At 42.4% G+C, this 60,948-nt stretch overlaps 3 protein-coding genes across 9 annotated transcripts; 2 read left to right on the plus strand and 1 right to left on the minus strand.

The window, feature by feature from the left end:
* Positions 1-17,041: 17,041 nt before the first annotated feature.
* tlr3 (toll-like receptor 3) lies at positions 17,042-24,835 on the plus strand. The gene is made up of 5 exons (XM_029749902.1): positions 17,042-17,312; positions 17,665-18,159; positions 18,470-18,667; positions 19,226-21,078; positions 22,075-24,835. The coding sequence occupies exons 2-5, from the start codon at positions 17,698-17,700 to the stop codon at positions 22,301-22,303; spliced, it is 2,742 nt and encodes a 913-aa protein (XP_029605762.1). The 5' UTR covers positions 17,042-17,312; positions 17,665-17,697; the 3' UTR covers positions 22,304-24,835.
* Positions 24,836-27,488: 2,653 nt separating this feature from the next.
* Positions 27,489-40,526, plus strand: LOC115191902 (cytochrome P450 4V2). The gene is made up of 11 exons (XM_029749903.1): positions 27,489-27,753; positions 34,424-34,536; positions 35,275-35,360; positions 35,777-35,967; positions 36,135-36,204; positions 36,525-36,651; positions 36,916-37,089; positions 37,179-37,281; positions 39,096-39,230; positions 39,530-39,709; positions 40,080-40,526. The coding sequence occupies exons 1-11, from the start codon at positions 27,504-27,506 to the stop codon at positions 40,247-40,249; spliced, it is 1,599 nt and encodes a 532-aa protein (XP_029605763.1). The 5' UTR covers positions 27,489-27,503; the 3' UTR covers positions 40,250-40,526.
* A 2,405-nt stretch (positions 40,527-42,931) lies between these two features.
* Positions 42,932-60,704, minus strand: LOC115191903 (NACHT, LRR and PYD domains-containing protein 3). 7 transcript variants are annotated; one of them, XM_029749905.1, is made up of 15 exons: positions 60,458-60,704; positions 60,214-60,271; positions 56,542-56,684; positions 55,992-56,105; positions 55,373-55,486; positions 54,622-55,054; positions 53,953-54,169; positions 51,997-53,764; positions 51,637-51,798; positions 51,334-51,507; positions 51,044-51,217; positions 45,228-45,401; positions 44,888-45,061; positions 44,727-44,773; positions 42,932-43,583 (listed from the first exon to the last, which is right to left on the minus strand). In XM_029749905.1, exons 3-15 carry the CDS (start codon positions 56,616-56,618, stop codon positions 43,057-43,059), a joined length of 4,155 nt encoding a protein of 1,384 aa, XP_029605765.1. In that variant the 5' UTR covers positions 56,619-56,684; positions 60,214-60,271; positions 60,458-60,704; the 3' UTR covers positions 42,932-43,056. The 7 variants fall into 7 exon arrangements, with proteins under 7 accessions (XP_029605765.1, XP_029605766.1, XP_029605767.1 ...); XM_029749906.1 differs by having other exon boundaries at positions 60,214-60,292; XM_029749907.1 differs by having other exon boundaries at positions 55,373-55,480; positions 60,214-60,704.
* Between the last annotated feature and the right edge of the window lie 244 nt (positions 60,705-60,948).

The following is a 60,948-nucleotide window of genomic DNA, read 5'->3' on the forward strand; positions in this document are numbered from 1 at the left end:
CAGCACCACCACAACTCACTATCACCACCACCACCACATCCACTCACTATCACCACCACCACCACTCACTATCACCACCACCACCACTCACTATCAACACCACCACCACTCACTATCAACACCACCACCAGTCACTATCACCACTACCACCACTCACTATCCACTCACTAACAGCACCAACACCAACACCACCACCACTCACTATCACCACCACCACCACCACTCACTATCACCACCACCACAACTCACTATCACCACCACATCCACTCACTATCACCACCACCACCACTCACTATCACCACCACTACCACAGCCACTCACTATCACCACCACCACCACTCACTATCACCACCACCACAACTCACTATCACCACCACTACCACATCCACTCACTATCACCACCACTAACACCACTCACTATCACCACCACAACCACATCCACTCACTATCACCACCCCCATCCACTCACTATCCCCACCACCACCACTCACTATCACTATCACCACCACCACATGCACTCACTATCACCACCACCACCACCAGTCAGTATCACCACCACCAGTCAGTATCACCACCACCAGTCAGTATCACCACCACCACAACCACTCACTATCAGCACCAACACCACAAGTCAGTATCACCACCAACAGTCAGTATCACCACCACCAGTCAGTATCACCACCACCACCACCACTCACTACCAGCACCAGCACCACCATTCAGTATCACCACCACCAGTCAGTATCACCACCACCACCACCACCAGCACTCACTATCAGCACCAACACCACCAACAACAGTAAGTATCACCACCACCAGTCAGTATCAGCATCACCACCACCACCACCACCACCAGCACTCACTATCAGCACCTGCACCACCACCACCAGTCAGTATCACCACCACCACCAACACTCACAATCAGCACCAACACCACCACCATCAGTCAGTATCACCACCACCACCACCACTCACTAACAGCACCAACACCACCACCACCAGTCAGTATCACCACCACCACTCACTATCACCACCACCACTCACTATCATCACCACCACACACTGTCACCACCACCACTCACTATCACCACCACCACTCACGATCACCACCACCACCACTCACTATCATCACCACCACTCACTATCACCACCACCACTCACTATCACCACCACCAGTCAGTATCACCACCACCAGTCAATATCACCACCGCCACCACTCACTAACATCTCCAACACCACCACCACCACCATCACCACTCACTATCAGCACCAACACCACCATCACCAGTCAGTATCACCACCACCACCACCACCACCACCACCACTCACTATCAGCACCAAAACCACCACCACCTGTCAGTATCAGCACCAACAGTCAGTATCACCACCAACAGTCAGTATCACCACCACCAACACTCACTATCAGCACCAACACCACCACCACCAGTCAGCATCACCACCACTACTCACTATCACCACCACCACCACTATCACCACTCACCACCACCAACACTCACTAACAGCACCAAAACCACCACCACCAGTCAGTATCACCACCACCAGTCAGTATCACCACCACCACTCACTATCAGCACCAACACTACCACCACCAGTCAGTATCACCACCACCACCACCAGTCAGAATCACCACCACCACCACCACCACCAGTCAGAATCACCACCACCACTAGTCAGTATCACCACCACCAGTCAGTATCACCACCACCACCACTCACTATCAGCACCAACACCACCACCAGTCAGTATCACCACCCCCACCACTCACTATCAGCACCAAAACCACCACCACCAGTCAGTATCACCACCAACAGTCAGTATCACCACCATCAACACTCACTATCAGCACCAACACCACCAACAGTCAGTCTCACCACCACCAGTCAGTATCACCACCACCACCAACAACACTCACTATCAGCACCAACACCACCACCACCAGTCAGTATCACCACCACCACCACTCACTATCACCACCACCACCACCACCACTCACTATCATCACCACCACTCACTATCACCACCACCACTCACCACTCACCATCATCACCACCACTCACTGTCACCACCACCACTCACTATCACACCACCACTCACTATCACCACCAAGCCCACCTCTATCTGCCCAACAGACACAGCTTCCACAGCGGCAGCCAAGAGAGCCTAGGCTATGCACAGTGTGTGCATGAGTGTGTGTGTGGTGTGTGTGAGGAAATATAGAAACATGCAAACACATTCACATGCACTTACTCACAAGCACACATGCACACAGACATCTGTCCGAGCTCAGGGTTGGAGAGCCTGTGAGAGTGTGGAAAGGAGATTTTTACTTAGAGAGTGTGTTCCTTAGTCACACATACACCTACACACACATATGCACCCTAGCCTCACTGTGTATGTGATTCAGAGCAATGATCAATCAATCAACTGGCCTTTTATCGTTTGATTTGTATATGCATCAAACTGTCATTTAAAAGGCCCTGCACACGGATTGACATTGAAGTTGTCTGCTCTCGGGCCTAATAGATCAACACAACTGATCCCAGTTCAGTATTAATGTCATTACATTACAGTACAGAGGAAAACACAGTGATGTAGATCCACGGCACTGATCCCAGTTCAGTATTGATGTCATGTAGCACCGATAGCAGATTGATTTGTCAACCATGGTTGGGCTCTCAATTAATTACATTATTACTTGCAATACACTACAGAGGGGAGATCCTAGTACTGCTGATCCCAGTTCAGTGTTGATGTCATCTTGTTACATTACATTACAGTGCAGTGCAGAGGGGAGAGCCTAGAGTAGCCCCGCTGCTGATCCCAGTTCAGTTATTGATGTTCTGTCGCCCCCCAAGGCTTTAGATTGAGAAGAGACCTGACTCAGCACCCGGACAGAGATGGACTGACCATAGGGAAATTCTGGCAAATTCCAGATGGTCTGGTCCACATATAGCCCAGCAGGTCTGTCTAAGTTTGAGTTTCCATGCAGAAATAACATTATTTGGCTAATAATAGAGCCTCAAGGGAAAACAAAATGGGCAAGTGTGGGGCCCTCGAGAAAAAATATTGTGCCAGTGTTTTAGAAATGCCAGGGCCTATTTCTGGTCCCAGTCTGTCCCTGTTTACGAGCCAACAATGAGAAACACACACCATCAGCCATTGTTCAAAATCACTCTGCCACTGACCTCATTGATAATAACAGCGCCTGCTGGCTACTGTATATGCAGTAGGGGCTCTTTGATTAGGGTTGACAGCGGATTGGCGGGAAATGATAATGAAGATGCAATACTTTGACCTTAAATGTAAGTTGTATGTGATGCAATAATGATGTATTGGAATTTTTTTTAAATCAAATTAGTCACAACTACACAGTATAAGAAATGGATGAACATGATTTCAGAGTTTTGAATATGGAAAGTCACCATATAAGCATAAAAAGTTGTAATAGTTGTATATGGCTATAATCCATTTTCCAGCATGTAATGCCCTTGTTGAGCCCTTGTCACTATGACTAATGGCTATGTCATGCAGTATGGCTCTGAGCACGACCATGTTTTTGTGTTTGGATGATTCCAAGATGTCCGCATACTTCCTATATAGTGCACAAATGTTGAACAATGGCCCATAGTGCACTGCTTTTGACCTGGTCGAAGGTAATGCATTACATAGAGACTAGGGTGTTATTTGGGACGCACTCTGTGTCCTTGACTTTCTGATCCAGTACTACCCAGACGGTGTCCCAAATGGCACCCTATTCCTTAATAGTGCACTATTTTTTTTACCTTTTTTGACCTCATATGTACGGAATAGGATGCAATTGGGGACGCAAGCCCACTGTGTTCTGGATCCCACCGCTGCCACCTGCCTGAGTCAGACCTCTAAACATCATCTGTCAGCAAATGAGGAGGGGGAGATGTACTGCAGGGATTTTCCTTTTTTTACAAGGAGAGATAATGTAGTACTGCTGCCTTCTCCCTCCCCCTATCCCACTTCCTTTTTCTCTCACTCTGTCTCTGTTCCCATCTGTCTTTATATCTTTCTCTGATTCTTTCGCTAGCCCTCTCTCTTTTCCTCTCCTCTTCTGCTTCACCTCTCCCTCGCTCCCCTTTCTATCTCTCTCTCGCTCTCCCACTCCCTCTTTCTCTCGTGCTAAGCTCTCCCCTCTGTCTCTACATTTTTCGATGTACCCCCTCTCTCTTCCTCTCTCTGTCTCTAAACTCTCCACACCCCTCTGTCTATCTTCTGTTCTCTATTTCTCGCGTTACTGCTCTCTCTTTCCTTTCCTCTCCTGCTTGCTCTCTCTCTTCTCCCTCTTCCCTTCCACTCTCTACCCTCCTCCTTGACCAACACTTTGTGCATTCACTCTCTTTCCTCTGCTGCTTCTCCTCTGTTATCCCACCTCCCCTCTCTCTCCTCCCTCTCTCTCCCTCTCTCCTCCCTCTCTCCTCCCTCTCTCTCTCCCTGTCTCCTGTGAGCGGTCACAGAGTTCATTTCCCCAATAACCACTGGTCCAGGGTCAGATTGTTTGGTGTCCTCCTTATGGTTAAACATGATTTGGGGTTGGGAAATCTGTTGAAGGCTCTATCCTAGATCTGTTGAGGGCTCTAATTACCTCAGCTGTTCTGTTCAGTAGGAACCCTTGTTGCAACTGTCAATTCAATTACCATGTTTACATAGAAAATATACTTTATGCTAACATTATGTGACTTCCCATAAGAAGATAAGAGCACATGTGTCTTTTTGATTGCTATTTAACTAAATCTTCTTATCCGATGTAATGTTCCTAATCCAATTGCAAAGATATTTTTCAGACACAGGTGTAGTATCTTAATTTGAGCCAGTTTGCTACAGCAGGAAAATAATCTTGCAGCAACAGGAAATGTGAATTATTATGTGGATTATAATTCATGGACATTTTTGTCAAGTCTGAAATCGATGTGGTAATTACAAACTTCCGAAGCCTTTTCAAACCTCAAATACACTACAAATGTTTAAGTTCTCCGGCAACAGGGCGATCAAATTAATAACTACATCTGTAAGGTCCTCAGGAGGCAAATGAACGGAAACAAACAATAACAACGGTACTTGAAACAATCGTATTGTCTAATTGAAATAACTATTGAACTGCAGGACATCTTGCGGATTGTGCCTTTAAACTCAGGCAATGCACCATACAGTACATGCTATAAAGTGTTAGGTTGACCACAATGCAATTAGGAAAACGGCACTGAAATCAAAAGCCAATCACATCGGCCACAGTCGGAAGAGGAAACATGCAGAGACACATGTAAACATATAGATTCAACTGACTTACTACACAGAAACACAACCATATCACAGACACAGTGACACACACTGAGCACAAGACCAAGTGTGTTAAAAACACAAACTTTCTGTCATTTGCGTGGTATTCCCGCACCTGAGAGATGCAGTCGGCAACTGACAGAGTGGGGATTTGAACCAGGTTGGGGAGGTCAGGAGCGTGACACACACACACGCGCACGTGTGTGCACACACACACACACACACACACACACACAAAATCAATGATGGATCCACCACTCTCTCAGTTTTCCCTTCTGCATGAGTGCACTCAAACATGCACATACACACTTGCACGCACAAACACACACACGCATGCACCCACACTAACCTCTCTTGCAGTATCTAGAACACATTGTGCCTGACAGTAAGTACTACGATTGGGTGTACTCCTTTTCCCACAAGCCCCTGCTCACTGGCTCCAGTGCAAGTCGTTTCACTCCTGTGGGGATATCTGATCCGCATTGGAATCCTGTCAGTTTCCATCTCTCTCCATCTCCCTCTCTCTACTCTTTTTTCCCTCACTGTCAGTTTCTCTCTGTCTCTCTAATTCCCCCTCTCCACTGTCTCCTTTTCTGCTTCCCTCTCCTCTCTCCGTCTCCCTGTCTCCCTCTGTCTGTCTATCTTTCTAGGCATCTGCCTCCCTCTCTCCTCTTTGTCTCCCTATCTGCCTCTCTCTCTTCCTCTCTGGTCTCCCTTTCAGTATCTCTCTCACGCTCTCTCGCTATCTACCTCTAAATATTCACTCTCTTTTCTTCATATCTCTCTATTACTGCATCTATCTTGCACAGTTATAGAAACCTGTCTCAGGAGGCTAGTATTATAACAGCCAACCTCAGTTTCCAATAGCTGGGCCCCACTACTGCACCATGTCTACAAGGAACTGTTCTGTATCCACAGACGCTGACCCAGGGTATGAGATGCTATGGGCCCTGGTCAAAAGTAGTGCACTATATAGGGAATAGGGTATCATTTAGGATGCTGCCATAGAGCGGCTCACTATAGACGGGCAATCCATCTTATTGAGGACGGCTCTGTCACACCCTGATCTGTTTCACCTGTCCTTGTGATTGTCTCCACCCCCTCCAGGTGTCGCTTATTTTCCCCGGTGTATTTATCCCTGTGTTTCCTGTCTCTCTGTGCCAGTTCGTCTTGTATGTTCCAAGTCAACCAGCGGTTTTCCCGTTCTCCTGATTTTTGCTTTCTCCTTTTTCTAATCCTCCCGGTTTTGACCCTTGCCTGTTTCTGGACTTTGTACCCGCCTGCCTGCCTTGACCACGAGCCTGTCTGCCACTCTGTACCTCCTGGACTCTGATCTGGTTTTGACCTTTTTGCCTGTCCACTACCATTCTCTTGCCTACCCCTTTGGATTAATAAACATTGTAAGACTCCAACCATCTGCCTCCTTTGTCTGCATTTGGGTCTCGCCTTGTGTCTTGATAGGCTCATAATAATGGCTGGAATGGAGTGTTGGGACTGGAATGGAGTGAATAGAATGGTATCAAACACACAAAAATCGTGTTTGTTACCATTCCATTTGCTCCACTCCAGCCTCTATGAGCCGTCCTCCCCTCAGCAGCCTCCACTATATTGCGGCTAATGTGGATAGTGTAAGTGAGAGTGTTTGAAATTGTCACGCCTGCTCCCGCTCTTCTCCCCCCTGGCGCTCGACGGGGCCAGGCTGCCCTGCATTACACACTCCCGCCACCATCATTACGCACACCTGTCTTCCCTCGTCACGCGCATCAACGATATTGGATTCACCTGGACTCAATCACCTGTTTATTACCTCCCCTATATGTGTCAGTTCCCCAGCTCTGTTCCCCGCTGCTGCATTGATTGTCATCTGTCTTTGTGTTTCCCAGTTCTCACGCTGTTCCTGTCCTGTTGCATGTCTGTTCCAAATGAAATGTCAACTCCCCCTACCTGCTTCTCTTCTGCAGCGTCGTTCCTTACAGAGACGTGCAATTAAACATTTTGAATGACATGAATTTTCCAACACATGTTGCTGTAATAACATTTCATTCACATTACACATCATGGAGGCAAATGTTAATTTGTACCGGAATCCTAGAAGGGTTCAAGAGGTGCACGTTTGACCATGGTTCTTAATAACCTTGAACTAATAAAATACAGTATTTACCCCAAGACCTGAAAATGTTCAGTATGTGTAAGTATGACGGTTAGAAATAAAAAAGACCAATAGAAGAACATCTGCATTGACCTATGGTCCCATTATGTTCCGCTTTTCAGACACTCGCAGCATGGTTCATGCCATTTCAACTCAGTCACGGCAGGAAGTGCTGCAGCAAGAGTTGAAATAATATGAAACGATTCTACGAGAATGAGAATTAACTTCCTGAATGAACTGAATTGAAATGGAATTGAGCCAAACCCTGGTAGACTACAGTATACACCAGTACAGGCTACTACTCCAAAGCCTCCAAGATATGTCCATCAGGTTGGATATAACTGCTTCAAAACATCCCTAAGAGAACCAATAGTGTGATTGTGTTGATGCTTTTCTTGCTAGCCTGTACACCAATTTAGGCTCCTACTTAATGACGTCAAATGTCAGTGATTATCTTGGATATAACTGCTTTTAATAACACAACCAAAATCCCTACAGGGGAACCAACATAGTTTGTGTGATTTATGTTTATGCTTCTCCTTCACAGTAACATGACTCAAAGGTTTCTGAAAGAGAGAGCGAGAGAGAGAGAGAGAGTGTTTTGACAAAAGGTCACGGTAGGGTCACAGCTCTGAGTGAAAGGTCTCATGGGAGAGATGGAATGAAAGGGGGGGGATCATAAAGAGAGCGGGAACAAAAGCAGGTTCAGCTCTCCTGAGACAGACAGGCAGATCATTTTATCTGTTTAATAATGTAGCAAACAAGTGTGGCTGTACACATGAATAAGTGAAGGAACTTAGAAGCTGTTTCGGAAGGCCCTTGAAGGGAGGTGTTCCTCTCTTAGAAATTTCAAAAGGAATTATTTGTACAATAGATTATATAGAAATGCCTTTAATGTCAATAGCATTTCTCAAACTCAACTGAATCTCCAATGGTCACGTAAAATAGTGATTATACTATTATACTATTGTTTGTTGTGCATGTATGGAATGTAATGCAATTTTGAATGAAGAACAAAGCGGCAACTACATGACTTGTTTATGTTTAATGAGTAAAGCGGATTACAGTAGTGTTACAGTAGTGTAATTACAGTAGCATACAGTACTAATAAGTATGGTGGATAACACTAGTGTTCTTGGTTTCAGCATACACACTAATAACAGACATATTGGAAGAGAAAGTTGAGATATACACAACTAATAAGTCAAGCAACCATTGACTGTGAATGAACAGGGATTTCTGAATCTCACTGCAATATTGTTCATCTTCATGAAACGTTCACAAGCAAGCTACTGTTCGGCTCCTTCGTATCTTTTTAATAGGTACCTTGCCAGAATCTAATAACCACATTGCGATCAATAAATACATCCAGAAACTCCGATCAAGTGCAATCCCGGGACTTGGGGCTAATTGGACTTCTGCTTACAACAGCACTAACCTCATCCGTCGATCCAATGTGCTTTAAAATTACAACCACCGAGTGTGTATTATAATAACAAAGATTCATTTTGTGTTCAGATTAGTATCGACAGAGAATGACTATGTGGTTATCATCATTTATTGGTGTTTACAGAGCCCTCTAAGCCTCATAGGAACCCCTTGTCTCTATGAAGAAGTAATTACATTGAATCTGTTGAAAATACAGTTTTAGTCGGGCAAAAACTTGAGTCCTTTTGTTCCGTACCTTATCCTAAAATGTATTACAGTAAGTTTATGGTAAAACTACCATAAACATAATGTAAATTGCCAATCATATCTAGCAAATAACAAATGACGTGTAAAAAGTGTATTATGTGAACTGTAAGACTTAAATTGTTAATTGGTAGCTTTCCACACACTTGGGATACATCTCCATTACAATCTAGGATGTTTTTAATCTCAATGGCATCAGTCATCCTATTATATCAATGAGGACTATATTGCTGAAATAAAAAACAAATAGCAGTTCACAACAGTATGTCCAAAGCTATGGCTAATCACATAATATGTTATGTGTGCCTCCCCACCGGAGACCGGAGTTCAATCCCCGCCTGTACCCTTCTGACTTTATCTCCCCTCCTACACTTCTAACCTGTCTCAATAAGGTATAAAAATACAACATGAGAGTGTAATTCCAATCTTACACGCTCTATAGCACCAGGCTAGCATATTGAACATCCTCTCCTCTGTCACTCGGTAGTACAGTAATCCATTAGACTGGAGAGATTCACACGGCCGAAGGATTGATCAGTGATCGGCCCTGCAGAAGAGCTGGAGTGGAAAGACTGCAGACTGACAGCACAGTTGGTGCCCCCCCCCCCCCATTTACTTCCAGCAGCCACTGAGATCAATAGAGACAGAGAGAGATAGAGATGGGGGAGAAAGGGCAGCGTAAAGAGAGAGGAGGGAGGAGAGAGAGAGATAGAGACAGATTGAGAGAGAAAAAAGAAGGCCATTAGATGTAAGACTTTCTGAGGAAATGATACTCGTAGACACAATCAGAGCATGCAAACTGATCCCTTCACCTTCCCCATCATTCCCGCTGGACATGATCAACTCATTCTCCAATTACCAAAGATTCAAAGTGAGTTGTAATGAATTTCATCCTCATCATTACAGACTTCATATTCCGAATATCAACAAAGGAAAGTGATAATCAGTTCTAGTTTGAGCAAATTGAGCCCCACAGTTTCCTCATCCTCTTATGTATTCTCAGGAACTGTAAAGCGCGCTCTGTCAATTTAGTTATTTCCGCACAGTTCCTGTCACCGCAGCCCTCTTCCTGCTGTTGTTGCCAGGTAACGACACAACTGCGAATCAGAGGGCTGTAATTTCACACGGGAAGCTCCCAGACAGCTCCGCAATTAACACGTTTCAAAGTAATTTAGTGCCAGACTGGAACTGTTCCGATATGCACACTTAAAGGGGAAATCTGAATTTCATACAATAACAAAGTGCCACAACTGAGGGATGGGGCAGGATAAATGTAAGTACTCTCAAATTCATACACAAAGCTATGGACACAAGGACTGACCATCCATGAGATCACAGTTATACTTTGAACCATGTTTTGAAGCTTTACAATTGCATTGTTTACAAACAGTACAGTTAAACAGGCTTTCATTTTGGCAGTGGTGGAAAAAGTACCATACTTTTGTAAATTGTCATACTTGAGTAAAAGTAAATATATCTTAATAGAAAAGGACTCAAGTCAAAGTGAAAGTCACCCAGTAAAATCCTATTTGAGTAAAAGTCTAAAAGTATTTGGTTTTAAATATACTTAAGTATCAAAAGTAAATGTAATTGCTAAAATATACTTAAGTATCAAAAGTAAAAGTATAAATCATTTCAAATCCCTTATATTAGGCAAACCAGATGACACCATTTCTTTATTTTTTTAAAAGTTACGGATAGCCAGGGGCACGCTCCAACACTCAGACATCCTTTACAAAGGAAGCATGTGTTAAGTGAGTCTGCCAGATCAGAGGCAGTAAGGAAGACCAGGAATGTTCTATTGATAAGTGTGTGAATTAGACCACTTTTGTCACGACTTCCACCGAAGTCGGTCCCTCTCCTTGTTCGGGCGACGTTCGGAGGTCGACGTCACTGGCCTTCTATCCATCGCCGTTCCACTTTTCATTTTCCATTTGTTCTGTCTGAATCTTACACACCTGGTTTCAATTCCCCAATTACTTGTTCATTGTTTAACCCTCTGTTCCCCCATGTTTGTTTGTGAGTGATTGTTTGTTATATGTACGGTCCGTATTGTGGGCTAGGTATATTCGAAGTGTATTTGTATATCTTGAGTAAAATGATGTGTATTACTCATCTCTGCTGTCCTGCGCCTGACTCCTCTGCACCAGCTACACCAAGACCTATTACAACTTTCCTGTCCTGCCAAGCATTCATAACGTAACGAGTACTTTTGGGTGTCAGGGAAAATGTATGGAGTAGAAAGTACATAATTTTCTTTAGCAATGTAGTGAAGTAAAAGTAAAAGTTGTCAAAAATATAAATAGTAAAGTACAGATATCCAAAAAACTACTTAAGTAGTACTTTCAAATATTTTTACTTAAGTACTTTACACCACTGCGTTTTGGGTTCTAATGCGGTAGGCAGTTTAACTAAGACCATGAGACATTTGTAAGTTATATTCCTCAAGAATCAATGGGTGTATATCCAAAAGTTGATGTTTCAATCAAGTTATCGTATGGTAGATGTGGTAGGTATGGGTCCTTTCCCTATTTGGCTTGTTTCTGAGGCAACGATGCGACAAGTAAATAAGTGAATCAATACAGTCTAGAATCTATAGATCTACGTCTCTGTGGCAATGGTTTTCAACATGGTTTCCAAATTTTTGTTCCAGACTAGCACTGTTAGAGCCGATTCAGACATATTTGTATTAAAGACAGAACATACAGAGCTCCATGTATGTATTTGTAAATATATGAAATATGAATGTATGTGAAAAAATATATTAAGTAGGTACCTTTATGATCTGTATTTACCTGATTGAGATATATTCCTTTGGCATTACAGTACCTTAGTTTTTGGCTCCCCCTCTTGCCCATTCATTGTACGTGGATAAAGGCAGGAAGTTGGGCCTTCGGGGGCGGAGGTACTGTAGTCCTAGCTAGACTCGGGAGCAGTATAGTCTTTTGACCATACATAAATAAACCATATTATTTATTTTCATTTCAAGTAATCTATGCTTTAAGTTGATTGGAGAATATTTTTTTGTTATATACACTGCTCAAAAAAATAAAGGGAACACTTAAACAACACAATGTAACTCCAAGTCAATCACACTTCTGTGAAATCAAACTGTCCACTTAGGAAGCAACACTGATTGACAATACATTTCACATGCTGTTGTGCAAATGGAATAGACAACAGGTGGAAATTATAGGCAATTAGCAAGACACCCCCAATAAAGGAGTGGTTCTGCAGGGGGTGACCACAGACCACTTCTCAGTTCCTATGCTTCCTGGCTGATGTTTTGGTCACTTTTGAATGCTGGCGGTGTTTTCACTCTAGTGGTAGCATGAGACGGAGTCTACAACCCACACAAGTGGCTCAGGTAGTGCAGCTCATCCAGGATGGCACATCAATGCGAGCTGTGGCAAGAAGGTTTGCTGTGTCTGTCAGCGTAGTGTCCAGAGCATGGAGGCACTACCAGGAGACAGGCCAGTATATCAGGAGACGTGGAGGAGGCCGTAGGAGGGCAACAACCCAGCAGCAGGACCGCTACCTCCGGCCTTTGTGCAAGGAGAAGCACTGCCAGAGCCCTGCAAAATGACCTCCAGCAGGCCACAAATGTGCATGTGTCTGCTCAAACGGTCAGAAACAGACTCCATGAGGGTGGTATGAGGGCCCGACGTCCACAGGTGGGGGTTGTGCTTACAGCCCAACACCGTGCAGGACGTTTGGCATTTGCCAGAGAACACCAATATTGGCAAATTCGCCACTGGCGCCCTGTGCTCTTCACAGATGAAAGAAGGTTCACACTGAGCACGTGACAGACGTGACAGAGTCTGGAGACGCCGTGGAAAACGTTCTGCTGCCTGCAACATCCTCCAGCATGACCGGTTTGGCGGTGGGTCAGTCATGGTGTGGGGGGCCGCACAGCCCTCCATGTGCTCGCCAGAGGTAGCCTGACTGCCATTAGGTACCGAGATGAGATCCTCAGACCCCTTGTGAGACCATATGCTGGTGCGGTTGGCCCTGGGTTCCTCCTAATGCAAGACAATGCTAGACCTCATGTGGCTGGAGTGTGTCAGCAGTTCCTGCAAGAGGAAGGCATTGATGCTATGGACTGGCCCGCCCGTTCCCCAGACCTGAATCCAATTGAGCACATCTGGGACATCATGTCTCGCTCCATCCACCAACGCTACGTTGCACCACAGACTGTCCAGGAGTTGGCGGATGCTTTAGTCCAGGTCTGGGAGGAGATCCCTCAGGAGACCATCCGCCACCTCATCAGGAGCATGCCCAGGCGTTGTAGGGAGGTCATACAGGCACGTGGAGGCCACACACACTACTGAGCCTCATTTTGACTTGTTTTAAGGACATTACATCAAAGTTGGATCAGCCTGTAGTGTGGTTTTCCACTTTAATTTTGAGTGTGACTCCAAATCCAGACCTCCATGGGTTGATAAATTGGATTTCCATTGATTATTTTTGTGTGATTTTGTTGTCAGCACATTCAACTATGTAAAGAAAAAAGTATTTAATAAGATTATTTCTTTCATTCAGATCTAGGATGTGTTGTTTAAGTGTTCCCTTTATTTTTTTGAGCAGTATATATATAAGAAGAAGAAACCTTTTTTTGTTGTTGCACCATATCCCCGGATCTCATTGAATGTTTTGCCATTTGGCTTTTGGGAACTTCGAATGTGGACTGTATGCGTCTGAAACAGCCACATTTCAGGCTTGGGCAGTGGCTATGGTCAATTGGTAAGGAAGCCCCTACAAGCACTAGCAGTTTGGGGGGGGGGGGGGGGGGGGGGCAGTGCCCCTGTGACAACAATTTTGGACCCCCTTGTGGCCCCCCTAAATGTGGAGTATGAAATAATTTTTACATAACTAATTTTTGTTATCGTTCTTTTTTTACATCCGTTATTAGACAGTGGCAACGCAGAACATGGTCTTATGCCTGCTAATGCCAGCAATGCAGTGAAGAAAACGATGTGACAACAATAACGTCTAATGTAACTGGCCCCTCTAACAGTACAACTGGCCCCAGCTTGGCCCCCCCAGTTGAAATGGTCTAGAACCGCCACTGACTACAAGTACTAACACTCCTAACATACCTGATTCAAAAAGTCAGGGGCTTGATGATTAGTTGAACCAGGTGTGTTTGTGCTGGACTATAACAAAAATGTCACTATTTGAGATTTGAATGCCAATGTTTCAGAATGGATAGGGCTGAAAACCACTTGCCTATAGAATCTTGGTGATTACAGCTCTAAGACAGGCAAAGCGGAGGTGTGCTCCCAAGTGTTGCCAACTAATTTTCAGGGTAAGTTGCTAGAGGCAGGTTGATTTGTTGCTAAAAGTTGTTAAATGACGTTGTGATGTCATTGCGTGATAACGTAAAACATCATTATGTAGAATACACAATAATGTTACTCAAATTGACTGGCCATCTCGGCGAAAAATATGATTTGACATTTGTTCAGGTACAGACTCTTTTCTGTACTTCTGGCTGTACAATTTTGATTGAGACATGTTGATTGATGTTGCAAGTTCTGTTCAAGATCAAACATTCGTGACCAACTATATTCATTGGGTTTGGCTCGTCGATCCCGTACTACTGCTGCTGCAGTCAGCCAACAATGCACTTTTGCAGCCAGGCACGTGTGTTGTGACTGAGTGTGTGACAGAGAAAATCGTTTTTGTGTCATTTAGAGGGAAAATGCATTTTAGCGTTTGAGTCACTTTTCAAAAGTTGCTAAAAGTTCCAAATACATTTTTAAAAGTAGCTAAATTTGTTTCTAGGTGCTGTTTGAAAAAAAAGTTGCCAGGGTAGTCTGAAAAGTTGCTAAATCTAGCAACAAAATTGCTAAATTGACATCACTGGTGCTCCTTTCGTCAATTGAGTAAACCTGTGCTGAGAAGTGGATAGCATAGTTGACTCCCCTGTCAATCATTAGATTTGACACAAACCTGTGGGATTTCCTAGAGACGGGGGAACGGATTAGTTCGAGGAGTGAGATTGTATTGCTTCTTGTCGACACAATGCCTCTGATTCAGATGGTAATTAAAAAAACATTGGGTTCTGTAAATTCACAATGTGGTCTACTTTCACTTCCTGGTCAGCAATAGAGAAGGAAATCCAGAACGTTTGGTAGCCAAACGAACCCCTCACATGTAAGTTTGTGTAAATTCAACTGAAATAACTTTATTCATATTAGTCAGTGTGAATGGGGATGTAAAAGTACCACAGAGAAGTTAGAAATCTCAGACTATGACAAAGCAGAAATTAGAGTTATGTTTACTTACCAAACTATTGTATACTACTTAGATTCAGATGAATTCATAGCATGATGATTTTGGAATAAATTGTGGAATTTTGTGTTACTCTTTGTCTTACTCTACTCTTCAAAGGGATAAACTGCTATTTTAGGGACTGAGGGGGACTGAGGGGGAAATCCCGATACACAAAGAATGGACCAAAAAGGGAAATGAAAATAGACTTAAGGAAATGGTAGATTGTTGTAATGGAACAGTTTATCTTGTTTCCACAATTCATTTGAGGTTCTCTATTTAAGTAGATTTTTTTGTTGGTATCTGTACTTTACTATTTATAATTTACTACTTTTATTACATTCTTAAAAAAACAATGTACTTTTTACTCCATGCATTTTCCCTGACACCCAAAAGTACTGGTTACATTTTGAATGCTTAGCAGGACAGTAAAATCACTTATCAAGAGAACATCACTGGTCATCCCTACTGCCTCTGATCTGGTGGACTCACTAAACACACATACTTAGTTTGTAAATTATGTCTAAGTGTTGGAGTGTGCCTCTGTAAATTAAAAGAACAAGAAAAGGGTGTTGTCTGGTTTGCTTAATGTAAGGAATTTGAAATTATTTTTACTTTTGATATTTAAAACCAAATACTTTTAGACTTTCACTCAAATAGTGTTTTACTGGGTGACTTTGACTTGAGTCATTTTCTATCACGCAACCTACTTATTTTATTCATTTTATTTACACATTTTCCAATTAACTTTTTGCTTGATCACTATCGCCATCTCCTGGACAACAGCCAGTAATGTTTAGAAATGGTCTGTTTGTGTAACCTTTATTTAACGAGGCAAGTCAGTTTAAGAACAAATTCTTATTTACAATTGTCTACCGTTAACTGCCTTGTTCAGGGGCAAAACGACAGATTTTTACCTTGTCAGCTCGGGGATTCAATCCAGCAACCTTTCGGATACAGGCCTAATGCTCTAACCACTAGGCTACCTGCAGCCCCTGTTTAGTGAGCTTTGCAGTTATCACAAGGCTGAACAAGTCATTGACATTAAGTTCATCAAATATTATTAAAACTGCAGTCTGCAATTGGTCAATTTTTGGACTTTGAATTAATAATAGCCATTATATTTTGGGTTCAGTTGAACTAAGGTCATTTGGCATTTACATATTATATTCTTCAAGAATCAATATATCATTAGTTTAAAAGTAAACAAATTGATGCACCAATCGCAGACTATAGCTTTAATCTATGTATCGTTTTTTTTAAATCAAAAGGCAAAAATCTAGGCTAGTGAGGGAAGTCTGTGAAAGTGGCCCCTAGACAGTTTATCAACTTCACCAAGACTCTTGTGTAATTGGATGGGCAATGAAAGCGATGCACATGTTTCACTATAGGCTTACTTCAAGTGTCCTAACAGTGAGCAAAAAAAAAAAAACATTTATGGAAAACTATCTTCTAAACATAATTCATATTTTCTATGACTGATAATTGCATGTCTATTAAAGTATATTAGCATAACCTACACAGACACGGACATGAACCAGAAACTTTCAAAGGTGACGCCTTTAAAAGGTTTGCACAGTTGTTTGGGTCATCTTTCCAATGCCATCACGTCAACAACGATAGTGGCCGCCAAAGATCCAAATGTACCCACAAACCTTGCCAGTTTCGTTTTTGAAGAAACTGAAAATCGTCTGACGGAACAACGCACTGCTATAGATATGCGGATCCGTGACATTTCACTTCCACAACACTCCGCTTCATGTCTCAAAGCTTTCTATGCTTCCTCGGATTTACTGTGTATATAACTCTGCAACTTTTACGTTCAAAATGACTGACGATCACCACTCTCCGTCTCAATAAACGACAGCGGGTATGTTCTGTTTTCTTCTTTCAAATGTTAGAATCGAATAGGTTTCTGTAGCCAATGTGTAGCTTATTTTGTTCTGCAGAGTTTTACAGCAGCTGTCAGTTTAACTGTTTCAATTTATTAAAATGTAGATTGTGATTATCTTGTGTGCAAGATGACACAATGGCTCTGATAGTGCAACTGTATACTATATGGGAGAAGCTATGTATGTTTTCTCTCTCTCTCTCTGATGACTCATGATACATCGCCATATAAAAGACGTTGCCAAACCTGTTCACAAATATTCATTGCCAAATAATTGAACTCTTTATATAGCTCTGCTTACTTACTATATACCTATCCATTTCTTTTGCAGTTTTTATAAAAAGCTGTTAAACCACCTGAAGCTATGAATTGGCCAGATATAATCCTCATTCTATTGGCTGTCAATCTGGGTGACCTCATCACTGGCCCTACCCTATGCCACGCCTCTCAAAAGCATCAGAAATCCGAATGCCAGGTGCGAAACGGCTGGGCCGACTGCAGACACCTCCGCCTCAAGGAGATCCCTCCCAACCTGCCCTGGAATATCACTGGCCTGGATGTCTCCCACAACAGGCTGGTGGAGCTACCCCCAGCATCGCTGGCCACTTACCCAGGGCTCGTGCACCTGGACGTGGGCTTCAACAGCCTCACCAAGCTGGAGGACAGCCTGTGTCAGACCCTGGGCCTGCTGAGGACACTGACCGTGCAGCACAACGAGGTACATCAGCTGACGGAGAAGGACCTGAGCAACTGCACCAATCTGACAGAGCTTAACCTGGCTGGCAACAGGTTGAAGCTACAGGGAGAGCCCTTTGTTGCCCTACAGGTAGGGATCTGCCTGGTGTCATGGTGCAGACAATGATGGCAGGGGTTGTGGATGTGTTGATAATGATGATATACAGTACTAGATGATGATGATGATGATACAGATGAGAGAGCGGGGGATGTTCTTGACTCTTCAGGACAATATTTTGTGACCATTTTTTTGGTTTGTTTCTTTCATTTACCATCCATTGAATTGGATTTGGGTTATTCTCTTTTAAGCCTAAACCATAGACAAATTATGATTTGATTGCAGTTGTCTCAGTTACATTTTCTCTCAAACCCTCTTAGAATATCTTTCCATTTTTCACCAGAGTCTGACACTGCTGGACGTGTCCAAAAATGACCTGAAGACAGCCAAGTTGGGCACCTGCCTTCAGCTTCCCAGCCTGGTGACTCTCATCTTGTCTAGCAACAGCATATCAACCATCAGAAAGGATGACTTCTCTTTTCTCAGAAATTCCTCATCCCTACGAGTCCTTCACCTGTCGAATCTAATAACTCTAGCAAAGGTACGAAAGAACCTGTGAAAATGAAAATGGAAATAAAAGTATGTTAATGCTTTCAGCTGCTGACACTAGGAATAAGAACCATGCTCAACCAATCACACCTTTTTTTATGTTGTCAAGATCCCTTCAGTGTTTCCTCTCTTATTTTCTAGGCGTAGTGCAAAGCCACCAAATTAACATCTAGGGCATTTTGAACCAACATTTTCATATTAAACTAATTGATGCCAAATTAGGCAAAAGAGGAACGGAGCAAGGCAGGGTCCCGACAAATACAATGGTAGTGAAAACTGGATCACTCAACGCCTCACTTGAAAGGTTGTAATAATGCGACAGCTCACTCGCCAAAGATGTCAATTCAGCGTTTATTCCACGTTGGTTCAACGTAATTTAGTTGAAATTACATGGAAACAACATTGATTGAACCAGTTTGTGCCCAATGGGATACTATAAATAAGTAGGAAGTTGTAGGTTCAAGGTCTTTTGACAACGTATCTACAGTCTATGGCAGCATCTTGTCCAGCATCTAATCAGCAACTAATCAGTGTTTTTTTCCCCTTGCAGTTTGAGCCTGATTGCTTGAAGCCCATTGCAAGCATATATGAGTTAGTCATGAATGGGAGCAAACTTGGCCCTTCACTCACGTCTAAACTTTGCACAGAGCTTTCTGGGACAGCGATCCGCAGCCTCTCCCTCCAGAAGACACAGCTAGTTACACTAGACAACACCACCTTCAAAGGCCTGGGGAAGACCCACCTCACTACTTTGGATCTATCCCACAACAGCATAGCTAAGATCGGGGACGGCTCTTTCCAGTGGCTGCCCATGCTGGAAGTTCTTTCTCTAGAGCAGAACAACCTCAAGCACCTGACTAAGAACACTTTCCACGGGCTGGGGAATCTGACACGGCTCAACCTGAATATGGCGCTGGTGAAGAGTCACACTTCTTCTTACCCTATTATCGACGACTTCTCCTTCCAGCCACTAGGAGCACTGGAGAGCCTGAGCATGGAGAATACTGCCTTTCGAAACATCTCGGTGTTCACCTTTGCGGGTTTGATGAGTCTCCGCCAACTCCACCTGAGCGGGACCAGCTGCATGGCGCTCAGAATCATCACCAACCAGACCTTTGTGTCCCTCGCAGATTCACCACTTCTTACGCTAAAGCTTACACGCACAGCAATCTCCCGTCTAGACCCTGGAGCCTTCTCCAGCCTGGGCAATCTCACCACCCTTCTGCTGGGCAACAACTCCATCTCCCAGACTCTGACGGGGAAAGAGTTCCAGGGTTTGGGCCAGCTACAGGAGATCTACCTCTCTAACGGCAACCAGAAGCTCATCCTGAGCCCTATGTCCTTCGTCCATGTGCCCGCTCTCAGGACTCTGATGCTGGGGAGAGCTCTGACCAGCACCCAGTATATGAATACCTCTCCGTTCAAGCCTCTGTCCAACCTCACCATCCTGGACCTCAGCAACAACAACATCGCCAACATCAAAATTGATCTTCTGGACGGACTAGAGAATCTGAAGGTGCTGAAGCTTCAGCACAACAACTTGGCCCGGCTGTGGAAGAGTGCCAACCCGGGTGGGCCGGTGCTGTTTCTTAGGGGGCTCCGCAGCCTTGTTGCCCTGGAGATGGACTTCAACGGTCTGGATGAGATCCCTGAGGAGGCCCTTCATGGATTAACCAACCTTCAAGAGCTCAGCCTCAGTGGGAACATCCTGAACCAACTCAAGGACTCAGTCTTCAACGACTTGGGGTCACTCCGGGTGCTTCGGCTCCAGAAGAACCTAATCACGTCAGTGAGGAAGGAAGTGTTTGGGCCGGCTTTGGCCAACCTCAGCCAGCTGGTCATGGAGAAGAACCCGTTCGACTGCACCTGCGAGAGCATCCTGTGGTTTGTGGCGTGGCTGAACGGAACAAACGCCAGTGTGCCGGGCATCAGGGATGAGTATGTGTGCAACACGCCGCAAGCCTACTACAACCGCTCAATCATGGAGTTCGACAGGCTCTCCTGCCTGGACATGACACCATTCCAGGCGCTCTATGTGCTCACCAGCACTGCGGTCCTGACCTTAATGGTGACCTCACTCCTAGTGCGCTTCCAGGGTTGGAGGATTCAGTTCTACTGGAACGTTCTGATCAACCGTACGCTCGGATTGAGCGATGCCAGTTCCAGGGAGGGGAGAGAGTTCAACTATGACGCGTTCGTCATTCATGCTGCAAAGGATAAAACCTGGGTGGAACGAAGCTTGCTCCCCATAGAGGACGAACAGGGGTATAGTTTTTATTTGCTGGATCGAGATGCAGTGCCAGGTGATTCACGACTGGAGTCCATTGTGGAGAATATGAGAAGGTCCAGGAAAATACTATTTGTGGTCACCGAAACTCTTCTCGAAGACTCCATGTGTCGACAGTAAGTAAAATGAACATTGTTATATTTTTTCTAACATGCACGTTACATAAGCTTTGGTAGAGCATGTGTGGTCACTGATCATGGAAAAGAGAACATTAAGGACAGTGGTTGGAAAATCTGCAGGAGTCTTTATTTCAGGAAATGAAAGTAAATCATGTCGTTTTTAATGTGTTATGATAGAAACATCATGGTATTATTACTGTTTTAAAATTAAACTGAACAAGTTTTACTCAAACAGGGGAAGTGAGTTTAGGCAATTCTGGAAGAAGATATGAAACCCAAACAAGCAGTAAAAAAAAAAAACATTTTACACAGAAAATTCTCTTAGCGTCTGGATAACCATTTCTTCATCGGAAAAATAATAATATTTGAGTTCAATAATGATTCAAAAGATTCTATAATGTGTAAACTATGTAAGTACACCCACAACTCAAGTCGCTGTGGATAAGAGTGTCTGCTAAATTACATAAATGTAAAATGCAATTATTCTGAACTCATGACCCTTTTTTTGGCCATGGACCATAATGCACAAAGAATGTCTAAGTGAAGAATGTATATTTAAAGTATCCCCACAGCACTGATCCAAGGCAGGTGTTTCTGTCTATATCCTTGAAGTTTTGAGGTTATTGGCTTAATCTGTGTTCTTGGAAGCTGCTCTAACAGTACAGTATAAACCAGTGTTAAATGTTGCCATTCATTGATTATTATTTGTTTAAACTTTGATTGTATTTTATTGTAGCACTTTTCACGTTTCACCCTTTTGATTTGATTGCACATCTCTCTGGATAAGTGTCAATTACATGTATATGATTGAGATCTGAAATGTTATTCCTGTTATGCTTCTGTACTTCGAGCCTCTTTTACTTGCCCTCTCTGACAAATGCCCTCTTCTGTCTCTCTGCGTTTCTCCCCTTTCCCTTGCCCTCCTCTCCCTGAAAACCACTTCCTCCCATTTCCTTCCCCTCACCTCCCACCATTCTCTCCCTTTCCCCCCAGGTTCATGGCCCACCACGCCCTGCACCAGGTGATCGAGGACAGCCGGGACTCGGTGGTGTTGGTCTTCCTGGAGGACGTGCAGGACTACAAGTTGTCCCGCTGTCTGCTCCTGCGCAGGGGCATGCTTCGTCCACATTGCCTCCTCAACTGGCCCCTGCAAAGGGAGAGGGTGCCCGCCTTCCACCAGAGGCTCCGCATCGCCCTGGGCACCACCAACCGAGTGCAGTAACTTTCTCCATGCCATTATGCTTAGAAGTGTACTGAAAATTTGACTTAAGCCAAATCAGTTATATTGGTCACGTACTCATTTTCCAGATGTTATCACAGGTTCAGCAAAATGCTTATGTTTCTAGCTCCAACAGTGCAGTAATACCTAGCAATACAAACAAATCCCCAAAATGTAAAGAAAGAAATGTCAGAGTTTGGAATATGAATATATACTGTATGTATTTGATGGTGTGTATGGACACTATATGAATAGAAAAGGTGTGCACAGCAGTAGTTCTATTGGATAAGCCTTGAATTGAATACAGTATGTACTATACATATGAAGTGTGTAAAACAGGATGTAAACATTATCATAGCAACCAGTGTTCAATGACTTTGTACATAGGGCGGTAGCCTGCTAGTAACAGGGACTAAAGTTCAGGGCGGGGTACTGGGCGGAGGACGGCTAGTGGTGACTGTTTAACAGTCTGAAGGCCTGGAGATAGAAGCTGTTTATCAGTCTCTCGGTTTTGATGCACCTGTACTGTCTCTGCCTTCTAGATGGTAGTGTGGTGAACAGGCCGTGGCTCGGGTGGCTGAGGTCCTTGATGATCTTCTTGGCCTTCCCGTGACACCGGGTGCTGTAGATGTCCTGTAGGGCAGGCAGTGTGCCCTCCAGGACATCTGACCGCACCACCCACTGGAGAGCCCTGCGCTTGCGGACGGTGTTATTACGTTTATGTAATACGTGGCTATATTTCTTAAATAATGACAGTGGGTGTAAGGGTGTGGAAAGTGTGCAAAAAACTGTTGCTCTCATTGTATGGTTCAGAGTAAAGTTAACGGGGTACACTACTGTTGCTTTCATTCAGTGGCTAAGATTTTAAGGAAGTCTACTTGAAAGTACAATACTGTAGGTTTCAAACAATGGTCAAGGATACAAGGAAGTGTACACTAGAAAGTGTGCAATATTGCAAGTCTCATTTAACCGCTGAACGACAAAGTGGACCTAATGGGCTAAGTGGCACAGTTTCAGTAGCCGAGTGACGTGTAAAAAGTGAAATCTAAGCAAGCCTAAATATCTTATAATACTGAGTGATTGATAAAAAAAATTTCTTTTTTCTTACCAAGCTAAATTATCAAACGTCATTTAGCTTGGTAAGAAAAAACACATCACTAATTGTAAGTGAATTATCAGTCAATATAAGATATAAGAACTTTTTGCAGTGTGGATTTGGAAATGAGACATATCTTAGACCTAGCACTCATTTGTACAGGTGACATTTGACTAAATGGACCCAACATGTTTTTGCACTATACTGTACAGTACATGGTGTCTCTTGCCACACTGTTTCATGGAAGTGTATGTTTGTTGTAACTACCGTTTTTATAGCAGTCTATTTTTAACCCTTGAATTTGGTTATATGATCGTCAAGCCCATTCAAAAGATTAGGGGACAGGACCAGGAAGTATGACGTAGGACAATGTCACTTGTACAGCGTATTGGCAGTTAAAAACTGGGTGAGCACAGAAACTCTGGGTTCATTTGATGTAGAACAGGGTTAGGCAACTAGATCGGGGGGCCGGAACATACAGTAATTATAATGTATACACTGCAAATTGACCACGTCTAAGCCCAAAAAGTGATTTGTATTTGAAAAGAACAATTTTCTATGTTGATTACATTGAGACACGATCAGGTCTCTTTTTAAAAAAATTATTCATAGGAATACTTGGGAACAGATTTCCTAAATTAAACACGCTTAGCGGAATTCTTGACTTCAGTCTTTTTTGACCGAAAACAAAAAAGTATAACTTTGGGGGACCCCCAAAAAAAACACTTCAAGGACGGTTTTTGCCCGTGGGTTGTCTATTGCCGACCCCGATGTAGAAGGTATTGGCCATGTTTGAGAGCATCAATTTTGCTCAGTCGCTGATCATTGACTGATCTACAAATCATAATGAGTAGTTATTTACAAGGTGATTTGCAGATCACTGACAGATTAGATCACTGACTTAACAAAATGCTTTAAAATGTGGTTTCATGGTCAATTACAGTAGGGTTATTTTATAGCATTACTTTAGTATTGCTAGCAGGAGTATTACAACTACACTGTAAAATAACCCACTATTGCACACATTAACCATGTAATGTTCTCTTCATAACCGAAATGTCAGATGAACTTAGAACTTTAACAAACCTACATATTCTTATTTTTCCACTGTGGGAACTGCTTTAATTAGGTCATTTCAGGTTAAGGGTTTGGGACAACTCTATATTAAATATTTGTTTCAGCACTTTTGTACACTTACTTGAAAGTTAGAATTTTGTTTAATAGAGTATGGTTCAACAAAAATGTCTGTATTTGTCTCATGACACCTAGTGTTGATTTGAGTAAACTGCAAGTATATTTGAACACATTCTGTTTTTTCCATCAGTATGCTGTTCAGCATGTCTTTAAAGTTTTCAGTAAAGTTGGATTCTGACATTCGTATTGTTAGTCTTTACTTCAAAACTTTGTGAAAAAATAAACAAATTAACTGAAATCCTAAATCCTTTGCCCTCAAGTGGTCGAGGAAAAAGCTAGGTTTTAAATGTGACATTCTCCCATTTTCTTTTTATTTCGAGGAATAACTTAAAAAATAAAAAAGCATTCCAAAAACTAGCCAGCTTCTGGCCATATCCTTAAAACTGACTTCTAACCAACGGCACAGGAACTATGGGACCCTGAAAGTAAGCCGTTGGCATTTGGGTCACTTAAAACATTCCTTAACTTTAATTTTTTTTAAAGGAGAGGAATAACTAAACTTTGCTCATTTTAAAGAAAGAAGGAGGCTTACTTCAAGGGTTTGTGGATTAAGAAAGGAAGGAAAAAGGGATAAACACTGGCCTTTCTCACGCATTTATATTAGCAACAACCTCATTCACAGGCTAATTGCTACTGAGATACAGCTGGTAAATTAACCTTCTCCCCTGGTTCAATTGATAATGAACACTCCCACTGGGCACAAACAATTTTAAAATCTAGTTTTGATTTACAATTGGTTGAGTTGTCAACGTCAAATCAACAAAAACAATTCACCATGTCATTGGATTTAGGTTCAAATTTGGGTGGAAAAAAATGAATCCAAACAGTTTTCCACATTGATTCAACGTCATCACATAGCTTTTTGGTGACGAAATGACGTGGAAACAACATTGATTCAACCAGTTTTTGACCAGTGGGTTATTAGTTACACGATCATATTTTCATTCATAAGCAGCCAGTAATTCATCAGTTCTGCATTATACTCTACGTGATATTACCCTATTTGTATATGCTCGGGGACACACATTGGACTATGTGTGTCCCCAAGGGCTAGTCTTGCCAGAGTCCTTTATGTGTGTCAGAAATGTTTGGAAATAGTATAGAGCAGCGGTAATCAACTCTTACCCCACGAGATCCGGAGTCTGATGGTATTCTGTTCTACATGATAATTCATTGTGCACACCTGGTGTCCCAGGTCTAAATCAGTCTCTGATTAGAAGGGAACAATGAATAAAATCCAGTGGAACTGGCTTCCAGGTCCAGAGTTGAGTTGGCGTGGTATAGAGTATGGAAATGTACTATTGATAAAAATACATCCTAAGAATGTAATGTTCCCTTGTGTGATATCATAAAGTACTTCCAAGAGGTCTGGACCTTAAGACCTTAGAGGCCCAAATGACGCTTACGCTACCGGGCTGCTAGATCAAGCCCAAACCCCATCCCTCCTTGGATTCCAAAGTATCCAAGGCTTTCATTGGAAGTCCAACACCCACCCTATTTGTTTTGGGGATTGCAAGTGGGCCCCTTTTCCCGATTTATACATTTTCAAGCTTCAATCATAGCTCTTCCCCCTTCATTCGCTACAAAAGTAACAGCCCTTTTTTAAGGGCATCTCACTGTGGCTTGCCAAGGGGGCCTGCATCCTAAACAAGTTGACTGTATAAGTAGCCTGGATCACTTCAGGGGTACTCGTAGGGGTAGCCTACCCAATTCTGACCAAGGAGCATTACATGGTCAGTGATTGGACATCTTTCCATAATTACACAGAACCTTTTGTTTGCTATTGTGAAAGAATGAGACCCTGAAGCAAATGTACATTTATGAGTCAATATTGGACCACCACCTAACTAACCAAGATGACTGTGGATATCGGTGCTGATTGGTTCGATCTTTTTGGTCTTACTCGTGACCATATTGACCGGCGTCTTCACCTGGCAGTTCCTCAACAGCTCTCTGCACAGATGGATCCAGATGAAGCCAGTACCAGGGATAAGTCAAACCTACCCGTTACTGGGCAGTGCTCTGTCATTTAAAGGTAATGCGAGAGGTTAGGTGTATATTTTTTTATATCAATTTAGCATTGGGAACTTCTAACCATAAAGACTTAAATTATGCCATCCATAAAATATTTAGGAAATACTTTGTAGCATTAAAGGAAGAAAATAAATCAGTTGATTCAAAAGATATGTGAATACAATATCCAATTTGAACGGTGAATCACGTTAATCTGTTTGTCCCAAATGTCCTAGAAATGAGGCTGTTCTCATTAACACAATATATTGTCTGTATTGTTGCTGTATGGAGATTCGTTGCACAGCAACTTCTTCAGACCTGGTGTGACTGTTAAATATTTTGGAGGGCCCCCCACTGGAAAGATGCAATCTGCAGTTCATACAACAACAAAGCGATCAAGCTGCCACTGTTTTGGTAAAAAGCTGATTGGGCTGGAAAATGTAACCACTCAACTTTATAGACATAGCTATGAATTCAAGGACTGACCATCCATGATATAAAAATTATAGTTTTAACCATGTTTTGGTTTATAACTGGCTGTGAATAAAACGTTGCTGTGTTATGATAGGGAGTTATCATCTGAGTGTGTGTGTGTGCGCATGAAACAAATGTGTGTGTGCACGTGTGTCTATACCTGTCTGTGTCTGTGTGCATGTTTACATTTGTATTTTACATTTTAGTCCTTTAGCAGAACGACTTACAATAAATAGCGAGTGCAGACATTTTCATACTTTTTTTGTCCTGTGTACCCCATGTGCGTGCATGACAGTACAAAATACTATCCCTTGATCAACATCCAGGTTTACCTCTTACCCCCTCTCTACTGGTTAATCATTCATAACTAGAGGCCGGGATATCAGGGAAAAGTGGGGAACAGGTCAGGATTAAAGTCCACCTGATATGAGGTGTAGCCAGCAGGTCTCAGACACTCATTCGGAGGCCACGTACTACCCAGAGATGGCGATAGTTTTGGGGGCTTACACGTTGGGGCTGCTGGGGGTGAGCCTCTTCATTTCAATTCTGACCTACGCCACCTACCAGCTACTCAGCAGTTATCTGTATAAATGGAGGGAGATGAAGCCCATACCAGAGATTGAAGGCACATACCCCCTCATAGGGAACGCATTGCAGTTCAAATCCAACGCCGGAGGTGAGAGAGGAGAGGTTATGAGGGGGAAAAAAGGAGACGAGAAGGGTATTTTGAAGAGGGGTTGCTTTTATTAGTTTAACATTTGGGTTCTAACCATGATGACATAAATGATGCCAGCCTTTCCATAATAACTTTAAGAAGTATTTGTTAACAAATGAGAGAAAATAAATCCATTGATTCAAATGATTTGTGAATCAAATATCCCATTTGAACGGTGAATCATGTTAATCTGTCCTAGAAATGAGACTAGTTATTAACCCAATATATTGTCTGCATTGTTGCTGTACTGAGACATGTATAAATGTGACAGTCTTCACAATCCATGCGGCGCATCACAACAATGATCACGCTACACATTAGCAACTTCTGTGGTTTATCTACTTCCGTTCCTGATACCGCACGGCAAAGCAATGCACAAGTTTGAAAAACTCCAATGCATACAACACTGCACTGCAGTGACAGGCACTGCATCCTAGTCTGGCAGATGAGTCGCAACTGTGCGAATTTGCCTCCCATTGGAATGAATGGACTTCTGCCGGAACACATACAGTTTGACACAACTGGTGTGCACGAGGCTTGTAAGCCTCATTCACATTATATCTGAGCAGTCCATTGCGTTGCGCCCGATGTCATTCATTTCAATGGGGACCGTCCGCCATGGAGTGGTATCACAGCAGCAACATTGTGCTATCTCAGCGCCCCCTTGCGTTGAAGGCTCTGTTGCGAAACGGATTCCGCATATGATTATTTTTTTCTCCAACTTTGTGTCATCTTTAGCGCAGCCAGAGTCTGTCAATAGAACAGGAAATTACCAAACCACAGAAGAAGATGAAAATATGTGGTTTTCGGTGATGGCTTTATGGGATAGCTAGCAACTTGTAAACAATTACCCATTCCTATAAGTGAAAACTATTTTAATAGTAACGTTAAATAATACACAGTGGCTGTTAACCAATTATATTACATGACTGTGGCCTCTCATTTAAGTTTATTGTGATGGTACTAACGTTTGTTTTTGATAATTATTAGGTGGAGGTTGCTAGATACAGTATCGTCAACCTAGCCTTGCTTTTAGCTAGCTAGCTAATCTGTAAGCTAGCGTGACTTGCTAGAAGTTAGAGAAACAAGTTGAGAAAAAGTAACTTGACAAAACATGTTTTATTATCAACTGAAACAATATGTTTATCCTGTCTTGAATGAAAAGGTCATATTTTGCAATCTCCCAAAATAAATGCGATCTCTGACGAGAGACTATCCTCCATCTTGTCTTGCGTTGTGAAACCCTATGCTCTCCGTCCAGTAGCAGGACGAGATTGCGTGAAAATGAAGTATGGAATAATGAGATGTATACGGGGCATTAGACCTTGTGACTGTGAAATACATTAGAGGGCCCAACTTTACGGGCAAGGAATGGCCGACCAACTATTAAAGCTATGGTTTGAAAAGCTACAATTAAAAAGCTACTATTAAAGCTATGTTTTTTTCTTCTTCTATAACTTCATAAAGAGGAAGCATCGATCTAGATTCTAGAGAATTATAAATGTGCAGGGCAGCATTGTAAGCAACATCTAAAATGATTCTTTCCAAGTGAAACATCACAAATGTATTCAATATGTCAGTATGTGTGTGTTTGTTTGCATATTTAAGTGTTTGTGTGTATGCGTGTGCATGACAAAAATAGTATCCCTTAATAAACATCCATGTTTACCTCATCCCCCCTCGCTATTAGTTAATCATTAATCATAACTAGCAGGCGGAATGACAGGGAAATCTGGGGAACAGGTCAGGATTAAAGTCCACCTGACATTAGGTGAAGCCAGCAGGTCTCAGACATCCAATTGGAGGATGTTTAGGCCCCGTACTACCCAGAGATGGTGATCGTTTTGGGGGCTTGCAATTTGGAGCTGCTGGGGATGAGCCTCTTCTTTGCAATGCTGACCTACGTCACCTACCAGCTACTCAGCAGTTACCTGTATAAATGGAGGGAGATGAAGTCCATATAGGAGATTGAAGGCACATACCCCCTCATAGAGATCGCACTGCAGTTCAATGCCGGAATTGAGCGAGGAGAGGAGACGTGAGAAGAGAGGAGCGAGGAGAAGGGAAGAGAGAGGAGAGGACAGTAGTTTAGGGAGGGGAGCTTCGAACACTCACTCAATCATTCAGTTATTCATTGCTCTCCCAATCTACCGACATACAGTTGAAGTCGGAAGTTTACATACACCATAGCCAAATACATTTAAACTCAGTTTTTCACAATTCCTGACATTTAATCCAGGTAAAAAATCCCTGTCTTAGGTCAGTTAGGATCACCACTTTATTTTAAAATGTGAAATGTCAGAATAATAGTAGAGAGAATTATTTATTTCAACTTTTATTTCTTTCATCACATTCCCAGTGGGTCAGAAGTTTACATACACCCAATTAGTATTTGGTAGCATTGCCTTTCTTGGGCAGCGTCCCACCCACGGTTCACACTATTCAACAGCCAGTGAAAAATCAGAGCGCCAAATTCAAAACCACAAAATGTCACAATTCAAAGTTCTCAAACACACCATTTTAAAGATACACGTCTCCTTAATGTAACCACGTTGTCCGATTTCAAAAAGGCTTTACGGCGAATGCATAAAGTTAGATTATGTTAGGACAGTTCCAACACAAGAAAAACCACACAGCCATTTTCCTAGCAAGGACAGGCGTCACAAATACCAGAAATTCAGCTAAAATTATGCACTAACCTTTGACGATCTTCATCAGATGACACTCCTAGGACATCATGTTACACAATACATGCATTTTTTGTTCGATCAAGTTCATATTTATATCCAAAAACAGCCTTTTACATTAGCGCGTGATGTTCAGAAAATATTTAGCCTCCAATACTGCCGGTGAATCAGCACAACAATTTACAAAAATACTCATCCTAAACGTTGATAAAATATTAAACTGTTATTCAAAGAATTATTGATGAACATCTCCTTTATGCAACCGCTGTGACAGATTTCAAAAAAGCTTCACGGGGAAAGCACACTTTGCAATAATCTGAGTACTGCGCTCAGAAAAATACACTAGGCAATACAGATACCCGCCATTTTGGAGTCATCTAAAATCATAAATAGCATTAGAAATATTCACTTACCTTTGATGATCTTCATCAGATGGCACTTCCAGGAATCCCAGGTCCACAATAAATGTTGTTTTGTTCGATAAAGTCCATAATTTATGTCCAAATAACTCCTTGTTGCTTCCGCGTTCAGTAAGCTACTCCAAGTGTAGGAAGCGCGCAGAAAATTTCACGACAAAAAGTCAAAAAAAGTTATATTTACGTTCGTTCAAATATGTCAAACGTTGTATAGCATCAATCTTTAGGGCCTTTTTAACTTAGAACTTCAATAATATTCCAACCGGACGATTCCAGTGTCTTGAAAAACGTTTTGGAACACAGCTAACTCTCACGTGAATGCGCGCCAATGAACTAATTTGCTTTCCTGAGTCAACAACTTCCAACTTCCTCTGTTCGCTCTCTGTTCATCATAGATGCCTCAAACAACTTTCTAAAGACTGTTGACATCTAGTGGAAGCCTTAGGAAGTGCAAAATGAACCCTAAGTCACTGTGTGTTTGATAGGCAATGACTTGAAAGGACTACAAGCCCCAGACTTCCCACTTCCTGGTTAGATTTTTCTCAGGTTTTTGCCTGCCATATGAATTCTGTTATACTCACAGACACAATTCAAACAGTTTTAGAAACTTCAGAGTGTTTTCTATCCAAATCTCCTGGGCCCGAGTAGTAGGCCGTTTAATTTGGGTACGTTTTTCATCCGGCCGTGAAAATACTGCCCCCTACCCTAGAGAAGTTAAATTGTTTAACTTGGGTCAAACATTTCGGGTAGCCTTCCACAAGCTTCCCACAATAGGTTGGGTGAATTTTGGCCCATTCCTCCTGACAGAGCTGGTGTAACTGAGTCAGGTTTGTAGGCCTCCTTGCTCGCACACATTTTTTCAGTTCTGCCCACATATTTTCTATAGGATTGAGGTCAGGGCTTTGTGATGGCCACTCCAATACCTTGACTTTGTTGTCCTTAAGCCATTTTGCCACAACTTTGGAAGTATGCTTGGGGTCATTGTCCATTTGGAGTTTCATCAGACCTGAGGACATTTCTCCAAAATGTATGATCTTTGTCCCCATGTGCAGTTGCAAACCATAATCTGGCTTTTTTATGGCGGTTTGGGAGCAGTGGCTTCTTCCTTGCTGAGAGGCCTTTCAGGTTATGTCGATATTGGACTCGTTTTACTGTGGATATACAGTGAGGGAAAAAAGTATTTGATCCCCTGCTGATTTTGTACGTTTGCCCACTGACAAAGAAATGATCAGTCTATAATTTTAATGGTAGGTTTATTTGAACAGTGAGAGACAGAATAACAACAAAATAATCCAGAAAAATTAATGTCAAAAATTGTATAAATTGATTTGCATTTTAATGAGGGAAATAAGTATTTGACCCCCTCTCAATCAGAAAGATTTCTGGCTCCCGGGTGTCTTTTATACAGGTAACGAGCTGAGATTAGGAGCACACTCTTAAAGGGAGTGCTCCTAATCTCAGCTTGTTACCTGTATAAAAGACACCTGTCCACAGAAGCAATCAATCAATCAGATTCCAAACTCTCCACCATTGCCAAGACCAAAGAGCTCTCCAAGGATGTCAGGGATAAGATTGTAGACCTACACAAGGCTGGAATGGGCTACAAGATCATCGCCAAGCAGCTTGGTGAGAAGGTGACAACAGTTGGTGCGATTATTCTCAAATGGAAAAAACACAAAAGAACTGTCAATCTCCCCCGGCCTGGGGCTCCATGCAAGATCTCACCTCGGGGAGTTGCAATGATCATGAGAACGGTGAGGAATCAGCCCAGAACTACACGGGAGGATCTTGTCAATGATCTCAAGGCAGCTGGGACCATAGTCACCAAGAAAACAATTGGTAAGACACTACGCCGTGAAGGACTGAAATCCTGCAGCGCCCGTAAGGTCCCCCTGCTCAAGAAAGCACATATACATGCCCGTCTGAAGTTTGCCAATGAACATCTGAATGATTCAGAGGACAACTGGGTGAAAGCGTTGTGGTCAGATGAGACCAAAATGGAGCTCTTTGGCATCAACTCAACTCGCCGTGTTTGGAGGAGGAGGAAGGCTGCCTATGACCCCAAGAACACCACCCCCACCGTCAAACATGGAGGTGGAAACATTATGCTTTGGGGGTGTTTTTCTGCTCAGGGGACAGGACAACTTCACCGCATCAAAGGGACGATGGACGGGGCCGTGTACCGTCAAATCTTGGGTGAGAACCTCCTTCCCTCAGCCAGGGCATTGAAAATGGGTCGTGGATGGGTATTCCAGCATGACAATGACCCAAAACACACGGCCAAGGCAACAAAGGAGTGGCTCAAGAAGAAGCACATTAAGGTCCTGGAGTGGCCTAGCCAGTCTCCAGACCTTAATCCTATAGAAAATCTGTGGAGGGAGCTGAAGGCTCGAGTTGCCAAACATCAGCCTCAAAACCTTAATGACTTGGAGAAGATCTGCAAAGAGGAGTGGGACAAAATCCCTCCTGAGATGTGTGCAAACCTGGTGGCCAACTACAAGAAACGTCTGACCTCTGTGATTGCCAACAAGGGTTTTGCCACCAAGTACTAAGTCATGTTTTGCAGAGTGGTCAAATACTTATTTCCCTCATTAAAATGCAAATCAATTTATAACATTTTTGACGTGTTTTTCTGGATTTTTTTGTTGTTATTCTGTCTCTCACTGTTCAAATAAACCTACCATTAAAATTATAGACTGATCATTTCTTTGTAAGTGGGCAAATGTACAAAATCAGCAGGGGATCAAATACTTTTTTCCCTCACTGTAGATACTTTTGTACCTGTTTCCTCCAGCATCTTCACAATGTCCTTTGCTGTTGTTCTGGGATTGATTTGCACTTCGCACCAAAGTACATTCATTTCTAGGAGACAGATTGCGTCTCCTTCCTGATCGGTATGACGGCTGCGTGGTCCCATGGTGTTTACACTTGCGTACTATTGTTTGTACAGATGAACGTGGTACCTTCAGGCGTTTGGAAATTTCTCCCAATGATGAACCAGACTTGTGGAGGTCTACCATTTTTTTCTGAGATCTTGGCTGATTTCTTTTGATTTTCCCATGATTTCAAGCAAAGAGGCACTGAGTTTGAAGGTAGGCTTTGAAATACATCCACAGGTACACCTCCAATTGACTCAAATTATGTCAATTTGCCTATCAGAATCTTCTAAAGCCATGACATCATTTTCTGGAATTTTCCAAGCTGTTTAAAGACACAGTCAACTTAGTGTATGTAAACTTCTGACCCACTGGAATTGTGATACAGTGAATTATAAGTCAAATATTCTGTCTGTAAACAATTGTTGGAAAAATGACTTGTGTCATGCACAAAGTAGATGTCCTAACTGACTTGCCAAAACTATAGTTTGTTAACAAGAAATTTGTGGAGTGGTTGAAAAACGATTTTTAATGACTCCAACCTAAGTGTATGTAAACTTCTGACTTCAACTGTATGTATCTACTGTCTACCTCAGATAGTCAGAAGCTTGAACTAGTGAATGACTTCAGAGTTCTCTTTCTTTGGTTTCAGATTTCTTCCGTCAAGTCATTGGCTACACAGAGCAGTTCAGGGACTCCCCACTGTTGAAGATTTGGATCGGACCAGTACCCTTCCTCGTGCTGTTCCATGCAGAAACCATTGAGGTAGGCTTATTAATCAAAGAATTGACTTGAATCAACTTGATTCATAACACCTGTATGTTTTGCAAAGTGTTTAAATATGGTGAAACATACAAGTTGGTGTCACACTTGTTTTGAAACCTCAACATTTCGGCCTACTGAACACTACATCGTTTCACTCCGGAGATGGAAATCCACTCTCCATAAATAAGGTAGTAATTACACCACATACAGGTAGCCTGACAACCAATATATTGTTACTGCTATCAAATATCAAAACCCATTCTGGCCTGCTGTTTTGGGTTTAAGCGTGCCAATGCAAACATAGACTGTATTGAATACTAAATCAAATCAACGTATTTGTCACGTGCGCCGAATACAACAGGTGTAGACCTTCCAATGAAATGCTTACTTACAAGCCCTTAACCAACAATGCAGTTTTAAGAAAATACCCCCCAAAAAAGTAAGAGAGAAGAACAACAAATAATTACTGATCAGCAATAAATAACAATAGTGTGGCTATACTAGAGGAAGAGTTGAATTTTCCATAAAAACATAATTTACTAAAGCAAAAATAATGAACTTTAACAATTATTTTTATGCAATTGGGGTTTTAAGTTTTTATGTATTTGCTGTTAACTGTCTGTTGATGATGCCATGCCAATGACCAACGTTCCCTCAGAGAAATAAATCAACTATATTCTATTCTATTGTCTGTTTGATTGTCTATTTGATTCTATTTGATTCTATTCGATTCTGCAGACGGTTCTTAACAACCCTGTTCATATGGACAAGGCCTATGCTTACAAGTTCTTACACCCTTGGCTCGGCACTGGTCTACTAACCAGGTGGGTGTTTCAAAACAGATCTCATTTGAGAAAGATCAAACTTATATATGCATTTGAGGCAACAGAAAATCTGTATTATAACTCAAGATAGATAAGCCTTTGACAATTCTTGGGAAAACACTTCCTTTTTTTTATGACAAAGAACAATACATTCTGAGAAACGTCAATACTTTCCAATCAACACATTCCCTCCATATTTTCTGAACTCCATCGTTTGTCTATCTCTCACATGGTCTCGCTCTGTGTCACTTGTTCTGCATCTCCCTCTCTCCGCTTCCCCTCCCTTTATTTGTCTGTCTGTCTCACTCTTTCTTTGTCACCCTCCCTCTCTTTCTCTCTCTGTCCCCCTCACCCCTCTGTCTCTCTCTTCCTCTATTTCTCCCCCCTTCCCTCGCTCCCCACCACCCTCTCCCCAGCACGGGGGACAAGTGGCGGCGGCGGCGGAAGTTGCTCACCCCCACCTTCCACTTCTCCATCCTGACGGAGTTCCTGGAGGTGATGAACGAGCAGGCCGAGGTGCTGGTGGAGAAGCTGGACAAGGAGGCAGGCAAGGGCCCCTTCAACTGCTTCAACCACGTCACCCTCTGTGCCCTCGACATCATCTGTGGTGGGTCCGGGTCTGGGTCTGGATGTGGGGTGTTTCTAGTGGGTCCAAAGGCTCAGTGGGTTAAAAAGATTTCCCATTCTTGTGGCCATTTCAAATCAACTAAAAAGATATATCCAAATTGCTACCAATCTTGCAATAAATATCTCTGCATATGATTTTCCTTTCAGAGACTGCAATGGGGAAGAAAATCTACGCTCAGAGTAACTATGACTCAGAGTATGTCCGATGTGTGTACAAGTGAGTCCTCGTATTGAATGCAACAGACAGATGTTGTCATGCCCGGTTTTGTTTGGAAGTAGAGGGTATTGACGGCCAACCATTGCTCACTGTCCCTGCATCTCTCTCTGTCTCTTTCTCTCTCTCTCCTTCTGTCTGCACTGTTGGTAGTTGGTTGCAAGTAGTAGCCACCTTGTACCACACATGTTATACTCTGTAAGTGCTACAAATAAACAGACGTTTGGGGATAATATTAATTGCAGGAAATGTAATAGAGTGGAATCAAATTGCATCAAATGAATATAATTTTCTCTACCTTGCATCCCTCCTACTGTCCCCAGGATGAGTGACATCATCACACGGCGACAGAGAATGCCGTGGTTCTGGCCTGACTTGTTTTACAACTACTTTGGCGAGGGCTGGGAGCACAACAGGAGCCTCAAGGTCCTCCACTCCTTCACCTCCAATGTGAGTCATCAGTTAACCTAAAAGGGGCTTTCGACTATCTAGCTGCACCCAGGGAAATAAGCTGTCATCCATCAGACCACATCCATCCAGCCAAGGGCCTGTTCAGAAGGATGACCATTACAGAATGTTCAGATAGAAATGTATTGTGTAGACCATAAATGATTGTCTGTGCGATGGAATAAGAAATCCTGTCAGCTCTATTCATTATATGTCTATCTGCAATGTTCAGAAACATGTCAAATGTTTTCACTGAAAACACCCCAGGTCATCTACGAGAGGGCGGAATACATCGCCTACATCGAGTCGGACAGCGAATCGGACCAGGGAATGAGGAAGAGGCGGGCCTTCCTGGACATGCTGCTGAAGACCACGGACGAGGAAGGCAACAAGCTCACCCACCAGGACATCCAGGAGGAAGTGGACACCTTCATGTTCAGGGTTAGAGGTCAAAACCACTATCACACGCTCCATGTAGAATGTGTTCCAGATTTATCATTGGTGTTATTTTTATTGCCCCCGTCTTGCAGGGTCATGACACTACAGCCGCAGCCATGAATTGGGCCATTCACCTGCTGGGCTCCCATCCAGAGGTTCAGAGGAAGGTTCAACAAGAGCTTCAGGAGGTGTTCGGTAATCCCCCCTCTTTTTAACCCTTTATTTTTTCAACCCTTTACTGCCTGCTGTTGCCATTTGACAACATATAATTTCTCTTCACCCCTTGCTTCCCTGAATGAAAAAATGCAACACCATTGCTTTTTACAGAAGAGGGTTGGTGTAGAATAGCCAATTATGTGCTTTCGTAGTCACATGACATGCACCAACATGGGGCTTCCTTTCCCAGACACATACATGCCATTCACTTTGTTCTCATAAAACAATCATTTTTACATTTCCACTGCAATTAAAAATGTAAACTCAATCTCATGTTAGTTAAGAGGTGATATTAAACATTAAATCCAATTTCCCTAGATTTTGTTATTGGGAAATGAACCAAATGCATTTGTTGGCAAACTGCAACACTGTGCGATAGGGGAACTGCAATTCAGGTGAGGGGTCAAGCAAAACAAAGTGAAATCATAATTTTCTGTATTTTTTGGGTAATATTGACATGACTAATTTGATTTGAACTTATTTTTGTAAAGATAACATATTTTCTATATATGGGCATATAAAACAATTCTGTTAAATTTGAATAACATTATAATAATCTTATTTTCTTAAAAATAAATATGGCCAGAGTAAATTATTTTTACAAGAAGAAAATCAATATGATATTGTGAAGGAGTAAAAACAATCAAATTATAATTCAAACACCTCATTTATATATGAAATGTTTTTGTTGTATGTTATCAATAGTTTTTTTACAGTACAAATTTAAAAATATATATTTTTACATTTGTTGCACAGTGTTGCCATGTGGCAAAAAATCCTCAAATGACACTTAAAAAAACACTCCTAAATAATATTTTACATTTGCCTATTTGTGGACATTTCAAGTAAAAAAAAACAAATCCAACATTTTATTGCATGGTTCTATCCTAATGCATGCAGTAGAGTCAAACGCATTCCACGGAGGGCCTAGTTTCTGCAGGTTTTTGGGTTTTTCCTTTCAGTTAAGCCATAAACAGCCAGGTACAGTATGAGGAGTTCCTCATCAATCAAGTACAAGGGAAAACCCACTGCCACTCGGCCCTCCGTGGAATGACTTTGACACCTGTGTAGTAGAGGGTCAAAGTATTTTATTGCACTTGATTTAGACAATGGTGACTGGTAAGTGGAAGAGACAGTCAGAAGGAGAAGACGCTGGGATTGAACCCTGGTCTTGGAAAAGTATTTAGAGAAGCTGGACGCATTACCACTAGACCATGGGCTCGGCAGGAAGTACTTGGTAATTCTAATCCCGTAGTCTCCCGTCACTATACTCGCTTCTCTTATCACATGACATCACTTTTGGTTCTTATCCGCGTTGACTCTCGTTCAAATCCTTCTCTCACAGGTCAAAGTGAGTTCAAGCACAGTGGGAAAGTGTGGAAAGTCTCACCAAAGCAAAATGATTTAATGAACTGAATTAGGTTCTGTGACTTATCAAAATTGGCTGTTGTATACAGTAATAGCCTGATTTGTGACGAGTTTTTGGAATGTCTTCCATTCCTGCCATGGCAGACCTGGCATTCAAACAAGCATTCAAATATTACCATGACGAGTATCTCTTTGACAGTAGATGCAGGTTCGGTGTAGTTACCATGATCGATGACAGAAGAACATAACATCCATTCCTGTACCTCCATTCGTAGCTGTGTCCGATTTCCCCATCACCACAGAACATTCATAATACGGTGTAACATACATTTTTGTCCCCCTATTCATAGCTATGTCCGATTGCCCCATCACCACAGAACATATATCATGGGATGTAACATGCATTCTTGTACCCCCGTGCTCAGGTGTGTCCGACCGGCCAATAAACACAGAGGATCTGAAGAAGCTGCGCTACCTGGAGTGTGTCATCAAAGAGTCCCTGCGCCTGTTCCCCTCCGTCCCGTTCTTCGCCCGCAGCATCTGTGAAGACTGCCACATCAGTGAGTGACATGAATAACGCATTCTTAACCATTAATGTTTATTTCAGTCTGTCATTCATTTTCTAACTGATTTAAATGTACAGGATTAGCTATACACTACTTTTAATTAATGTACATATTCACAATGGGTGGCCTGTGCCATATGGAAGATGAACCCACAACCGTGGTTTATCCAGCGCCGTTCCATTCCAGTCATCTTGTTTAATATTTTTTTGTGGTTGTGTTAATTAGTTAATTTATTCACATGTACAATTTGTGGACCTAATAACCTAACTTGTTTCACATTGTTGCACCTGTAGATGGTTTCAAGGTTCCCAAAGGTGCCAATGCCATCATCATGCCCTACTCCCTTCACCGCGACCCGCGCCACTTCCCCCAGCCTGAAGAGTTCCGCCCGGAACGCTTCATGCCGGAAAACTGCGTTGGGAGACATCCTTATGCCTTCATCCCCTTCTCTGCTGGACTCCGCAATTGCATCGGTGAGAACAGGAAACATTCAACTGAATAGCTCTTAAAGTACAAACATTTTTTGAACATTTGTAAGTCAACATCATTCCATTTGAGATCAACGACATAAGATTTGTCACGTTGTTGTAGAATATCACTCGTATTTATCAATCTCAGGCTATCTTTTATCAGCTTGGAACGTAGACTTTTTACTACAGTGGGCCTCTAAACGTGTGTCCAATGAGGTTGTCACCCTCATATGCTCTCGCTACTTTAATCATGGTTACAGATTAAGGTTGAAGACAATAAGGCATTTGAAATGGTGAAAACAAAATTTACGATTAAAAGTGTGTCCGATGAGGATGTCATCCTCACATGCTTTGGTTACATCCCTACCTCCAGGTCAGCGATTTGCCGTGATGGAGGAGAAGGTGATCCTGGCGTCCATCTTGCGCTACTTCAACGTGGAGGCGTGTCAGAAGCGCGAGGACCTCCGTCCACTAGGGGAGCTCATTCTTCGCCCCGAGAAAGGCATCTGGATCAAACTTGAGAAGAGGAAGCAGCAGCACTAGATAATCTAGGGAACTGTTTGAATACTTTAAAACTGATCTAACACTCATTGATAGGTATAAGTAAATAGTTATAGCGCAATACTGTAGGTTTCAACTATCCAGGCAGGAAGGAAGGAAACATTCTTAAAGTATTTAAACAGGGCCGAATAAAACCCTTAGCCCTTATCCCCATAGGCTTACATTGCATTTGTGTTCTCTCTGTATTACAGGAAAATCTAAAACTCGAGACTGCAAAACTCGCAGAAAGTTCTTGTAATCGTCATAAACAGGTTTCTGATATCCAAAATTGTTTGAGTTTCCAAGTGAAAAATACGAGGGGGAAACTAGGGGAACATTTATTTTCCCAACATTGACTTCAGATAGGTATTTTTATTTTATTGATGGTGGCTGGTGGGAGGAGCTATAGGAGGACGGGCTCATTGTAATGGCTGGAATGGAATACATGGAACAGAGTCAAAGGTGGTTTCCATGGTTTTGTGTTTGATACCGTTCCATTTAATCTACTCCAGCCATTACAACGAGCCCTTCCTCCTATAGCTCCTCCCACCAGCCTCCACTGCTTCTGAGGTACAGACCATATTAACACATAATTATACCACCAAGAATACCTACCCTATCTGATAACACTTTACCTCAACTTTCATTTATAAGGCATGTGTTACCTTGAAAATGTGTTGCTACTTTAACATGCCAACATTTTCATCAACATCAAAGCTGTTTCACTTGTTTTTCAAGCTCTTTGGATGGTTTATTTTAATAAGAGTTTTCTTATTTGTGCATTTATTTGTTAGGTTGGGGGTTTGAATTATAACATAGCTGAACTATGCCATTTTTTATATGATAGTGTCAGGTCCTCGAAGATAAAGTCAGGGAAGGAGCATGGTAACGAACAGGCCTGATATCGTACAAAATCGGTTTTTATTTACAATCAGAAACTTTTTCTTGCAAACATGAATGTGTCTGGGTAGACAAGCATAGCCTTGGGAAGAATGTTTTGAGTTGAAATTCCCTATAATCGCATTATAAAATGCATCTATAATCACATTTGCATAGTGGCATACAGTTGAGCAGAGGGTTTTTTAGGATTTCCACAAAAAAAAAAAATCAGGTTCTGGAGAAAAAAAGAAATGCAATTCCATGTAATTTACATAATAATTTTTTCGTTTTGTTAATGTCTTCTAATACCAGAAAAACGACCGAAATGAGTGGCTACTCTGACAGTGAAACAGAGCAATAAAAACAACCTGGACTTGAATGCAAACCAATAGCCTAGGCCAATGAACAAACATACAGATTGTACAATATTAAGAGGAATATATACATTGAGTGCACAAAACATTAGGAACACCTTCCTAATATAGTTGCACCAGCTTTCACCTTCTGCATGACACACTTACACAATCCATGTCTCAATTGTCTCAAGGCTTAGAAATCCTTCTATAACCGGTCTTCTCCACTTCATCTACACTGGTTGAGGTGGATTTAACAAGTCACATTAATAAGGGATCATAGCTTCCACCTGGATTCATCTGGTAAGTCTATTTCATGGAAAGAGCAGGTGTTCCTTTATGTTTTGTACACATAGTGTCTTTTATACAGGTAACAAGCTGAGATTAGGAGCACTCCCTTTACGAGTGTGCTCCTAATCTCAGCTCGTTACCTGTATAAAAGACACCTGGGAGCCAGAAACCTTTCTGATTGAGAGGGGGTCAAATACTTATTTCCCTCATTAAAATGCAAATCAATTTATAACATTTTTGACATCCGGTTTTCTGGATTTTTTGGTTGTTATTCTGTCTCTCACTGTTCAAATAAACCTACCATTAAAATTATAGACTGATCATTTCTTTGTCAGTGGGCAAACGTACAAAATCAGCAGGGGATCAAATACTTTTCCCCCTCACTGTATGTATGTGTTCCTGAGAGTATTAGCTTTCAGTGATGGGGTCATAATGTTTTGTAGCTTAAACTGTTAAGTTAGATCCACATCCACAAACCGTATTTTGTGACTACAGGAGGTTACTTGGGTAACCCCGGTTCTATGAACGAAGTGCAATTTTATAAATCAGGCGACCCCCAAGTTTGGGAAACACTGCCATAGCTTGTCTCAAGATAAGCTACTTTGAAAAACAGTGCTGTTCGTTCAGAAATAGCTCAAAAGCTGTTTTGTATCTTCTACAGACAGAGTAGTCTTCTATCTTCAGCAGTAGGCATTTGATTTCCAAATGGTATGTTTTTTGTCGCTATTGTATTTAAAAAATTGTGTAAGGCAAACTGACAGCCGCAACCAACCATAGAATTATAATCCATAGATGGCAGTCCCATTGACAACATGACCACAACGTCATTTTTTTATTTAAACTTTATTTAACTTGGCAAGTCAGTTAAGAACAAATTCTTACTTACAATGACGGCCTAGGAACAGTGGGTTAACTGCCTTGTTCAGGGGCAGAACGACAGATTTTTACCTTGTCAGCTCAGGGATTCGATTTAGCAACCTTTCGGTTACTGGCCCAATGCTCTAACCACTAGGCTACCTGCCACCCCATAACAAGCTGTTCTATATTTGCTGGGTGTGCTGCATAAATTGCAGCCTTCCTGACTGGAAGTGCTTATGATAAAATCCACAGCTAACTTTCTAGATGCTTTTAATCCTCAGATTTTTTTCTCTCTGGTTTAGTATTTTTAATGAGTTTTATTGGTCTGTTCAGACAGGAGAAATATAATTTGGGTAATATTTTTACTTATATACTTTAACTTTTTTGAAAATAATTTATATTTATCAGGGATAGCTACAGCACCCCTACTTATGTAGACAAGGAAGAGTCTGGATAAATCCAAAACCCAGGATAGAGGGGCTCAGTGAATGTGGTGTAGAATGTGTGAAGATGTTTCTGTTTACCAAAGGACACACTATAGAAGGACAACGTACCAGCTGGCCAGTCAAGATACACACCAACTCTGTGCAAAACAGGACCGCGGATGAATGTGATATTGCCTCCTGCATTGTAAAAGTAATAGTAACCTTCACCAGCGCAGTTCAAACTCCAGGACTTGGTATTTTGTCCAATCCAACTGTCAGACCCCCATCCCATCCGACTCATTCCTTTGTAAGTCACTCCAATGTCAGGCTCTCCACAATCCCACATCACCTCCCAGTAATATCGAGATCCAGATAAGCCTTCTCTGCAGAGAACTTGGGGATGCCATTTAAATCTGTCTGGATGGTCTTCATAATGCTGCTCCTTGTCCACCCGTGTCACCTTCCTGTTCTCCTTAGAGAGTAACAGGTGTGTGTTTGCTGTATTTGGGTCCATGGTGAGCTGACAGGCATCTGTAGACAATGGGGAGACATTATCATATTCATTATCTCCAGCACCCTACCAGTGTCTACATAAGTGAAACTAGTCATTTTCTATGTTCTGTAGTCAAACTAAGTGCATTACTCTCAATGATGTAATCAGAAGTATAAAAATAACTGTGATTTATATTTTGCAGTAACATGGAGAGCAGGCAAACACCCTCCTACTGGCTGGAAACTTTGTGTAGTTTTTGACAATCAGTTTTTTTATTACCCCAATGACATTAAGAGTTATTTTTTACTACAGCGTTTGAGGTAAATCCAGAACCAGAGTTCTTTGAGGTTCTACTTTCATGTATACACAGGTATGGTTAAACGGGCAATCTGCAGTTGCTACATACATTTTTTGAACTTTTCAATTAGCGATATACACTGAGTACACAAAACATTAGGAACACCTGCTCTTTCCACGACCGACTGACCAGGTGAATCCAGCTGAAAGCTATGATCCCTTATTGATGTCGCCTGTTAAATCCACTTCAATCAGTGTAGATGAAGGGGAGGAGACGGGTTAAAGGATTATTAAGCCTTGAGACATGGATTGTGTGTGTGTGTGTGTGTGTGTGTGTGTGTGTGTGCCGACTCAATATCAGGAAGGTGTTCCTAATGTTTGGTGTACTCAGTGTATATTATATATCCATTGATTACTGAAGAATATAACTAATAAATGACTCATGAGCTCAGTTTAACGGTTGTACCCCATCAGAACCCAAAATATAAGCTTGTTTTTGAACAACATAATTGTACACAAACACTGTACAGCCTCAAAACATGGTTAAAACTATAACTTTGATCTCATTGATTGTCAGTCCTTGCACCCATAGCTCTATGAATTTGAAAGTGGTTACATTTCTCCGGCCCCATCCCTCAGCTGTTTACCAAAAACGATGGTGGGGTGACCACCTTGCTGTCGTTTGAACTGCACATTACCCCTTCAATTAAGATTTCTTACACTGGTAAGACATACTGAATATGACATAAAAAAAATAGGTAAATTGTTTGTTCAACGACAAAAAAACGAAACCGTATAAAATGCTATTTTGTATGTGGACGTATGTATTAGTTACTACATCTGTAATTCTGAAGATGCAGTTGATTACAATTGAAGGGACTTACATTTTCTCAGCCCGGATACCAGCCTGCACTCTGCACCGTGATCCACACTGTAGCAAAAACAACACGGTTATTACGTAACACGGAACACACATGCATACTTATGTGATAGAAAAGATCCTCACACTCCCAGGTCTTACTGTCCGCATCATTTTTTTTCTTACTTCAGCTTCATCAGTTTGTATGTGGGATCCCCTTGACCGGCTGAAAGCAGTCCCCCTGCAGAGTCTCCTGGGTGATTGTAGCTCAGGTCCAGCTCTCTCAGGTGGGAGGGGTTTGACCTCAGAGCTGAAGCCAGAGCAGCACAGCCCTCCTCTGTGACTTCACAGCCAGACAGTCTACAGAGGGACAGACACAACAGCTGTGTAGGTTGGTGTAATGATCTACCATGTGGCATCTACAGTATACGTTTGTCCATGACACAAACAAAATCAGACTTTGACAGACAATAATGATAACAGAAATAATTCACAACATCGTTCTTCTTTAAACAGCTGTACTTACCCTAGTGTCTGCAGTTCACAGTTTGGATCCCCCAGGCCATCAGAAAGCAGTGTAACTCCTGAGTCCTGCAGGTCGTTGTCTCTCAGCTCCAGTTGTTTCAGTTGCGAGTTGGGTGCCCTCAGGACTGAGGCCAGATCTGAACAGCAACCCTCTGTCAGACCACATTGACCTAGACTGCAGCATGGGTTCACAAGAGTATGTTGAGGATGCATTCATGATAATTACAGATAACACACACACACACACACACACACGTTGCATTCGGAATGTATTCAGACCGCTTCCCTTTATCCACATTTTGTTACGTTACAGCCTTATTATACAATGGATGAAATAAAAACTTTCCTCAATCTACACACAATACCCCATAATGCAAAAACTGATTTTTAGAAACATTTGCAAATTTATCAAAAACATGAACACTTTATTTACATAAGTATTCAGACCCTTTGCTCTGAGACTCGAAATTCAGCTCAGGTGCATCCTGTTTCCATTGATCATCCTTGTGTTGTTTCTATAACTTGATTGGAGTCCACCTGTGGTAAATTAAATTAATTGGACATGATTTGGAAAGGCACACACTTGTCTATAATGTCCCACAGTTGACCGTGTATGTCAGAACAAAAACCAAGCCACAAGGTCGACGGAATTGTCCGTAGAGCTCAAGAGACAGTATTGTGTCAAGGCACAGATCTGGGGAAGGGTACCAAAACATTTCTGTAGCATTGAAGGTCCCAAAGAACACAATGGTCTCCATTATTCTTAAATAGAAGAAGTTTGGAACCACCCAGACTTTTTCTAGAGCTGGCCCCCCGGCCAAACTGAGCAATCGGGGGAGAAGGGCCTTAGTCAGGGAGGTGACCAAGAACCCGATGGTCACTCTGACAGAGCTCCAGGGTTCCTCTGTTGAGATGGGAAAACCTTCCAGAAGGACAACCATCTCTCAGCACTCCACCAATCAGGCCTTTATGGTAGAGTAGGCAGACGGAAGCCACTCCTCAGTAAAAGGCACATGACAGTCTGCTTGGAGTTTGCCAAAAGGCACCTAAATGATTCTCAGACCATGAGAAACAAGATTCTCTGGTCTGATGAAACCAAGATTGAACTCTTTGGCCTGAATGCCAAGCATCATGTCTGGAGGATACCTGGCACCACCCTACGATGAAGCATGGAGGCAGCATCATGCTGTGGGGATTTTGGGAGACTAGTCAGGATTGAGGGTAGGTGAACAGAGCAAAGTACAGAGAGATCCTTGATGAAAACCTGCTCCAGAGCGCTCAGGACCTCAGACTGGGGTGAATGTTCACTCTCCAACAGGACAATGAACCTAAGCACACAGCCAAGACAACGCAGGAGTGGCTTCGGGACAAGTCTCTGAATGTCCTTGAGTGGCCCAGCCAGAGCCCAATCTAACATCTCTGGAGAGACCTGAAAATAGCTGTGCAGCGACACTCCACATCCAACCTGACAGAGCCTGAGAAGACCTGCAGAGAAGAATGGGAGAAACGCCCCAGATACAGGTGTGCCAAGCTTGTAGCGTCATACCCAATAAGACTTGAGGCTGTAATCGCTGCCAAAGGTGCTTCAAAGTACTGAGTAAACGGTCTGAATATTTAGTTTTTTATTTGTAATACATTTGCAAAAATGTCTAAAAACCTGTTTTTGCTTTGTACTTATGGGGTAGTGTGTGTAGATTGATGAGGGGGAAAAAACAATTTCATCCATTTTAGAATAAGGCTGTAACATTATAAAATGTGGAAAAAGTGAAGGGGTCTGAATACATTCCGACTGCACTGTATGTATGTATGTATGTATGTATGTATGTATGTATGTATGTATATATATATATTTAGACAAAAAAAGAGCAAAAGAAACACACTAGGACTGCATGATATGGGCAAAAAATGTAATTGCGATTTGATTTGCGATATACAATAGATCAAAATACTTGTGTGGATTTTTTCAATCATAGAAATGTAAATTAAGAAGCAGTTTTTAAAGCAGCATCATTCTTGTTTGGAGCAATCGGTTGACTGCATTTGAATGAACAGAACAGCATGCAAACTTATATCTAAAAGTGGGGAAGAGGCTTTATGTGTGTGGGAAGCAACCGCGAGAGAGAGAGACGACAAACAGAGTAAACTATAAAAACGGACGTTACATGCAGCTGAGTGGCGTATCAAAATATTGCAATATGGATGCCTCTTGCGATATGGATATTGCACATGTCAATATCGCAATTTCGATGTGAATTAGATGAATTGCGCAGCCCTAGTGTTGTCATGACACCAGAATTTTGACTTCGATTACCGATACCAGGTTTAGTATTACCACACTCGATACCATCACGATTCCATGGCAAAAAAAGAAGGCACATTAGCCAAAGTCACAGAATGGCACTTGATCCAGACAGATATACTACTGCTTTGTTCAATCGTCAGGCATCTTTTGAGTCCAATATCATTACATTTGAAAATGTTTACATCAACATTTTTCAGAGACAGCCCTGCATGCATTAACGAATCGATTATACAGTTATCCAATCAATTTGACTTTGTTTTTACCAATCTAATTACATAACAAAAAAATGGTAATCATTTATTTGAATGGTAAATCTCTATTGATAAACTGGGTAAATCAAGATGTAGCCTAGACCTATTCACAATACAGGTGAATGCATATTCAATAGGAGCGTGTGCATGCATTGAGTTATTGAGCTTGTTTTGGCTGATAGCATGGGGCTACAGATGACAAACAATCTGTTTCCGTTCCATTTTAGACAAGGCAAAACGTGCCCCATTCTCTCTCTCACACACACACACACACACACACACACACACACACACACACACACACACACACACACACACACACACACACACACACACACACACACACACACACACACACACACACACAGTCCGCTGAGGCAATAGATCATATTTGGGAGAGAAGTGAGATTAAGTACATTAATAAACTTTTGGTGGCAATCAGCTTTGAAATCAGCATATTTAGCTTTATTGTTTATCAAAAACAAAGTACTAAGGTAGTGAATTGATCTTATCTTCAGCTGTAAGCGAGCAAGGAAAGTTAGCCTACAAAAGCTGGAAGCTACCAGTCTCTTCTTGCATTGTAAAGTGTTCTAGTCTGTATGTATGGACATTGTTTTGCAAACAGTAGTTAAGAGATGGGACCAAGTCACAATTTGTAAGTCCTAAGCGAGTCTCAAGTCTTAACCTTCGAGTCAAGTCCCAAGTTATAATGGGTAAGTCCCAAGTTCCACAGCACAGGTCGAGTCATGTCACAAGTCCCTAATTTTGGGTTTCGAGTCCTCAAGTCAATGGTTAAGTGTTTTAATGCCAATTTCTTTGAAATTGCAATGCATCAGTGGTTTTGGACCCACATGTTTTACAAACTGGATAAATTTTTTCCCACTACCACATAGTCCTTGAAACCGAATACAACCATTTTTGGGACCGATGAGGCCCTGATGCTGAGGTAGCACCACAGGTTCCAGAGTGGTGCGGCAAATTGTTTCCCCCGGAGCTTTTCCTATTCTGGCAACCTAATCATGTATATATTCAGGACCCTATAGGGTATGACAGTGATTCATCAGTTGTAAAAACATTTTTTCTATGGGCAATGATGGGAGCGGGACCAGAGATTTTCTAATCAGGTCACATGGTTTAAAAAAATGATCTGTAAAAACTTCTGGCCCTAGGGAGGATGTCAAACTGCAGCAACCTTGTACATGTTCATATGAATTATATTTTAAAACTAGACTAACAGGGGTTTCCTTTACACAGATACAGAGACAACCATTGCAATTGGACAATAGAACTAAGAGGGCTGAGCCTTTGCATATGTAATTAAAAAGTAACTCACACAGTCTATGTAATCAGTATTGTGTTTGATTCATTTCAGTTAATAATTTTGAATTGAAAAAGTCAAGGAGGCCTTGCCAGCCCAAGTTTGAATATAGACCAAACCAAATTTGATCTCGTTCACATTTTCTCCTAACACAGATAAATGGGCAATAAATAGGCTACATAACATTCCCACTTCGTTTACCCCAGCCAGAGCGCAAGAAGGGACAGGGAGCTGTAGCCTGCAGCTGAAGAAAATCATATTCCCATATTGATCAGGTGTAGGCTGCTGCAACATTTCTGTGAAGAGTTCTTTCTTGTGTCTGTCGGGAGTGATGTGTTATCAATTTCGCTAAATAAATACCGGAGGACAGTGGAGAGGGGCACACGCTTTGATAGACGACGTGCTTTGTGTCCAGCCTGCAGGACCTGTGATTTCAGTGAATCTGATTGGTCAAGGCACAGAACAGAAAGCACAGAACCTGCAGCACTCCTATATGAAGGACAGATAGACCTACATTGTCATTCAGATGAAGTCCAAGTCAAGTCACGCATCATAGACGCTCAAGTCGAAGTCGAGTGGCAAATGTTTGCTCTTTTACCAAGTCAAGTCTCAAGTTGCAAAATTTGCGACTGGGGTAGTATTTGAGTCCAAGTGATGTGATTCTTGTCCACGTCTCTGGTAATGAATAGTTTCAATGCCGTGTTGCATTATTCAAGTGTGTTTTCTGAGCAGCATGAGTGGGGAGCTAACATGATGCAGCCCAGTGCAGGCTAAGTGGGGAGCTAACATGAGTCTAGTGCAGGCTAAGTGGAGAGCTAACATGATGCAGTCTAGTGCAGGCTAAGTGGGGAGCTAACATGATGCAGGCTAAGTGGGGAGCTAACATGAGTCTAGTGCAGGCTAAGTGGAGAGCTAACATGAGTCTAGTGCAGGCTAAGTGGGGAGTTAACATGATGCAGGTTAAGTGGGGAGCTAACATGATGCAGCCCAGTGCAGGCTAAGTGGGGAGCTAACATGATGCAGGTTAAGTGGGGAGCTAACATGATGCAGGTTAAGTGGGGCGCTAACATGATGCAGCCCAGTGCAGGCTAAGTGGGGAACTAACATGATGAAGCCCAGTGCAGGCTAAGTGGGGAGCTAACATGATGCAGGTTAAGTGGAGAGTTAACATGATGCAGGTTAAGTGGAGAGTTAACATGATGCAGGCTAAGTGGGGAGCTAACATGATGCAGCCCAGTGTAGATTAAGTGGGGAGCTAACATGATGCAGGTTAAGTGGGGAGCTAACATGATGCAGGTTAAGTGGGGAGCTAACATGATGCAGCCCAGTGCAGGCTAAGTGGGGAGCTAACATGATGCAGGCTAAGTGGGGAGCTAACATGATGCAGGCTAAGTGGGGAGCTAACATGATGCAGGTGAAGTGGGGAGCTAACATGATGCAGCCCAGTGCAGGCTAAGTGGGGAGCTAACATGATGCAGGTTAAGTGGGGAGCTAACATGATGCAGGCTAAGTGGGGAGCTAACATGATGCAGGCTAAGTGGGGAGCTAACATGATGCAGGTTAAGTGGGGAGCTAACATGATGCAGGCTAAGTGGGGAGCTAACATGATGCAGGCTAAGTGGGGAGCTAACATGATGCAGGTTAAGTGGGGAGCTAACATGATGCAGGCTAAGTGGGGAGCTAACATGATGCAGGCTAAGTGGGGAGCTAATATGATGCAGGCTAAGTGGGGAGTTAACATGATGCAGCACAGTGCAGGCTAAGTGGGGAGTTAACATGATGCAGCACAGTGCAGGCTAAGTGGGGCAGGCCGGAGGAAAGTAAAGTAAAAAACTAAATATAATTATAGTACAGAACCATTTTTCATGTTAAGTATCGAAAAAGCACCTACGTTTGGTATACCGTGCAACACTAGCCCTAACACACACACGTGCATGCACACTTACCCTAGTTTCTGTAGTTTACAGTTTGGATCTGCCAGGCCATCAGAAAGCAGTGTAACTCCTGAGTCCTGCAGGTCGTTGTCTCTCAGCTCCAGTTGTTTCAGTTGTGAGTTGGTTGAACACAGGACTGAGGCCAGATCTGAACAGCAACCCTCTGTCAGACCACACTGACTTAGACTGGAGGGAGTAGAGGAACATTGTATAGACAACACAATCTTACTCACACACACACACACACACAATAGTACATGAACATAAACAAACATGTGCATGCAGTGCGCACACACACTTACCCTAGTGTCTGCAGTTTGCAGTTTGGATCCTTCAGTCCAGCACACAGCAGTGTAACTCCTGAGTCATGCAGGTCGTTGTATCTCAGCTCCAGTTGTTGCAGTTGTGAGTTGGGTGCCCTCAGGACTGAGGCCAGATGTAAACAGCAACCCTCTGTCAGACCACATGGACCTAGACTATAGTGGAGAAGAGGACACACTTGAACATTTCACACACACACACACACACACACACACACACACACACACACACACACACACACACACACACACACACACACACACACACACACACAGGATGCTCACATAAGTGTCTGTATGTTGTGGAGTCCTGCACAGAGCAGCTTCACTCCTCTGTCTCCCAGGTCATTGTAGCTGAGGTCTAGCTCTGTCAGGGGGCAGTTTGGTGTCTGCAGGGCTGAGGCCAGTGTCCAACAGGATGTATATGTGAGGTCACAGCCAGCAAGTCTAAAGAGATGTATTACACTTTTAGATATTCCAAACCTTAATAATAATAATATGACATACATAAACACAATGAAAAAGGAGTCTCTTACTTCAAAACAAATGCAATGTTTAGAGTAGCTCTGATGATGGTCAATCCAGACCTATATTTTCTGAGTTTAATGTCGGGTGTCCGACATCTCATTATACAACACAACTTACGATGCTTTCTTGCAGGTTTTCACTACTGGCAGCAACCTCAGACGACCTTCCACTGATGTGTTATACGTCTTCAGGTGAAACTCATCCAGCACCCCCTCTGACATCAGTAAAACAAAGGCCAGGGCTGAACATTGGTGAGGTTGGAGCTTTGTTTCTGAAAGAGTTCCTGATCGCAGGGAGGTCTGGATCTCTTCAACTACAGAGTTATCCCCAAGTTCATTCAGACAGTGGAACAAGTTGATGATCCTTTCTGGTGAGGATTCCATCTTAATCTTGTCCGAAAGGTACTTAAATGTTTCCTCAATGCTCGGTGTTTGACCTCTCCTTGTCAGAAGGCCCTTTAAGAGATTCTGACTGGACTCCAGTGAGAGGCCCAGAAGAAATCGAAGGAACAGGTCCAGGTGTCCATTCTTACTCTGCAAGGCTTTGTCCACCGCACTCATGTGTAAGTCAGACAACTTGTCACACTTGAATGATTCATCAAACACATTTTCAGACTTCCCCAGCCATGACTCTAAAGCATATAGTGCTGCCAGAAACTCTTGAATGCTCAGATGCACAAAGCTGAAGACCTTGTCTTGGTATAGCCCACATTCATCTTTAAACATTTCTGTACACAAGGCTGAGTACTCTGATGCCTCTGTGACATCGATGCCACACTCTGTCAGGTCTTCCTCATAGAAGATAAGGTTACCCTTCTGCAACTGTTGGAAAGCCAGTTTTCCAAGTTTAAGGATCATGAATTTGTCTAACTGAGACAGTTTCTTAGGGTTATTCTCTGTGGCTTTGTTGTACTTTTTGTTTTTCACACTGGTTTGGATGAGCAGGAAGTGAGTGTTCATCTGTGTCAGAGATTTGGGGACATTGACATCCTTTGTTTCTTTTAGCATTGTTTCAAGGACAGTGGCTGATATCCAACAGAAGACTGGCATGTGGCACATGATGTAGAGGCTTTTTGATGTCTTCATCTGTGTGATGATTCTGCTGGCCAGGTCCTCATCACCGATTATCTTCCTGAAGTACTCCTCCTTCTGTGGGTCACTGAAACCTTTTACTTCTGTCACCTGGTCAACACACTCAAAGGGTATCTGATTGGCTGCTGCTGGTCGTGTGGTTATCCAGAGATGAGAAGAGGGAAGCAGATTCCCTTTGATGAGGTTTGTCAGCAGCACATCCACTGAGGTTGGCTCTGTGATGTCATACAAGTCCTCATTGTTCTGGAAATTTAGAGGATGTCGACACTCATCCAGACCGTCAAAAATGAAAAGAGTTTTGATTTCACCACACTGAATGCTGTCAATATCTTTAAGATCTGGGCAGTAGTATTGCAGAAGTTGCATCAGACTATATTGACCCTTTTTCAGGTTAAGGTCACGGAAAGGAAGAGGAAATATGAAATGAATATCTTGATTTGCTTTTCCCTCTGCCCAGTCAAGGATGAACTTCTGCACAGAAACTGTTTTTCCAATGCCAGCGATTCCTTTGGTCAGCACAGTCCTGATAGGTTTTCTTTGTCCAGGTAACCTTTTGAAGATGTTGTTGCATTTGATTGCGGTCTTTTGTGTGGTTTGTTCCTTAGAAACCGTCTCGATATGTCTCACCTCATGTTCATTATTGACCTCTCCACTTCCACCTTCTGTGATGTAGAGCTCCGTGTATATGTCATTTAAGAGAGTTTGCTTTCCATTGTGTCCAATTCCTTCAAATATTTGTTGAAACTTCTGCCCCAGTTTAGTTTTAATTTCTCTGGCTTTCCAAAGAGTTTTATCTAGGAAAAGAATATGATTGATATTAGTTACCACAAAACAAGAAGATACAGTAGTTAAAAAGTGAAATTACATTATCAAGACACTACTCATTAGAAGTGATTTCGATAAATGGAGGTTGGAGGTTGAAGAAGTATAAGAGATGGTGGTTGTAACCCCCTTTGATCCTTTGTCTGAAATGCAGTCTTACTTTGTATGTCTAGAAAGTTCAGTGTGATCTTCAAGGCACCCTCGGTTCCAAAACTCTCCAGCATCTTCTCAACCAAATCTTGAACATCTTCATTGTCCAGCTGGGTCTCAAAGCACTCTGGGTAACAATGGATCAGATGATTTTTGAAGAGATTCAAATCACTCATGTTTTTCAGTGACTGACCTAGTAGAGATGAAGTGTCCAACAACATGGGGATCTACAAAAAAGGCAGATATCACTTATTGAGAGCATTCTACAAGAAGAAAGCAATCTTGTGAAAAAGCTGTCAATATATAAACAAGACCGCAAGATAAGAGAAAGATTAAAAAGTTGTTCAGCCTACAAGGCTAGATCCCACTGGGCACAGACGTCAGTTCTAGGTCTAGTTTTGATTTAGATTTGGTTGAGTTGTCAACTAACATGAATTTAACAAAACATGTCAACATGCCATTGGATTTAAGTTGATATTTGGGTGAAAAAAAGACAAAATGCTTTTACGTTGATGACTTTTAAAATCCAGTTTTCCACGTTGACTCAACGTCGTCACATTTATTTTGTTGGTGTTCAAATGACGTGGAAACAACGTTGATTCCAAAAAAATTCCCAGTGGGATGGTTATTCAATGTTGTGTTCCTCTAGTAAGAATAGATACAGAACATTATTTCTTACCTCTATGTAGCGCTTTCTGTGGCCTCTATGGTCCTCCACGGCACACATATTACAGATGAGTATCTGGTCGGTCTTACAGAAGACTTCCAGAGCTTTATGGTGCAGCTGGCAGAGTTTCTGCTCCAGGTTTCCTGTCACCTCCACCAGGGTGTGTTTTTGCAGTGCTGCTACTGTGTAATGCTGCCTTACGTGGCTCTCACAATAGGAGGCAGTGCAGATCAGACAGGACTTCACAGCTTTGAGCTTTTTCTCAGTGCAGAGATCACAGGCCACATCTCCAGGTCCAGCATAGTAGTGACTTGACTCTGCGTGTTGATGTTGGAGAGGTTTAGGTGAGACCAAGACGCTTATACACTGCTTGCAGTAACTGTGTCCACAGGGGATGGATACTTGATCCTTTGGCCCTCTTTCACACAGGTCTATTGTTATCCCACTAAAGAGATGAGGAAGGGAAAACAGTTTGTGTCTTTCTCAACCTGCTTGTTCAATGCAAATGAACCACAAGGCATAAATGAGCCATACGTTGAGTGTTATTGCAATGCATTGTCATATTCACTTTATTTATGTCCTGACAAGTCATGAGATGCATGTTGCTGTTTACCTCTCAAAAATAGTGTTTTTATTAGGCATTTCTTACGACCGTACAGTGAGTTGCAATAAACCGTTTTATTCAAGAACTACAGCAATAGTGTTCTGGACATTGTTCTATTATGCAGTAGTTATTTGATTTGTGAGCTTATGCCTTTTAAACCTTTTGTCATTTAGGGGGTGCTGGTTGAAAGTAGGTGGAAGAAACATTGAGTTGTCACTCTTCATTGATAACAGGCTGGATGTAGGTGACTCTGCTCTCTTTCTCTTTCTGACTTTGGAGAGAAAGCCATGGAAACATTAACATGTGACTTCCAGTTTCATCAATTACCCATCCTCTACCCAAGCTTCATCAATTACCCATCCTCTACCCAAGCCTCATCAATTACCCATCCTCTACCCAAGCTTCATCAATTACCCATCCTCTACCCAAGCTTCATCAATTACCCATCCTCTATCCAAGCTTCATCAATTACCCATCCTCTACCCAAGCTTCATCAATTACCCATCCTCTATCCAAGCTTCATCAATTACCCATCCTCTACCCAAGCTTCATCAATTACCCATCCTCTACCCAAGCTTCATCATCCTCTACCCAAGCTTCATCAATTACCCATCCTCTACCCAAGCTTCATCAAACCTCTACCCAAGCTTCATCAATTACCCATCCTCTACCCAAGCTTCATCAATCCTCTACCCAAGCTTCATCAATTACCCATCCTCTACCCAAGCTTCATCAATTACCCATCCTCTACCCAGGCGTAGCTTATATCTTAACATACCCTTTGTCAACTGTTTGTGTTTCCTGGTTGAAAGTAGGTGGAAGAAACATTGAGTTGTCACTCTTCATTGATAACAGGCTGGGTGTAGGTGACTCTGCTCGGTGCTGCTGGACACTAAACAAAACAGGGAGACAGATCACCTCAACAACTACGTTTCAACAGTTACATAACTGTAACTCAGAATGTATACATCTTTTGGACATAGGAGCAATCTTGAGGGAATCCTATTTGAGTCAGAAAAGGATGTTCATATGATAAGTAAGATATACAAAACCTTGCAGAGAGCCTATCCAACTGACAATCTCTTAGTTAAAAAATATAACTATTGGAACAAGACTTAAAAATAACTGATATTGGCACAAGATGGAGGGAATGTTGGGAACAAAATTAGTTAATGAAAATGTATGCTTAATCCATACAGGTGGGTCTGGGCAGGTGTGATGTTGTTGATGTTTGTGTGCATCTGTATGTTGTCTTTGTACGTGTATGTATGTATTGTTTAAAAAATATGACATAAAAGAAAATGTATATTTCAGAATGAATGTTATACCTCTCAGACGTGATGTCTTGAGGGAGACTCATTTTAGAGGCAGTGGTCCCCTCCTTTTTCTCCCCAGGGCGGCTCATTTTAGAGGCAGTGGTCCCCTCCTCTCTCTCCCCAGAGAGACTCCTTTTAGAGGCAGTGGGTCACACCTACAGACAGCACAGATCAACGGGAAATACACTTATCAACCAACAATGAACAACAGTGCTTTCCATAAGTGCCGGCTGTTGGCCATATAGCCGATTAAGTTCTTTGTGATGGAAGTTTGTTGGTGGTGGTGTATATCAATGCTAAACAGCATCAAAAAGGTGCTCAAACTCAAGCAGGTATGTAAACGTGTGGTTGATAGTAGCATGCCGGATAAAACCGGACGGCAGTGAGTCAAGGGAGTTCCAGAAATAGTTAACATTAAATAAATAAAGGACCACTTGAAGGGAATGCTCTCTCAATGAAGCAAAGCACCTCCAGATGACACGAGATGGGAAGAAGGTGGATAGCCTGTCAGTGCTACTAAACTTTGAGGGTCTGGTACTGCCAGGAAAAGTTAGGATTGGGTATATGAGTTACTATGTACGAGCTTATGTTCAGAAACCACTGCGTTGCTATAATTGTCAAAGGTTTGGGCACAGTGTGTAAAGGCAAAAGGAGATGTGTTACGTGTGGGGGAGAACATGCATATGAGGAATGTGGAGATGGGGTCCAGTTAAAGTGCTGTAACTTTGGGGGCGCCCATAGTGTGGCATATCGGAGTTGTGCAGTGATGAAAAGACAGGTGGAAGTGCAGCAGGTGAGAAGTGAGTGTAACATCTCGTATGCAGAAGCAGTGAAGGTAGTTCAGACAGAGACAAGCTGGGCACCTAGAAGAACAGCTATTCCGGTCAACTGTAAGTGCTGTTATTGTGAAGTGGAAACACCTAGGGGCAACGAGCTCAGCCGCGAAGTGGTAGGCCCCACAAGCTCACAGAACGGAACCGCCGAGTGCTGAAGCATGTAAAAATTATCTGTCCTCGGTTGCAACACTCACTACCGAGTTCCAAACTACCTCTGGAAGCAAGGTCAGCGCAAGAAGTATTAGTCGGGAGCTTGATGAAATGGGTTTCCATGGCCGAGCAGCCGCACACAAGTCTAAAATCACCATGTGCAATACCAAGCGTCAGCTGGAGTGGTGTAAAGCTCACCGCCATTGGACTCTGGAGCAGTGGAAACGCCTTCTCTGGAGTGATGACTCACGCATCACCATCTGGCAGTCCGACGAACTAATCTGTGTTTGGCGGATGCCAGGAGAACGCTCCCTGCCGGAATGCATAGTGCCAACTGTAAAGTTTGGTGGAGGAGGAATAATGGTCTGGGGCTGTTTTTCATGGTTCGGGCTAGGTCCCTTAATTCGAGTGAAGGGACATCTTCACTCTAGAGCATACAATGACATTCTAGACGATTCTGTGCTTCCAACTATTTGGCAACAGTTTGGGGAAGGCCCTTTCCTGTTTCAGCATGACAATGCCCCTGTGCACAAAGCGAGATCATTACAGAAATGGTTTGTCGAGATCGGTGTGGAAGAACTTGACAGGCCTGCACAGAGCCCTGTCCTCAACCCCATCGAACACCTTTGGGATGAATTGGAACGCCGACTGCAAGCCAGGTAAAATTGCCCCACATCAGTGCCCGACCTCACTAATGCTCTTGTGGCTGAATAGAAGCAATTCCCCGCAGCAATGTTCCATCTAATGGAAAGCCTTCCCAGAAGAATGGAGGCTGTTATAGCAGCAAAAGGGGGACCAACTCCATATTAATGCCCATGATTTTGGAATGAGATGTTCGACGAGCAGGTGTCCACATACTTTTGGTCATGTAGTGTACCTCAGCCCAGACCTACAATGCCACTGTCAGTGGGAATTCTTTTAACATCCCTCGACTCCTGCCGTGTCAACAGATATCCCCCAAACCCCCCCCCCCCCCCGACTCTCGGAAAATGAGTGTACAACTGGTAAATAGTCGCTGATATTTCAGTCAGATGTCTAGCTACCTAGTTACCTCAAGGACTCTGGCTATTAGCCAGGTAGCTAGCTATAACTAGGTGGCTAGAAGGATGACGTTAGAAGCTAACGTTGAACAGAGCCTGACCTCAGCAGGAGCAGTTGACTGAAACTAAGCTAGCTATAAATCAAAAGATGGGCTACTATAAGTTCTCATAACATAATACCTTTTCTTTATAGAGAGTAGTGAGACAGACGGTGGTGAATCAGGCTGCAATGAAGGAGGCAAATAGATACACAGAGAGAAGAAGCATTGAAGCAAGCAGGGAGAGAGGTTAGTAGTACAGTGGGTACAGTGGTTCCCAAACCTAGGGTTCAGGACCCATATGGGGTCCCCTAAAATGTAAATAGGGCCCCCTGAGAGAGTCTTTAATCTTATCAAGCACATTAATAACTTGTTTCTCTTCAAATCAGTATAGAATACAACATTTTAGAGTCAACTAAGGGCCTTTTACACTGTCAGAATTCTCTTTCATGTCATAATGTGTTGGGACAGCCTGTGGGACCTAAAATTGAGTATAGTATAAAGACAATTTAATATTATGTACACTGAACAAAAATATAAATGCAACATGCAAAAATGTCAGAGATTTTACTGAGTTACAATTCATATAAGGAAATCAGTCAACATCAGTCCTGACTTACCACTCATGTACGTAGTAAATAAGTAGTGAAACACGTATTATTAAGTACAACTTGTAAGGTAGTGATCTATAAGTACCAATCCACAAATGTAAATCACTTTCCACAAATGTAAATCGCTATCCACAAATGCAATTCACTATCCACAAACAAACACCTTTTGATTTGTATTTGTAAATCGATATATTGCATTACAATTGTTTTATAACTGCAGATATACAGGTCATTTCCAAGGGCCTTAAGTAAAATGACTTCCATAAAGATTTGCACATAGCAGAGATATGCGGATTGGTGATTTACATTTGTGGATTGGTACTTATTTGTACAGATCATGATACACGAATACAAAATGCATGCTGTGAGTTCACAATACATTTGGCATGATATTGATCCCATACCTGCGAGCTCTTGCTGAATGCAGATGATATTCCCCTGAAACTGGGCAATGTGTACGGCGCGCATGCGAATATATTTCACGTGTTTTGCGATTGTGTAGGCTACTTTGTGCATGATTTCACTGTTGTACTACATAATTGATCATTCATATACCTCCACTAAACGACTTTGATATACATCAGTGGGATTAAGAAGTGAGATTACGCAATGCCCACTGAAAAAAAGTGGGTATAAGGCTTATACCTGCGCATAGCATCCACTACACCACTGGCCCTTTGTGTTTTACAAAAAGTGCACTCCTACATGAGTCCTCACTGTCTGAGACCGAGTACGACTGTGTCCGACCCCGAGACAAGACCGAGACACTCAAAATGTAGTCTCGAGACCGAGTACTACAACAATGTCTACTACATACATATAGCTAAAAAGCAAAACTATTTTAATGAATGCAAACCTATAGGCCACAACAAGGCCAGACACTCTTAAAATCAGCTCATTTTAATTGAATTACAATATATTGGTCTACCACCACAGTAGGCTTTTATATGGCAATTATTTAACAATTATACACATCATTAAATCAAATACAAAAAACAACAACACTAACCTTAGAGGCCAACACCCAGCAGCATGTCCTCCGCCTGGTAGTTTAGCAGTCAGATCCTCTGCGTCATTCAAAAGATTTACTTTCGATTTCAACAAAAAAGTATTTGTTGCAGAAACCCGAAACCGTTTACACTACAATCAACCGATTAAAAGGTGGAAATCATCATACCAATCACACCATTCACGTGGTGAATTTGGTACGCGTTACTTTCGAATTGTGATTCTGAACCATACATTGTACTTACTGTAGTTATTGTAGTTCTTCTATGTTATATTAGCGATCGCACAATTTAATGTGCATTCGGCCACCTACTGTGCGGGATGCAAACAAGATTCCCCAAAAAGGAACAAAATACCAAAAGAACTACCAAACTATCAAAAAATAAATAAATGAACTAAACTAAATCAAACAACTTTTATATAAAAAATAAAATAGATCTGATCCCTAAACTGGCTCAATGGGAACGTGGGAGGGCGGGTCTTCGAGCACCAGTACCCCTTGCAAGTAGGGTTGCAAACAGTGTTGCCAACTCCTCAGTAAGGAAAGTAGCTATTGGCTGTCCTAAAAGTCGCTAGAAGTCGCTAAAAACGCCATCACCTACTTTGCCTAATTGGCCATGTGCATGTAATTGTGATAGACGCTGTAGGAGAGAGGAATAATGTCGTGGGAGAGGCAAAAAGTGAGTAAAAAACACCCTACATATGTTTAGAACTACAAATGAACTTTCTTCTGTCA

The sequence above is a fragment of the Salmo trutta genome, chromosome 4, assembly GCF_901001165.1.
Source record: "Salmo trutta chromosome 4, fSalTru1.1, whole genome shotgun sequence".
Lineage (NCBI taxonomy): Eukaryota > Metazoa > Chordata > Actinopteri > Salmoniformes > Salmonidae > Salmo > Salmo trutta.

Bases quoted from the DNA above. Each gene is read 5' to 3' on its own strand.
- LOC115191903 (XM_029749905.1), bottom strand. From the start codon at position 56,618: ATGAGCCGCCCTGGGGAGAAAAAGGAGGGGACCACTGCCTCTAAAATG. The intron at 53,765-53,952 runs GTAAGACTGCAT...TTCTTTTCCTAG, and splicing joins GAACTTTCTAGACATACAAA to ATAAAACTCTTTGGAAAGCC. The intron at 45,062-45,227 runs GTAAGTACAGCT...GTCCCTCTGTAG, and splicing joins TGTGAACTGCAGACACTAGG to ACTGTCTGGCTGTGAAGTCA.
- LOC115191902 (XM_029749903.1), top strand. From the start codon at position 27,504: ATGAGGTGTAGCCAGCAGGTCTCAGACACTCATTCGGAGGCCACGTAC. The intron at 27,754-34,423 runs GTGAGAGAGGAG...CTTTGGTTTCAG, and splicing joins GTTCAAATCCAACGCCGGAG to ATTTCTTCCGTCAAGTCATT. The intron at 39,231-39,529 runs GTGAGTGACATG...TTGCACCTGTAG, and splicing joins CTGTGAAGACTGCCACATCA to ATGGTTTCAAGGTTCCCAAA.
- tlr3 (XM_029749902.1), top strand. From the start codon at position 17,698: ATGAATTGGCCAGATATAATCCTCATTCTATTGGCTGTCAATCTGGGT. The intron at 18,160-18,469 runs GTAGGGATCTGC...ATTTTTCACCAG, and splicing joins AGCCCTTTGTTGCCCTACAG to AGTCTGACACTGCTGGACGT. The intron at 18,668-19,225 runs GTACGAAAGAAC...TTCCCCTTGCAG, and splicing joins ATCTAATAACTCTAGCAAAG to TTTGAGCCTGATTGCTTGAA.